The sequence below is a fragment of the Phragmites australis genome, chromosome 1 (genome assembly GCF_958298935.1).
Source record: "Phragmites australis chromosome 1, lpPhrAust1.1, whole genome shotgun sequence".
Taxonomy (NCBI): domain Eukaryota; kingdom Viridiplantae; phylum Streptophyta; class Magnoliopsida; order Poales; family Poaceae; genus Phragmites; species Phragmites australis.
This window is the reverse complement of record NC_084921.1, coordinates 29,030,902-29,102,990: the sequence shown is the minus strand read 5'-3', so window position 1 is coordinate 29,102,990 and position 72,089 is coordinate 29,030,902. Positions and strand designations below refer to the sequence as shown.

The following is a 72,089-nucleotide window of genomic DNA, read 5'->3' as shown; positions in this document are numbered from 1 at the left end:
CTTTAAATACCTGCCGGCGGTAGCGTACCCTGAAAGGGAGGGCACGAGTTCCAAGGCGCCATAAATGGAAAGGGCGTCATTATGGCCTCTGCGTGAAGTGACAGGGGTTGAAAATGCGCCCCGCGCCCGGTCTTCAGTCCTCATGATGGCGCTGGCAACGGACGCCGTGAAGAGGGCTCACCGGGCAGCCGCAAAGCAGCCTAGCGTGCCCGCCCGGTCTTGTTCGCCTGCCACAGCAGCACGGCAGACGGAACGCCTCGGGCCTCGCGATGCTATCCCGAGGTGCGCCGGATGGCGCGGGATGGGACCCGTGCATTAAATGTCCCCACGCCCTTCTGCCAGAGCATGGCAGGGACTGACACCGAGCGTGGCAGGAGCAGTTGGAGGTGACAGGCCACACGCGCCCTTAAATGCGGCATCGGGTCTTTCATTGGCTGACACCTCATTGCTGGACCCCTTTGGGGCCACTGACGGGGGGCTTCCTGGGCCGTCGGGAAACCGAGTGCTCGGGGGTCACTGTTCACCTCCCTGGGCACTCTCTCCCGAAAATGCCCTCTCTTGGTCCTCGGGGAACCGAGTGCTCAGGGGTCACTATTCACCTCCCCGAGCACTTTCTCCCGGATTTGACTATTCGGGTTCTCGGGGAACCGAGTGCTCGGGGGCCACTGTTTACCTCCCCGAGCGCTCTCTTCCTGGTACTTCGGCTTTCCTGGTCGTCAGGGGACTCAGGTGCTCGGGGGTCACTGTTCACCTCCCGAGCACCCCCTTCCTGGTTACTTGGTCTTCGCAGATCATCAGGGAACCTGGGTACTCGGGGGCCACTGATTGTGGCCCCAAGCGCCCTCTTCCGGGACTTAGTCTTTTTTACCTTGTGGAGATGACTCCCAAGGGAGGGCACCACGTGGCGGATAGCTGGCTTGGCCTCGGGATTCGGGGACCCCTGGTTCCTGATTCACCGACAGCAGCCCCCGGGCCCATTGGCAGGCGATGGCCTAGAGACTGCGGATGGGGCCTTCATCGTCATCGAGGCCGAACCCAGCACCGACGCCACGCGGTGCGCTTTTAGGCACTAGCCTTTCTGGCCCAGGCTTCTGGTACGGCCCAACGGGGAGCCGAACGGACGCGCGTCCAGCAGACTCCCGAGGCGCGTGAAAACCAGGCGGGCGGCGCGTGATAACGAGGTAGGCGGCGCGTGTGGCAACCGCGCTGATCGAGGATAGTGCGCCTGGCAACCGCTGACAACCGCGCGGCCCGAGGGAGATTCGCCTGGCAGTTGCGCCGGCCGAGGAAGTTGTCTCGTCGAGCGCGCCACGGCAGGCGATGTTTGAATTTCCTGAGGATATAAAAGGGGGAGGGGAGCGAACCGTAGGCCGGCCGTGGGGCTGCCGCAGGCAGCAGCCGCCAGGCCGGAGGTGGAGGCGCCGCCGGCAGTGGAGCGGCGACAGTGTCGGGGGACAAAGGGAAACGCCCCCGGACGTTTGTGCCTACGCCGATGACCTTGTCGTCGCCGTCGCCTCCGCGGCAACGACCACCGGCGGGCGGCGCGAAGGAGGGAGGCCGGGGCGGCCAGTCGTCCGGCGCGGGGTCCGCGATGGAGGCGACATCTGCGGTTCTGGAACCCGGGGACCAAGGCCGGCACTCGAGCGGGTCTACAGCGAGTGCCCAAGCCGGTCCGCCGCCGGTGACGGGCACCCGGGCACCGGAGCCCAGAGACCAAGGCCGGCACGGGAGCGCGTCTACAACGAGTGCCCAAGCCGGCCCGCCGCTAGAGACGGACTCCGCGGTGGCCCCGCAGAGCCCCCCGCCGAAGAGGAGGAGGGAAGATTCCGGGCCGAAGCCGTCGAGCCCGGAATACAAGATCCCGGAATCGCGATGGCAATACCGAAGACCAAAGACTGCGTAAGTTTCTTCTTTTCCCTGAGCATGCTTCGCCCAGAGTGAGTTAGGAGACTAACCTTCGTTCGCTTTCAGGCCGCCCAAGGACGCCGCCAGAGATCAGGGACGTCCGGAGGCGCCGAGGCCGGCTCCAGCCCCCGAGCCGAGAGTGCCTGAGCCGAGCGCGCCGGTCGAGCCAGAGCCGCAGAGCGCGCCGGCCGAACCAGAGCCTCAGGCGCCGCCCTGCCCCGAGCCGAGGGCAGAGGCCGCGCCCGAGCAGCCGACACCGGCCAAGCCTGCCTCGAGCCCTTCAAGTGTGGGGCAAATGGCCCTGGCGAGGGCGGTGCCGACGTGGCGGCAATTGGGGACCCCAAGCACCTCAACAGAGAGGGCTCGCAGGGGACCCAGTGCCCGGCCGTCGTCCAGTCGAGCCGCAGAGCCCCTCCTGGATGTGCTAGGAAGCGCCCGGGAGGTGATCGAGCGGCTAGAGGCTGTCGTGGCGGGGGAGAGGATGCAACTTGAGGCAGACCGTGCCGCCCTTGTTGAGGAGAGGGAGCGGCTGGCGGAGATCAGCCGCCTTTTGGAGGCCCGCATCGCCGCGGCCCGCGCCGCCAATGATAGGGAGCGACGCGCGATAGACGCGGAGTGGGAGACCCTGGAGGAAGTACGCGAGGAGGCCATAGCTGCGCAAGAAGAAGCCACCCGCCTAGGTGAGATATCGCGGCGGCGGGCCGCCGAGGTGCTCACCAGGGAGAGATTGGTGCGGGCTCGGGAGGACGCCATCCTGCCACGCGAGAGGGCGGTGGAGGCCTCCCAGGCGGACTTAGCCCGCCAAAAGGACGAGGTTGAGTAGAGCCGCGCCGAGCTCCAGCGTTGGGAGGAGGACGTCGCGATCCGCGAGACCGACGTCGGCATCACGGCGACGGCTCTGGATGCCCGGGAGGAGCAGCTGACTCGCCGGGAGGCGGAGGCTGCCGAGGCGTCGACGGCCTTAACTGCTTGGGAGGAGCAGGCTGCCAAATGGGAGTCGGAGCTGACTGCTCGGGAGCAGGCTCTCACTGCCCTCGCCGAGCAGGTGAAGAAGCAAGCCGAAGTCTCGGCGCCCGGCGTCGTCCCGACTATCACGGCCGAGGGACTGAGCTTTGAAGAGCGGCTGCAGATCTTGAAGGACGAGCTCGAGACCGTTAACGCTGAGCGGACCAACGTGAAGCTGATGATGGGAGACATCCTTCGGCAGGCATGGAGGTCCGTGAGGGTGGCCGGGCTCGGGCGAGTCTACGTGGGCGAGAAGGGGATGGAGCGAGCGACCATCGGCCACATCACCCTCAACTTCGAGGAGATCAGCCAGCGACTCAAGGCGCTTCCCCAGGCCGTGCAGGGGTTAGCCGCCCGGGAAGAGCGTGGTCTGGCCCAAGCGGTGGCCGAACACATCCTGGCCTGCTACTGAAGCCGAGACCCGAACTTCTCACTGGAGCCAGCTCGGGAAGGGGTGGTCGAGGCCAAGGAGGAGGCCGCCCGGGAGGCTGTCCGAGGCATCACCGCCGAGGTGGCGGCTTGTTTCATGCGGGAGCCGCCGCCGCCGCCGGACGCTGGTAGCAGCGGCGAGGAGTCCTCGCCACCTCCTGAGCCCGCCGACTCAGACTCAGATTAGGCTTTTGTAGTTTTCTTTTTCTTTGACTTGATGTAAATATGGGAGTGATCCCTCAGAATAGCTGTCCCTTTTTTTGAATATAATGGAAGCCTTTCTTTGGGGTCGCAACTCCAGTGTTCTTTCAGATGCTTGATGAAGTCTCTATTCTTTTCACTTGATGTCCCGAGGAGTACTCAGTCGGACCGAGCCTGACCTTTCCCTCCCCGAGAACGAAGTCGTCCTGACCACTCACCGCCCGAGTAGTGAGGCCTTCTTCGTGCGTTCAGCCCCTGGGCCCTCGCGAGTCCGCAGCGGCTAAGTCAAGAGACAAAGGCACGAACTTCCTTGCTCGGGAGATAGGTCGATCAAGCACGGGGCACGCCACGACCAATGAACGCTTTCCCATTTTGCGACCACTCGAACAAGTAGACCGGAGACGCGTGCGGGCGGAAATGTGACCAAGAGTCCCCACGGTTTGGTGGTGCCCAGGCTAGGACGGACCGGACCGAGTACCGACAGCCCGCCCCCAGAGCCTAGGCTCCCGACCGCTCTTTGCTCGAGCGGTAGGATTACCCGAGAACCCTAGCGGCTCGGTAGTGCCCGGGGCCTTTTAAGCGGACCGAACACCACGACCACCATGAAGGACTTCAGTCAAACATTGCCGTTCGTACGGTACACCTTTCTACTGTCCACTTTGTCGTTCCAGGAAAAGCGGACACGTGGGCAGGGTTTTGTGTGCGAGGAGACAACCTTGCCGAACAAATTAGAATACGAGGGCCCCGAGGATAACTTGGGTACAATAGATTACTAAATGTAAATTTGTATTACTTTTAACCACTCACCGGACAGCTGTCAGCTTTTCGGCCAACCGATCCAGGAGAGGCATATGCTCCGAGCTCGGGGTGCCTGGGAACTTGGTTCCTTCGGTTGGAGCGCCCGAGCACTGGGGAGCGTGATGGGGAACCCGGGGCCAAGCGATCCCGACCACTCATGCCTGAGCGGTAGGACCACCCGAGGGCCCCTAGGCCCGAGCAGCGACCTGGGCACTGAGGCCCTCGCGGTCGAGTTGCTTTTGCTCTTGGTTGTTGATCTGTGATTTGAGAAAATAGAAACATTCTTTGTTTGGTGCGCTCTGTTAGTGTGGTACTCATCATAGACTGCTCTCGTTTTCGACCCGAGACCTCTCGAATACCTGGACCGGCGGACTATACAGGCAGAGGCATAACCCAGAGGTCCTATGGTTCGGTGGCGCCCGGGAATAACAGACCAGACCGAGCACCAATAGCCCGCCCCTGGGGCCTAGGCTCCGGACTACTTTTTGCTCAAGCGATAGGATTACCCGAGAACCCGAGGGACTTGGTGATGCCCGGGGTACTGCCATGACACCGAACACCACAGCCTACCATGACAGACATGGGTCAGTGGCAACTGCACGCGTGCATACCAATCGGGATTCTTTTATCAACAGGGAAAATGAGAGGGCAAGTTTTTCTCGCACAATCGAGCATCTCACCAGACAGATTAAACATATGCATTCCAGAAAAAATAAAATTTAAAATAAGAACTAGACATTGATAACATATATATATTGACAATTTTTACAAGACTGAGTGACTTACCCGGTTAGTGGTAGCCCCCGGTCAACTTGGGCAGGGGGGAGCCCCCGGCCTGGTTGGCCCGAGCACATACATGCCATCTACGGAAAGAACTTACGCAGATGCTCGATGCTCCATGCATTGGGGAGCGGCTGCCCGTCCTCTACAGCCAGCCGAAAGGAGCCTTCTCGCGGGACACCGATCACGGTAAAGGGGCCTTCCCACATAGGGGACAGTTTATTCCTTCATTCGCACGATTGGACACGTCGGAGAACTAGATCCCCCACCTCGAGAGACCAGGCCCGGATGTGACGCTGATGATAGCGCTGCAGGCTTTGCTGGTAGCGGGCTGCTCGGACGGCGGTACGCCGCCCGCGCTCTTCCAAGTAGTCGACGTCGTCGCGCCTTCGCTGTTCCTGTTCGCCTTCGGAGTAGGCATGCACCCGAGGGGAGCCAAGAGTGAGCTCGGAGGGGAGGACTGCCTCAGCGCCGTACACAAGGAAGAAAGGAGTCTCCCCGGTAGCGCGACTTGGCGTGGTCCGATTGGCCCATAGCACAGCAGGCAGCTCGTCGATCCACCCTTTCCCATGCTTTGCGAGCACGTTGTAGGTCCGGGTTTTGAGCCCCTTCAGTATCTCTGCATTGGCACGCTCGACCTGCCCATTGCTCCGAGGATGAGCGACAGAGGCGAAGCAGAGCTTGATGCCGAGGTCCTCGCAGTAGTCCCCGAATAGGGCACTTGTGAACTAAGTGACATTGTCGGTGATGATCCGGTTCGAGACGCCGAAGCGACTGGTGATACCGCGGATGAACTGAAGCGTCGTGTTCTTGGTCACCTTGACAACTGGAACCGCCTCCGGCCACTTGGTAAACTTGTCGATGGTGACATAGAGGTACTCATAGTCCCCGATTGCTCGGGGGAATGGACCCAGAATGTTCAGCCCCCAAACCGCGAAGGGCCATGACAGGGGGATGGTTTGAAGAGCCTGAGCTGGCTGGTGAATCTGCTTTGTGTGGAACTGGCACGCCCTACAGCGCCGAACCAACTCGTAAGCATTCTAGAGAGCTGTAGGCCAGTAGAAACCTTGCTAGAAGGCCTTCCCGACCAACGCGCGGAACGATGCATGGCCACCGCACTCGCCCTCATGGACCTCAGCGAGAAGCTCGCCACCTTCTGTCCGAGTGATGCATTTCAGGAGGACGCCGCCTGCGTCGCGCCGGTAGAGATCCCCATCTACTATGGCATAGCGCTTGGACTGCCGAGCAATTCTCTCGGTAGAGGCATCATCCCTGGGGAGGAACTTTTCTTTGAAGTACCCTCGGATCTCGTCGATCCACGAGGTATCTTGAGAACTGCCAGCAAGCGCAGCGCACTCGCCGGACGGCGGCACCCTGTCGGGGCTTCCCACTGAGGGCACCGCTGGGGTCCCCTGAACTAAGCTCGAGGTTTCCCCTTCGTCCTATTCGGCAGGCAGGACGGAAGGCCGTGTGAGCCTTTCTTCAAAGACTCCGGCAGGGACGCGCGCACGGGAAGAGGCCAGGCGAGACAGGTCATCGGCCAGAGCGTTGTCGCGACGAGATATGTACCGTAGCTCTAGGCCGTCGAAGTGCCTCTCCAGCTTCCTGACTTCCACCACGTACGCCGCCATTTGAGGATCCGTGCACTGGTATTCTTTCGACACCTGGTTGACCACCAGCTGGGAGTCTCCCTTGACCTGGAGGCGACGAATCACGAAGCCCACCGCGGCCCGGAGGCCAGCGATGATGCCCTCATATTCCGCCATATTGTTGGTTGCTCGGAACTGCAGCTGCACGACGTACTGGAGTTCTTCACCCGTTGGGGAGGTGAGAACCACTCCGGCCCCTATGCCTTTCAAAGTGAGGGAACCGTCGAAGTGCATAATCCAGTACCCGGGCACACCATGCCCGGGATATGCGGAAATCTCTTCTTGATCGATCTCAGAAACGGGCGTCCACTCAGCCACGAAGTTAGAGAGCGCCTGGCTTTTGATCGCCTGGCGGCTGACAAAGTGCAGATCGAACTCTGCCAGCTCCACCGCCCACTTGATGACGTGCCCGGTGCCTTCTCGGTTCCGGAGGATGGGCCCCAGTGGGTACGTGGTAACCACCGAGACCTTGTGCGCCTGGAAGTAGTGGCGCAGCTTCCGGGAAGCAACGAGCACGGCGTAGAGCAGCTTCTGGGCTTGGGGGTACCTTGTCTTGGCGTCTCGGAGGACTTCACTGACGAAGTACACCGGTCGCTGCACGCGGCGGGCCCAGACTGCGCCTTCACCCAAGGGCCTGTCACAGCCCCCGAGCTCAGCGGCGTGGTCGGGGCTGGCCGGGTGCTCGGTCTCGACTCCCTGGTCGGGAGGAGCCAAGTGCTCGGGCACGACTCCCTGGTCAGGAGGAGCCGCGAAGACTGGGGAGTCCCAGAGAGATGCCGGGAGCTGGGACCCAGCGCCTTGCCTCGAGCACTCATCACGCTCCACCACCAGTACCATGCTCACGACCTGAGGAGTGGCCGAGACGTAGAGCAGTAGTGGCTCGCCCTCGGAGGGAGCCACCAGTACGGGCGGCGAGGTGAGATATTTCTTCAGATCGCGGAAGGCCTGCTCGGCCTCTGGCGTCCAGTCGAAGCAACCGGTCTTCTTTAGGAGCTTGAAGAGGGGGAGTCCTCGCTCCCCGAGTTTGGAGATGAAGCGCCCGAAGGCCGCCATGCAGCCGGCGAGACGCTGAACTTTCTTGAGTCAAGCCGGGGGTCGCATCTGCTCGATGGGCTGGATCTTCTCTGGGTTGGCCTCGATCCCTCGGCTGGAGACCAAGAAATCGAGGAGCTTGCCCGCAGGTATCCCGAAGATGCACTTCTCGGGATTGAGCTTCAAGCGGGTAGTGCGGAGACTGTTGAAAGTCTCGGCAAGATCTTCAAGCAGGGTGGCGCGGTCTCGGGATTTGACCACGAGATCGTCGATGTAAGCCTCGACATTACGGCCAACCTGTGAGTCAGGTAATGCGCATAGCGCGATGGAAAGATGACCCAGCGTTGCGCAAACCAAATGGTATCGATAGATAGCAATAAGTCCTCACCGGAGTGGTAAAAGAAGTTTTTTCTTCATCCTCTATGGCCATGAGAATTTGGTGATAACCAGAGTTTGCATCTAGAAAACATAAAAGATCACATCCCGCGGTTGCATCTACAATCTGGTCTATGCGGGGTAAAGAAAAAAGGATCTTTTGGGCAAGCCTTGTTTAGGTCGATGTAGTCCACGCACATGCGCAGCTTGCCGTTGGCCTTTGGGACGATGACTGGGTTCGCCAGCCACTCGGGGTGGAGGACTTCTCGGATGAATCCGGCGTCAAGGAGCTTACTGACTTGCTCCCGGATGAACTCCTGGCGCTCGGGCGCCTGTCGCTAGACTGTCTGCTTCACCGGCCGTGCGTTCGGGCGCACAGCCAGGTGGTGCTCGATCACCTCCCTAGGGATCCCGGGCATATCGGACGGTTGCCAGGCAAACACGTCGATGTTAGCCCGGAGGAAGGAGACGAGCACGCTTTCCTATTTACCGCCCAGGTCACCGCCGATTCGGACGACCTGGGAAGCGTCTTCGCCCACCACGACCTCCTTCGTAGGAACGGTGGCGTCGGCAGCGAGTCGGGGTTTGGATGAAGAGGGTCCCGGGCCCCCTGGATGACCTTCGACCTCGGCCCGAGCTGAGACCAAGGCCGAGTATAACTGCTCAGCGCAGGAGACGGCGTTGCTGGTCTCGGCGGACACGGAGATGGGGCCCGCAGGGCCCGGCATCTTAAACATGAGGTACGTGTAGTGAGTGGCCACCATGAACCGAGCGAGCACCGGGCGCCCGAGGATGGCGTTGTAGGGGAGGGGAAGCTCCACGACGTCGAAGATGACGTTCTCCGTCCGGAAGTTATCCCAGCTCCCGAATGTCACGGGCAGCTCGACCTGCCCGAGGGGCAGGGAGTGCCCTGGTGTCACCCCGTAAAAGGGGAGCGATGGCTTTAGGCGCCTGGAGGGCACCTGCAGCTTCTCGAAGGTCTCCCGGGAAAGGAGGTTCAGGCCTGCGCCCCCGTCGATCAGCACCCTGCTGACCTTCACATTGCAGGTGGTGGGGGACACTACCAGGGGTAGTCGCCCCACAACTGCAATATTGGCGGGGTGGTCGGCCAAGCTGAACGTGATCGGAGCGTCCGACCACTTTAGGGGCCTTGCGGCCTCTTCGCTCGGGGTCGCCGAGCACACCTCGCGCCGCATGGTCTTGACACTGCGGCGGGAGGAGGGCATGTACGCACCTCCGTTGATGAAGGCGACGGTGTGCTCGGGCTCCTGGAAGCCGAGCTCTTGTTTGTCGGGGGCAGCTCTATCATCGCCGCCCCTGCGGGGCTCCTCGCGGTCCCTCTGGCACTGCTCGATGAGGCCTTTGATCGTGCGGCACTCCGTGAGGTCATGCCACTTGGTCTGGTGGATCTGGCACCACTTCCTCGGCTCGTGCCTCGCGGAGCGGGGGCCCTTGCTGGAGCGGAAGCCCTAGCGGGAGCTGGAGCCCTAGGAGGGGCTTGGGTCGGAGCCCTCGCGGGCGCCGCCGACTGTCGGCGGCCGCCCGGTGTGCTTGCCAGCGGTCGTGTTCCTGGGCCGGCCCATGGGCGGGGCCCTGAGCTTGCTCAACGGGGACAGCCTCGCGCCTCCTTCTCTTTTTCTTTTCCAGCTTGTCGGAGCGGGAAGGACCTGGTTGATCGGCGGCAGGATGCTCAGGGCACGGAACATGCCATGCCTGAGCCTCCGCCGCCTTGGCGCACTTGTCGGCTAGCGTGAAAAGTTCCGCGGTGGTTTCGACCTCATGCGTGCCCAGCTTCTCGAGCATCCGCTCGTTGCGGACACCCTGCCGGAACGCGACAATAATAGCGTGGGGGGTTATCCGTGGGATTGTGTTATGGACCTGGCTGAAGCGCTGTATGAAGCGCCGCAGCGTCTCCCCCTCCTGCTGCTTGACGGCGTGGAGGTCGCACTCCAGGCCGGGGCACGTGAACGTGCCCTGAAAATTTGCCACAAACTGGTAGCAGAGATCATCCCAGGAGCTGATGGATCCCGGGGGTAAGTTCATAAGCCAAGAGCGGGCAGAGCCCCTCAAGGCGACATGGAAATAGTTGGCCATCACCTTTTCACTGCCGTCAGCTGCTTGGATAGCAGTGGTGTAGATTTGGAGGAACTCGACGGGGTCGATGGACCCGTCGTACTTCTCCGGCAGTTCTGGCAGGAACTTGGTGGGTCATTTGACCCGGCGGAGCTCGCTGGTGAAGGCACGGCAGCCTGTGCCGTACCCTGCGGCACGGGCAGCGCCCTTAGGCGGTGAACGCCGGTGAGCCGGGGAGCCCTGGCGGTCATGGGCCGGCAAGGAGGAGGCCTGGTCCTCGGTTTCGGCCTTAAGCCGGGTCTCCCGCTGGCGCTCGAGGGTAACGCGCGCGTCTTCGATGGCCCTTCGCTCGTTGAGGTGTAAGCGAAGGTCTTGAGCTCCGGTAGTGGCCAGGGGGGCGGCGCTTCGCTTGGAGGCCCCCCGGCCAGTGCAACCGCCACCTGATGATGGGCCGGTCTTGGCTACGCCGCGGTGGGAGGTAGCGCGGGAACTCTCGGCCAGCACCTGGCGGTGAGCCGTGCCGACCAAGGCGGCCACCTCCTGGAGCCAGCGGCCTTCCGGGGTTTCCCCCGCCGCCTGGATTGGCGGGTGCCTGAGGAGAGCTTGCGCCGCAAGCAGCGCGCTACCAGGACTGGTCTCGCCGAAGGCGAGCTTACGCCGCAACAGTGCCCGGCGCTGTCCAGATGTGGATCTGGTGGCAGGAGTTTCTGCCGCCTGCTGAGGGTTAGACGGTGCTCCAGCGACGACGGCGGCGGCCCTGCTGGGCCCAGTGCCATGGTCCCCCTGGGAGGGCAACGCCGTGCGTGCGGACCGCGGCTGCTGCTGGGAAGCAGCAGCGATTGGGGCCTCCTGCGCGAGGGGCTCCATTTCCTCACTGGAGCTGGAACCGGTGCGCCGGAGACGATGGCCACCCGCCATTTTTTTCTGCAAGAGAAAACAAACAAACAAATTCAGGGATGCAACCCCCCTACCTGGCGCGCCAGCTGTCGGAGGGTTAACTCCTGTCGTAGGGATCCTGAGGGACCCCTTTTTAGAGATTCAGCCGGGGGGATGATTCTGAATATGTTTGCTGGAGAAATAAATGGATGTAAATGCGATGGCAGGTGGGATGGAATGATCTAATGCAGAAAAGAGTAAATGCGCTAGGGGATTTTTAGACAGATTCGAGCCGCACTGCGCGTAACACACTACTCCTGTGTGGATGCTATAAATGCCCTGAGAATGTCTCTCAGGAATGTGCTGGTTACAAGAATGTTTGTCTATCCTAGAGCCTCGGGCTCCTTGTTCTTCGGTGGTCACAACTTCTATGCCTGTACGAAGGTGTTCTTCGAACTCTGAGCAGGCGCCAGAGAGTTCGAGCGCTCCTCTGTGCCAACTCAGACTCAGTCTTGATCTCAGCCTCTTTCTTCCCTTGGATTCGTGTTGGATTGATTTTGTCCGTGCCTGCCGGCTGCTTTAAATACCCGCCGGCGGTAGCGTACCCCGAAATGGAGGGCACGAGTTCCAAGATGCCATAAATGGAAAGGGCGTTATCATGGCCTCTGAGCAAAGTGACGGGGGTTGAAAATGCGCCCTGCGCCTGGTCTTCAGTCGTCATGATGGCGCTGGCAACGGGCGCCGTGGAGAGGGCCCACCGGGCAGCCTCAGAGCGGCCCGGCGTGCCCGCCCGGTCTTGTTCGCCTGCCGCAGCAGCGCGGCAGACGGAACGCCTCGGGCCTCGCGATGCTATCCCGAGGCGCGCCGGATGGCACGGGATGGGACCCGTGCATTAAATGTCCCCACACCCTTCTGCCAGAGCATGGCAGGGATTGACACCAAGCGTGGCGGGAGCAATTGGAGGTGACAGGCCACGCGCACCCTTAAATGTGGCATCGGGCCTTTTATTGGCTGACACCTCATCGCTGGACCCCTGTGGGGGCCACTGACGGGGGGCTTCCTGGGCTGTCGGGGAACTGAGTGCTCGGGGGTCATTGTTCACCTCCCCGGGCACTCTCCCGAAAACGCCCTCTCTTGGTTCTCGGGGAACCAAGTGCTCGGGGGTCACTGTTCACCTCCCCGAGCACTCACTCCCGGATTTGACTGTTCGGGTCCTCGGGGAACCGAGTGCTCAAGGGCCACTGTTTACCTCCCTGAGCGCTCTCTTCCAGGTACTTCGGCTTTCCTGATCGTCGGGGGACTCAGGTGCTCGGGGGTCACTGTTCACCTCCCCGAGCACCCCCTTCCTGGTTACTTGGTCTTCACAGATCATCGGGGAACCTGGGTACTCGGGGACCACTGATTGTGGCCCCAAGCGCCCTCTCCCGGGACTTAGTCTTTTTTACCTCGCGGAGATGACCCTCGCGGGAGGGCGCCATGTGGCGGATAGCTGGCCTGGCCTCAGGATTCGGGGACCCCTGGTTCTTGATTCACCGACAGAACCAATACAAATAGACTAAAAGGATGGGAATTCAAGCATATGCAAAAACATAAAATTCATTGCTCAAATAGATCAGCCCTATTTTAGATGGATTACATGAATTTTTCTTTAAAAAACTCTCACTTATTACATAGACTAAGCATTCATCTTTCTCTCCCCTAAAACCATAGCACTAGGCTCTCAAATAGGTGGTATAAGAGGTTTAAGTGGCTAGTTCAAACTCTTCTATAGCCCTACCTCTCTATTTATAGGTATAGAAAACTTGTCTCCTAAGTTTCTAACTTGTTACCAATACTCCTCTCTTGTAGTACACTCCTACCAATTATCGAGTGTATTTTGATCCATTTCTTGCTCTGTCCATCGAACGGTTGCGATGCCTTCATGACTTAGCTTCGTCTCAATGCAAGCTTCACGATGGTATCACATATTCCTCTAATCCTCCCACAGTTTTGAGGCTCAACGGTGAAACCATCTGCACGCTTCTCAAAATGTAACTCGCCACTTGCTTACACCTTAAGCAAGCGCTCTAATGTCGACACTGTTTCGCAAATTCAAAACATGCCGTTGTGCTTGAATTGTTGTATTGTAATTGTATATGTCGCACGTATGCTAGTATACGTAAAGTATACGAAAGAAACAGAGACAATTGTAATTGAAACATGTAACTTTATTCATTCATTATCGAAATCATAAAGTACAGTTGCATCCGATTATAATATCACACACACGCGCGTACAAAAGCACACGCTATCTGACTAAACTTTCTCGGCGACTGTTGTCCTGGTTCCCGGGGCCTCGTGAGGCCGCCGGTTAATTACGTCCGGCTTTTGGTTCGGGCAACCTCCGATTAAGTTGCTTTGCTACTGGTCGTCATCAAGTCGTCTCCGAGTCTACAAGGCTATAGTCACATACATCATAGACAAAGCAAAGTAAGCATTAGAAATCAACACAGTAGAAGAAACGAGACAAACACTCTAGCATGAGCTTTATGGACTGTTTATATATCCCAGGTTATCATCGGCCACACAGGCCTCAGAAACTGTAGCCCCTCATCATCGGCCGTCTCCTAAGTACTACAACGAGATAGAGGGAGAAAGAGTCTAGCTACATGTCCGTTTACCAGCTACAACATCTTGGGAGCTCGGTAAATGACGCATATCTCTAGACTCCTATCTACAACCTCTAATCTCAACGTATCCCACAGCAACAAAGCCACAAAGGTAAATGCCACAAAAGCAAAAGGTGATAACAAGCTGCAAAGGCAACATAGCCCCAAAGGTAACAGCCACAAGGTAATAGTGACAGCCAGTAGGGGGGCAAAATTAGCCACACAGGGCAAAATAACAATAGAGGGCAAACAACAGGCCCAAATGGTCATCACCGGCCTCAACTGCTAACAGAGGGCAAGCTATATTTTTAGCCCACCTCATTAATCAGAGGAATAGCCAACAACACTGTACAACCAGCAACAACACCACTTAACATAGCTCATCTCTAACTGAAACAAGTACCAGAGAGCGTGGCCATTCAACATAATGATGTGCCAAAAAGTCATAACAGGATGGCAATTGGCCACAAAGAGGCAAGAATGCTTACAGTCGGGCAAGACCAACAGTAAAGTTAAATCAAGCCACAGAAATACCAGAACCGCAAGAGTTCTCTATTAGATTGGTAACGACAGGCAACATATCTACATATCAGGAATATTAATCCAGCATCCCACACTAGGGCCAACAACCACAGACCCTGAATAGCACTAGCCGAGCGAGAACAAGCCTCAACAGCCGGGCCTCGACTCAATATAATCTGAAAGGGCAATAACACAATGCACAGCCCCATCTTAATAATAGAAATAAAACTAACAGCACCACCACACAAAGCTATCACCCCAGATAACAAAGAGAGCAACGCCCATTAGGTTGATCAATGGGGCAAACTGATAGTGCCCACATTCAGAACTCATCACAACGACAACAGAGGATAGAGAGATCAATCCTCAATTCACCCGAGCCGAATCAACTCATAAGCCACCATATGCATCTACTAGCAACAGTGGAGGCTAAACGACAACCATCAGCACAGAATGGTCCTAACAGCGACCAACACCAATACGACGACGCTCGGTCCCCAGCCGGTGGCATACACAGCAGCACCAACTCCCAGCCGACGACAAAAGACCAAAGATCAAACAAAGGAGAAGAAAAAAGCCGGGCACAAATATGTCTCCACGACAAAAGGGCAACCAAGGCCAGAGGACAGAGATCAAATACATATCGCTGATCACAACATATGGTCGCCGGAGCACAACGCCTTCCCACCTCCACCATCACGGCCACGACACGGAGGCCAGCCAGATCACCACCACAGAGAGCATCCGGCCACTAGCACAAAGAACAAACCGGCCACCATCACAAAGAGCCATCCGGCCACCGTCATAGCTTGCACGGACACGGGCACGAGGGCACCGACCGGATCAAAGAGACGAAGAACAACTGAATAAAAAAACACACCACACGCCGACCAAAACCTACGGGCCTGGCATGAGCACGAAAGCTGATGACAATCACATGTCTGCGCACGGACGCGGCGTGAGAACGTTGGCCAGCCAACCTGCTTTGTACAGCACTGGCGGGAGGCCCGGCCGACCAACCTGCTTTGCATGGCACGGGCGGAAGGCACGGCTATCGCAGAGACCCACCATCGAGAGGAGTGGCGGCCATGTTGCTTCAGCGAGGCAAAGGACGGCGACGACAACAAGGGGTGGAAGCTTTCTCTCTCTTCTCTCTCTTTCTCTCTTCTCTCACGCGGATCCAGCCTCGTCCTCCCCCTCGGGGGCACCCCTTCCCGGCCTTTATAGCGGTGGCGGGGTTCCCATTCAGTCGGGGAAATCGAATCGAGTTTGTTGGATGAAGGGATAAGGAGGGGAAGAGATAAGGATGAGAGGAGAAGAGCACGCGGATGAGTGGTGGCGTGGATCGGGTGCGGGGGCACGAGCGCAGCCGAGGCTCGCGCTCAGACGCGAGGCCCAGAGAGCATGGAGAAGGGGAAGGAGAGAGCAGGGGAGGAGCGGGCGGCTCAGGCGCGGGGGCGCGAGCGCGGTCGAGGCGCGAGGCCCAAAGAGACGGAGAAGAGAAATAGGGCTCCCCTGAGCACCCTAGGTCAGCTGGTGGAGAGGATAAGGCGTCGGGAGCGGGGCCGGGCTGGCTCGGTGCAGAAGAAGGAGAGAAGGGAGGAGGGGAGCCCAGGCCGGCTCGGGTCGGGAAAGGAAAGAAGGCTGCCGGGCTGGTTGGATCCTTCTCTTTTTTTTTAATCTTTTCCTTTTTTTCTTTCTTTTCTTTTCTCCTTTTTTCATGTATATGTACACGTATACGAGTGCAAGTATATGCCAAAATGGTATCATATAGACACGTGTACTTCACCTTACGATTCTGATCGTCGGCAAGTCTCTCTCACTCCCGATTCCTTAGGCCGCCTTATCACTTACACCAGCATCTCTTTCGCTTGACTTTGTCAATACATCGTCTTCATCCTCTGTTTCATGCTTTGCTTGACCTCCACGTATACAGCTAGGATCACTCTTGACTCTGTCTAGTCTCCTTGATCGTTCGGCATCAAGCACCCACTTAGCTCCAATCACTCGCCGTCGACCGCTAAGTTACATTAGTCAACTGCACACCATAAGACAAACAAACACATTTCTCCAACTTCAACTACAGTTAGTCCATAATCAAAATGTTCAAACAAGCTCAAACAATCCAAAACTTGATAAATTAAATCGGCAACCTTATTAATCACTTATCACATATAAACTATTTCAATTTAATTTCTCAATTCGTTTCTTGTTCAAACTGCAAGCGGTTTTCAGCATGCTCCATGCGTTCCAATTAACGATGACAGAGAGTGCTAAACACCATATAGAAAGGACTCTGTCGATGGTGAAGCCACGCCGGCTGCTTCTCAAAGATCACCAAGTGCGCCACCCTGGAGGCGGTCACCAGGTTGACAAGAGGGTTTCCCCCCGCCCGCCGCAGCTGGGAACGGATGACAGGCCCAGGCGGAGGAAACACAAAAAGAGAAGGCGAGGTTGACAAAATTCTCAGCCTAGCTGACTCAACACTCCAGCAATTTCATTCCATTGAAGCATGAGTGGTCAATTTCCATCCTTTTACATAACTTCTTCCCTTCTACTGTATTACTAGTTTCTTCTATAAAGTTATGGTTTTATGGATTATTTTGCAAGATAGGTCAGTTACTCGAAGCTAGCATGTATAAAATTCAATTTGTACCTTTATCGCTTCCCCACCTCTATTGCCTCTTCGGCTCTTCCCTTCTGTGGGGCTAGCGCACCTGGGAGGTTCAATATATAATACTAAATTCGCTTGGCTTTCATAATTTGCTACTCATATCACCAATCATACGTGAGATCATCTTAAGTCACTGATATTGTGGGATATGATGTTAAATTCAAGATAGGTGAGATTTTATATCAGTCAGTCGGCGCATGAACGCAAATTAAGCACGTCCCCTGCGCTCGGACACCATGAACTGACTTTTCAACTGCCCCCGGCCCCCACGCGCGCGCGCGGCTTCAGTTCAGTTCCCGCTCGTCGCTTCCGTTTTTACCATGCACCACCACTCGCCACCTTTCCCGGATCAACCGCCCCACATGACTCCATGCACGACTCTCTCTTGCGCTCAGTCGTCTCAGCCATGCATGGGCATTGATCTCTTACGACTCGATCCCTTCTCCTCAGATCACCAACAACGCAGAGCAAAACCACCTGAAGAGAGAAGCTACTGCAGACACGTACCCCCTACAGTCAGATGCATGCAGAATTAACAGTGCAGTGGTAGGCAGAGAGACCACCTGATCGATCACCTTCCACCTTCCATGGCGAGAGCGCATCCTTCTTCCGCTTCGACGCACAGGACGCCGATGGCCTCCTCCCCTCCCGCGCTCCTCCACGCCGCGTGGGTCACGGCCGTCGTCGCCGTCTGCCTCGCGCTCTGCACCATCCACTCCCGCAAGTTCTCACCGTCGCGCCGGCGCGGCTCACGTTCCTGCGGGTCCAGGGATAGCAACGGCGGTGGCACGGCCGGCGCCACGCCGGCCAAGGTGTCCCCGACGCCCAGCGACACGGCCAAGGCCAACGGAGGCGTCGAGCCGCACGCGGTGACGGCTGAGGCGCGCGGCGGTGGCCCTGTCACGGTCATCGACGTCGGGACGCACGGGCCCATCGCGCCGGCGTTCCTCCAGCCGGACCCGCTCCCGCCGCGGCGGAGCCTGTCGGTGAAGCACATCCGGTTCGCGGAGCGGATAGGGAGGATACGGTCGATGCGGCGCGGATCAGGGGAGGCCGCCACTGCGGGGGACGACGTCTTCGCGGGGTCACGCGGCGGCGAGGCGTCCGAGGATGGAACGCTGTGGACGAAGACGATCATCCTCGGGGAGAGGTGCCGCGTCCCGAGCGGCGACGAGGACGACGTCGACGACGGCGGCGGCGAGGTGATGGTGCCGTGGAAGAGCTACCGGCCCAGGCAGCCGCGGTCCGTGCCGGTGACGCGGAGCAACTCCTTCGCCGGCGTGGGCAGCCACGGCGCATGCAGACCTGGCAATCCACGTTTCTAGCTAGCGCAGGAGGTTTCCAAGGATAAAATGCACCGTGGATGTTGATGTGATGAACAAATGTATCTGCTGCATGCGATTCAATGTGCATATATAGGCTAAATTCTTTTGCTTTTCAAGGGCTTTTTATTTCTTTTTTGACGTGTTCTTAACAGAACTTGTCGGGAGTAGGTTTATATATATAACAACGTATGCCATGGTTTGTTATAGTGATCGATCATAGGGCAGCTCTTATGTTAGCCTTAAACCAAATCATCTCTTTATTACAGTTTCTTCACTACTCGCAGTGTACAAATTATTTCACAATTTTTTGCAGGTGTGCATGATTTGGTATGATGACTTCAAATTGAAGCCACTGAGATGCAAATATGTAAGCATTCTGGAAAGATTGTATACCCACAATTAGTGTAGGAATATTCAGTTGCTTCACTACAATCAAATGAGGCAAAATGTGACATGTCAGAGAGTGCTAAAGAAAATGGTGGCCATAAGTAGTATAGCAAGGTGTGGTTGCATATTGTGTCTACCATGTGGGGCCATATGGCTAAAAGAATGTGACAAGGCACCTTTTGTAGCAATCAACCAACAGTTGCGATTTGCGAAACTAAGGCTAGGCATAGCAGCTTTAGACATCGAACCAAACACGCCCATACATTTATCTTTTGCTCATTGAAACAAGGTGAACACCTTCACTAGGCATTGCATCCTTTTGCTCCACGTTTTATTAGACACACAAAGAGCACAAAACCTACAAGCACACGACTCCCCCAAATATTTGAATAATAATCACCTTAGGTTACTTACAATTTCCAAGCTTTCACAAACAGACATTGCATTCAGAAATGAGCACACAATGCACGACCCAGCTGACTGGTCGAAATGTGATATAACGTGGAAAATACTAAAGCAGAATCTCAAAGCACAATAGAACAAATCAGAAACCTGTACAGAGCCTAAAACATAGCCATGGCACCTTTCTGAGGTCATGGCTACTCGAGAACACAGAAAACCCTTAATTTTGCCAACCAGCCTCCAGTGCTTTTGGATCAGCAGGCGGCCTTACTGCTCCAACACAGCATAGGAGAGTAGCTCGGAAAGTACGTCCTTGCTCCCCCATCTGGACTTCAAGAGATCATAGATTATACATGCATGTCCACGGATCCAGAAGGTACTAGTAGTGGATCCTATCATTGGCATCAAAATTTAGGCCTTTGATGCCCCTTAAAGTGGACTCGTAGTTCTTAGTGTTAGACATGAGCCTGCCAGACGATGAATGTCTGGGGTCCGAGGAATCAAGCATCTGTGAGGTCCTACTTGCGGGAGCATTTCTTTGGAATGCCCCTGGGCTTGCATCTGGCGTACAACTGCGTGATGGTTCAGCTTCACTGGTTTGCAGTTCTCGGCTACTAGAAACAGCAGGACGCCTCAAGGATCCGCTTGACCGACCCAAAAAAGTCGAACTGGGGAACTACGAGTCATTTGAGGGGTCAGAAATTACATAGCAAAACTTCATGCATCAAAAGAAGCAGTTGCCACACTAGCAATGCTAAACAACAAAACTAAAATAAGAACTCACCACTGCATCTTTTGATGTGGACAGCTCTTGTCTAACTGGGGATTTCTGCTTTGACAAGCTGCCTGCATTTATTCCCGCAGGTGGAGCCTGACGTCGTAAAGGATCATCTGACCACCCACTTCTCCTTCTCTCTTCAGTGGCTAAATCAATTCAGGAGACAGTTAGCCAACCTAAGAGAACCTAGTCAAGTCACTAATTAGACAGACAAAACCACCAAATGGTCAAAGATCACAAATTTCAGAAATACATAACAGTGATTACTACCCAACAGAAGTTTTTGTAAATCCAACTGCATCAAGATGTATGCATGATTTAATAGTTCTTTTTTGCAAAAGTACGTTATGCAGTTACCATATAGAACAAATGTTGGTGTACTAATTAAGATGCAAGAACCAGGAAAAGACCATGCTTGCTACCAAGGTTGCAACACATCTAACTATGTTTTGTTATAATTTTTTAGTCACCAATTAGTGTTGCAGCTCATTTTGCATCTGACATCCAATCCTAAGAGTATCTTTTGTATCATAAGTATGCATGCAATTGTTGATGTCTTGATGATACAAGTGGTAGAATAAGCAGCCATTGTCAGTTTGTCACATCAATCACAACATGGGCGCACCTGACAGTCTATTATTATTTGCAATTGGAGCCATCCCAGAGCTTTGACCTGCTGCTGCAGCCTACAACAATAGAGCACATAAGACATTCACCGGTGAAGAAAACTAGACAAGTCCAGAAAGAGAGCACCATAGAGTATGAATTGTACTGACTATAGCACGTGGTTGAACACTGGTCATCTGTGACTGCTGGTACTTAAGAATGGTCCAGTCGAAAACATAATCAAACTGAAATCCTACATGTAGAAGAAATTTCCTGTTAGAAGGCCTCCAATAGAGCATTTTTTGATATATGCGTTGGAAAACAGTAGATATCAACTTATAAATAGAAAATCAACCCTCTCGAATGAAAAGGTCTCTGAACAATCTCTTCAGGTACTGATAGTCAGGCACATCTTCAAAACGTAGCGAACGACAGTAGTGGAAGTAGGATACAAATTCAGTGGGGTATCCACGACAGAGAGCCTGCAATTAAGAAAAAATGATAATGAGCACCAATTGGTCAATAGCATGGTTGATTTTTCGGCAAAGAAAAGTCACCTCAATTGAAGTAGCAATCTTCCTTTCGCTAATTTTCTCATATTTCTGCTTCTTGGTCCCAGCTTTTAGGCCCTGCCATGGAAGGCTGACACAAGAAGGGCAAATGCTAGGGCACAACATACTACAAGAGGCAGAAATAAAAAAACAACACAAAAAGAAGCACCCATACGACCAACCTTCCTTTTAAGAAGTACATGAGTACATATCCAAGAGATTCCAAGTCATCCCTCCTGCTTTGTTCTATTGGAAAAGCATAAAATCAAAGTTTGCTATTTTGTGAATGCAGGCATAAGAGAACAATAAACAAAAAAGATCCAATACTCAATTTGAAATGTAGACTTACCAATTCCGAGATGGGTGTTTACACTCGCATATCGTGCTGTCCCAGTCAAATTTTTGTTCTCTCTGCACTTCAATAGACAAATGTCATACGTCTTCTTAGGCAGGGCAATATAGTATACCAAACTAAGTCTTGTTAATTCATATCTATCCATCTATTGACAAAAAAATGAAACACACACACAAATGGCTACAGTGCCCAGTGAGGCAACATCAGGCAGTATAAATATAATATTATGATGCAAACCAAAAAAAATGAAAAGGTTAAATATCACCCTCACAGTCACAGATTGATGGATGACGACATATTACCTGTATGGAATGTGCTGGTGTGTTGAAGTGTCCATGTATTTCTTTGCCAGTCCAAAATCAATCATGTATACCTATATGAGAATAGAGAGAACGTGAAACTACACCTATATAAGGGAAACACCCTCGAACATAAACTGCACCTACATAAAGTGAAATCCCAGTTACCTGATTTGCTCTCTTTCCAAGGCCCATGAGAAAATTGTCTGGCTTAATATCTCGGTGCAAAAAGGACTTTATATGAACATATTCAACTCGGTTGATCTAAGAAAAATTGAAGTTAAAAACACCGACATAGACTTAACCAGATTGGATATAATGTACAATAATGGGAGGTTATGCTTGCACTTAATTGTATCACGTACCATCTGATCAGCAAGCATCAAAACAGTCTTCAGGGACAGTTTTCTGTTGCAAAAGCTGAAAAGGTCTTCAAGGCTTGGCCCCAAGAGGTCCATAACAAGAACATTGTAGTCACCCTCAACACCAAACCACTTGACGTTTGGAATTCCAGCTGCAAGACCAAACAGAATGTAAGTTATAACCTCAACAAAGAAATACATTAAATGCAGGACAACCGTACTAGAAAGAAACATGTATTACTTCCACCCTGCAGTATCCTATACAGCTTTGACTCATACAATAACTGAGGATGTTTTGTCTTCACACTTTCCTGGACAAATCACAAAGAGAAAGGTCTTGTCAGTCAGCACAGGACAAAACCTGCAGTTGTTTAAAGAGATAATCACGAGAAATGGACTGAGGGAGACATCATAACAACAGTTATTCCTACATAAATAATCATTTTAAAAAGTACACCATAATCAACAGGGTTACATTCAGAATGGAAGCGAACACGTAAATCATTTTTACACAGGAGGAGACTCCCCTTGCTGTTTCTGATTTTAAAAAAGTATGCTGCATTCATGCTTATGAGAATGAAACATAGGTAGATGGTTCAGCTGCACCTTCATTCACACGAAATCCATCTATGAAGTTTAACTCTAAGGAACTAAAATAATTATCACAATTCACAAAGTACAGGAGGGAGAGAGGTTGCATAGCTATCCATTTTTAAAAAAATTTAAGGTAGGGGAGTACCAAACCCTGGCTGGTTAGGAACTCGTTGAAACCAATTTCTTAAGGAGGTACCCACAAACCGGTACACCCCGGGTTCGAGCCCGGGTGGTCGTCCCCTCTACCGGAGGCACTAACCAACTGAGCTACTGCTCAGTTCGCCATAGCTATCTAACTCAAAAGATTCCAAGTAAACTGATATCATACTCAGGTACGAAACAATTTTTTAGCACTGCTTCAGTTTACAATGTCACAAACTGCTACTCCAAGTATGTTATAAAAGTGAATTATAGGCGCTAGGCGGCGCTAGATTCAGAGCTATAAATTCGCAAAGCATACTACGAAGACCACAAATAAACTTTTGCTATTGATAACCTACTATTAGAATACAACAAGTTTACATTCCCCACTAAATTCAGTAGGTTTTTTCTTGAGATAACATTCAATCCACTAGTTAACTACTCTAAATCGAAAACGCACACTAAAGGCAGTATCTTCACTGATAAATATAGATAAAGGAACAGAACGAACTAGGGGAACATCCAAACGTATAATCGAGTGAACTCACCAGCTTAATCGCTACCTCCTCGTTGGTCTGCACGTTGGTACCTGCACCGTCCACCCCCAAACAAACCAGCAGACCATCAGAACACACCGGAAAGGCGAGAGCTTTCGCATCAAAACACAAACTTTATGCTGAGCCCGCGGCACGAACCGAGGTATATCTCCCCGAACGAGCCGCTCCCGAGCTTGCGCCCGAGGCGGTACTTGTTGCCAACGCGCGGCTCCATGGGCACAGCGCCGCGCAACACCGGAGCGCAGCCCTAGGCCGCGCGGGGCGGAGGCATCTTCGGAGACGGAGGGAATCTTAGCGAGGGCGGGTGGTCTGGAGGAACCGCGGGGATTGGGAGCTAGGGTTTCGGGGGATCGGAGTGTGGAGTTGGGGATTTTGTTCTGTGGGGGCGAGATGGTGCTTTTGTTTTCGCGAGCGAGCACCACACCAACACCAGCCGGCACCCACCGGAAATTGATGGAAGTGCAAAGGGGCAGAGAGAAAAGTAGTAACGTCGAAGTGGGGAAAGAGATGAGAGCTCAACTGCTCAAGTGTCGCGGTTTTAGCTCCGCGGTTTTTTTGTTGTTGCTACTTTTGTTTTTTTTTAATTCCTTTCTTTTTTTTAAGAAAAAGTCATCATTATAGTATCTTCCGTCAGTGCTTTTGCTGTTCATTTACTGTTCAATATAGTATCTGACGTTTTTGCTGATCATTTACTGTTTGTACCTTCAGTGTTTTACTGTTCTCTCTTCGTACCACCAGTGTTTTTCTGTCAGTTTACTGCTCATACCGTAAATATTTGTCCTCCCATTTTAGGTGCGTTTTGTTACTTGTATGTCCTATCCAAGCTGCGTACATACAATATTACGTGGTTACATATATGTATATAGCCTAACTAAATAGATAAGTTATTTGGTTCTCTGTATGATCGTACAATTAGAACGGACTGGCTTGTTGGAAATGGTCGATTTCTAGAGTTTTTTATTTTTTAATATTAATATTTATATAAATAATTTTTTATAAAAAAATCTATAATAATAGACATCTATCGCTTTTTTATGGGGTGGTTACCGTCTATTGATAGAGCAATAAGCACTCATGCTACGCCGCCCCCTACCATAGACAGTACATCTCCATTTTTACTGTTTATAGTTTTATTTTCCTTTCTCATCTTCTTTGTATAAACAGTGGTATTTTGTTATTTCAAAAATTCTAAAACTTTTTTCGTGTTTCATAATCTATTTATAATCTATTTTAATTGAATTCACTCAAAAAGCCCGTGTATAATTTAAACTAAAATTCTCAAAAAGATATTTTTATAACTTTTAACAATTGTTAAGGTCTCAAATAAATTTCTAAAAATATGATAAAAGTCACTAATATTTTTCTTATGTGATAAACTAATTTCTAAAATTATTTTCAACCCTACATTATATGGTAAAAAGTGAGTTCATTTGTAATGCTTTATTTATATACATTTTTATTATTTCATGTGATATTCTTCTTTTTATTCCATTTGAATTCAAACATATGCACCTCTTTTTAGAGAATTTTAGTTTAAATTTGACACAAACTTTTTAGGTAAATCTAATTAAAATAGGTTACACATGGATTATGAAATACGTACAAAAAGTTTTAGGTTTTTTAGCAATAGAAAACTACTATTTTGTATAGAGAAGATAGGAGAGAAAAATAAAGCTATAAACAGTAAAAATGGTGTTGTACTGTTCACACGGTCATGGGCTAACCGTCTTATCATAGTGCGGTAAGGCGCTATACCAGTGTTGTACGGTCCTGTCACGGTACCACGAGTGCTTATCGCCCTCTCAAGGAGTGGTAAAGTCCTAACCGTCTCATAAGAGAGCGGTAGACGTCTATTCTTACAAATTTTTACATCAGAGTTGTATTTATTTAAATATTAATATTATAGAATATAAAAAAATCCGATTTCTACGTTCCTTGTGAGCCAGGCCCGGGTGTCCTTTTGCATGAGCTCAGCCTGGTCAAAAACAAACAGCCACCAAACTCTGCTGACTCAGAAAGAAAGGAAAAGAACCAACCAATCACACCCATAGTGTTCATACCGTTCACGCTGGCCGTAGCCGTTCGATCTTCCAAGGAATAGCCGATCCGGCCTCCCATTGCTCGCCCGTAGCCCTCGCCATCACCGTCGGCCGCCCGTAGCCGCCATAGCACCCCATCGACGTATCTAGGCAAGACACACCAACGCAGCACAAAGGCAAGTAGAAAATGCTTCAACTTTGCATCAGTTGTGTGCTTTCTATTTCAATCTTCTTCTTCCTTTTGATATCAAGTGTCTCTCTCCCATTCAATGATGGGTTCTCATTTATGGTACATTGAGTATTGTAATCCATTTGTTAAGTGCACTGAACCTGATCGATAGAATGCTCCTTAGGGAATATTATGGATAAATTAGGTTCTGAGTTGCCTTTTTCTTTGATTAAAATTGACCATCGATCATATTGGATGTTGGGTTAGTCTCCTGCTTGGAGTTGTTTCTGTGGCGTGATCCCTGAAACACATCGCCAACTGATTTGCAGTTCCATGTGCTTGTAATTGTTTGTTTACCCCATCTTACTTGGGAAAAAAAGCATTCATTGTTGTTAGTGCTTGTTTGGCAGCGTTCCGAGAGCAGCTCTCCAACCGGAATCAGGGATTTTGCCAAACAACTTTTTTAGTTTTTAGCTCATCGAATGGAATTTGTATGAGTGATTTTTTACAATAAACTAGATGCTAGGAGCTAAAAAAAGTAACTTCCACTAATTCACTTTTCACACAGAATCACTCTCTCCAAATAATTTATGTTAGAGAATCACTTTCGACCATAAAATCACTAAATAGATATGTTATTGGTTGTATATATGATCGTACAATTAAAACACTTGCACTGTACGGCTGGCTTATTGAAAATGGCCGATTTCTAGAGTTTTTTTATTTTTATATTTTTAATATTAAAATTTAAATAAATAGATCTCTGATAAAAAAATTTATAAAAATAGACATCTATCACTCTCTCATGAGGTGATAACCGTCTCGTGAAAGGACGATACTCGTGTTATCGTGACAGGCCGTACAGCAATGACAACGGCCTTACTGTGAACAGTACAGCGCCATTTTTACTGTTCATAATTCTATTTTCCTTCTCCGTACAAAAAAGTAGTATTCTATTGCTTTAAAAATCCTAAAAAATTCTTTATGTATTTTATAATCTATGTACAATCTATTTTATTTTAATGCACCTAAAAAGCTTGTGTATAATTTAAACTAAAATTATCCAAAAAGGATACTTTATAACTTTTAACAATTGTTAGTGCCTCAAATAATTTTTCAAAAATCTGGTAAAATTCACTAATATTCTTCTTATATGATGGACTAATTCTAAAAATTATTTTCAACCCTAAGTTATATGGTGAAAAAGTGAGTTCCTTTGTAATGCTCTTTTTATATGTATTTTTATCATTTCATGTGATATTATATTTTTATTCAATTTGAATTCAAACATATGCACTGCTTGACTGCGTTAGAAGTAGAGATGTGAATAGTACTTCTGGCGCAGTCAAAGGTTGCATATGTTTGAATTCCTATTGAATAAAAAGAAGAATATCACATGAAATGATAAAAATACATATAAATAGAGCATTAGAAAGGAACTCACTTTTTCACTATATAACCTGGGGTTGAAAATAATTTTAGAAATTATTCCATCACATAAGAAGAATATTAGTGAATTTTACCAGATTTTTGAAAATTTATTCGAGGCACTAAAAATTGTTAAAATTTATTAAAGTATCTTTTTTGGAGAATTTTAGTTTAAATTCTAAATAGGTTTTTTAGTGAATCTAATTAAAATGGATTACACATAGATTATGAAATGCGTACAAAAAGTTCTAGTATTTTGGAGCAATAGAAAACCACTATACATAGAGCTTTGAAAAATAAAAATGGTGTTGTACTGTTCACACGATGACGATCCATCACAAGGCGATAAGTCGTTTGTACCAGTGCTGTACGGCCCTATCGGGTCTAACCTTTTCATAAGATAACGATAGACGCTATTCTTATAAATTTTTATATCAGAGATCTATTTATTTAAATATTAATATTAAAGAATATAAAAATAAGAAAATCCGATTTCTACGGTCCTTGTGAGCCAGGCCCGGGTGTCCTTTTGCATGAGCTCAGCCTGGTCCAAAAACAAACATCCACCAAGCACTGATGACTCGAAAAGAAAGGAAATAGAACCAACCAATCACATACTGTTCACGCTGGCCGTAGCCGTTCGATCTTCCAAGGAACAGCCGATCCGGCCTCCCATCGCACGCCTGTAGCCCTCACCATCACCGTCGGCCGCCCATAGCAGCCATAACACCCCATCGACGGATCTAGGCAAGATACACCGGCGTAGCACAAAGGCAAGTAGAAAAGGCTTCAACTTTGCATTAGTTGTGTGCTTTCTATTTCAATCTTCTTCTTCCTTTTGATATCAAGTGTCTCTCTCCCATTCGATGATGGGTTCTCATTTATGGTACATTGAGTATTGTAATCCATTTGTTAAGTGCACTGAAACTGTTCGATGGAATGCTCCTTAGGGAATATTATGGATAAATTAGGTTCTGATTTGCCTTCTTCTTTGATTAAAATTGACCATCGATCATATTGGATGTTGGGTTAGTCTCCTGCTTGGAGTTGTTTCTGTGGCATGATCCCCGAAACACCTCACCAACTGATTTGCAGTTCTATGTGTTTGCAATTGTTTGTTTACCCCAACTTACTTGGGAAGAAAAGCATTTATTGTTGTTAGGGCTTGTTTGGCAGTGCTCCGAGAGCAGCTCTCCAACCGGAATCAGAGGCTTTGCCAAATAACTTTTTCAGTTTTTAGCTCATCGAATGGAATTTGTAGGAGTGATTTTTTGAAATAAACTATATGCTAGGAGATAAAAAAAAGTAGCTTTCACTGATTCACTTTTCACACAGAATCACTCTCTCCATAGAATTTATCTTAGAAAATCACTTTCAACCACAAAATCACTTTTATCAGAGAATCAGTCCCTCTAGAGAACTTGGATCAGGGGGAGCTCTACCAAACAGCCTCTTCTTAGTTGCTGTATGTGCTTGCCACTATTTATGCAGATTGTTACCTTATAGGGCAATACAAGTATTATGTTGTTGAGCCGCAAGACATTCGATGTCAGTGACCTCTGATTTCTGTTGATTTCAGTTTCTGCTCCTGTTGCTACATTGTTCTGATTATGTCTATTCTATTGGACTGCCACCATCTAAAAGACACTGTAAACTATTGTAAAGAATTATTGTAGCCCTAAAAAGTAGTGCATAATGTGTAACCCAAATCACCCAGATTTAGTTCTAATGGTTAGAAATATGTATAGGCGATTAAAGTTATAATATGATTATGTTCCATTTTCAGGTTTTAATTTTTGGTTTTGAAACTACAAGTGTACAAATATAATCTATTGTTCTCTTTACTTTGCTATCATGGATTCATAGATTTTTACATCTTCCCAGACACAATAATGCTGATCTTGATTGCATTGGAAGCAAGATATTAATATGAGTTGATAACATTTGTTGAGTTATCAAAGCAGCAAATGTCCTATCAGCTACTGCACATGGTTAAGATTTCATTAGTGTTTTCCACTGTATGGACTGTAAAGCTTTTTTTAGAAAAACTGGAGGGATTAGGTCCCTACAGATTATATATATTTTAAATAAAAGGAGAGTTTACAAAGGCAAAGAGTTAGGGAGGAAAAAAACAAAATAAAACCAAGAAATTACAGCCTTGAATCTATCCATTGGGACATTTGTACAAAATATTTCCTTTTGGCCCTATGAGTTACCAAGGTTAATTCATGGAGGAATCTGGTCTTGCATCATTGGATTGTTGGATCAATGTTATTGAAAATCCAATCGTTTCAGACTGTCCAGATGCTCCAACACATTAGAATTATTATCTCCATGAAAAAGGCACATTGACTTTCTATTTTTAATATAATGCCATACTCGTTCAAGGCGTATTTGTTGTGGGAGAGGGATGCCAATCGATAGCTAGCACACTCTTGCAAAGTTACATCTGAGGAAAAGATGAGTGGTTGTCTCTTCTCTCTGCAAAATGCAAAGTTCACAATTGTAATCATCCAAGGTCATATTCTTCCTTCGTAATATACCTTTCAAATCTGGCATGTCTTTGAGGAGCAGCCAAAAAAAGACTTTATGTTTTTTTTTCTGACAAGAGGATCTCCATATCCATCTGAAAGCAGGATGAATTGGTGTGTGGCCCATTAAAAATTTTATATGCCCTTTTGAGGAAAAAGATGCATTGCCCCCATATGTATTTCCAAATATCAGACCTTGCTATTAATTTTACTCCTTCAACTTTGCTCTGAAGGTTTTGAAGCTGAGAGAAAGCTTGAACTGATAGGGGTAAATGAAACAGGTCATGTAAATTATGGCTGCAAATTGCTGAGTTCAGAGAGATGTTTTTGACTTTTATGTAGGAGCAAAGCTCAGGAAAAGATTGGACTAGGATCGTTCCTCCCCACCTGTCAGAAGTGAATCGTTTTCCAAATCCTATTTGCGCCGTGACAAGTCTTTTGAAGGTGTCTAAGAGATGAATTATGCTTTCAACCAAAATGATCCCTTTTGTCTCATGCCCGGAAGTTTGCCATTTGCATAATATTTTTCCCAAAAAAGCTTGACCCAAGGTAAGTTTTGTTTATTGAAGAATTTATCTAAGTTTTTCAGTAGAAGAGCATCATTTTGGACATTGAGCTTGATTATACCAAGTCCATCTTCACTTTTAGGTCTACAAACCATGTTCCAAGCTGCAAGTGGCTGTTTATTTGTATTTAAATCTGAACCTCTCCATAGACAATGCTTTTTGTACTTGTCAATTTGCTTAATCACAGTGGATGGCAATTTGAGTGTGCACATATGAAAAGTAGGCAACGAAGTTAGGCAAGAATTCACCACTTCTAGTTTCCCACCTTGAGTAAGAAAGGAGGAGCAACTAACCAGCCGTTGTTCAATTCTCTGAACTAAAGGAATGAAGTCATCAATTTTTAGTTTGGTGAGCCCAAGGGATCCATTCTGCAACTGAAAGTTCTGGAGAGAAGATCCATTCTTGCTACATCTACATTGATGGGATACATATAGGATTTGCTATAGTTGACCTTTAGTCTTGTAGAGTCAGCAAAAGTGTTTAAAATGGCCTTAAGGATAAAGAGTTGTCTAGGATAGACTTCCATAATTACTAAAGTATCATCATCATACTGAATGATTGGAAAGTCATTCCCAGCTCCTGGTATGGGCAGTGTCAAGAGACCCTGGTCCTTGGCTTTGTTAATGATTGTTTGAAGTAAGTCTGCAACAAGCACAAATAGTAGGGGGATAATGGATGTCCTTGCCTGACACCCCTGCAGCATGAAAAACTTTTCCTGGAACACCATTAAGAAGAATAGATGAAGTAAACATAATCCATTATTGCTTGAATCAATTGTAGCCATTTGTGCCCAAAACCTTTGTGTTGAAGAATAGAAATAATTACTTGATGCTCAATCATATCAAAGGCTTTTTTAAAATCCAATTTAAGGATAACGAATTCCCTTTTTGCCATGTGACAAATGTGTAAGTATTCAAAGAACCAAGCATGGCAATCCTGAATAGTTCTCTTTTCTTTGAATCCATATTGGTTTTGGTGTACAAGGAGTAAAATGGCATGCTGCAGCCTTTCTGTCAAAATTTTGGTGATGATCTTAATGGTGCAGTTGAGTAGAGAGATAGGTCTGAAGTCCCCCACCAAAACCGGAGCATCTTTTTTGTTTCGGGTTTTCAGCATAAGAAATTTGATGATATAAAATATGATAAATATGAAAAAAATTATATGTCAAACTAAATATTTTATGTGTTGATGGGCATGTCACATATAAATAAATTTAATTTCCTATGTCGATTGGCCTCCAGTATATGATGATTTTTGGTGATATGGTCATACCAATTACAAAAGTATATATGTTGTCATATCATGCCATTAAGCTACTATTGTTTTAACTTTTAATACTATTTTGCCTCCTTCAAGAATGTCATCGTACGTGTTTGATCAGCATATGCTTACTAAGTTGTGTGTTATGAATCATAAAGTGGTGTATGAAAACAATTCATTTACAATAGTATAAACCTCACAGTTTCCTTCATTTGTTCTATGTTTGAGTCATTGGCCCAGGAAGTATACACCATATGCTTGCTAGCAGGAAGTGAGCAATAGACATTCTCTGCTTTTCCTATAGTGGTTGCTACCAAGAACTATCTTAATTCCTAGTGATTCTGCTACTGCATTCACTCGAATAGATTTCTTTTTAGATTAGGAGCATATGTATTTCTATTGTTTCTTTGTCGCACTTACAGTCATTGTCAATTTTGAGTTGGAAGCTTTAGTTTAGTGCTATTGTGACATTTACAAGGTAGTAGTTTCTTGTGCTATTCAGCATTGAATAAATTAGTTTCATTTTCATTTCAGATGGGTTAATATCAGCTCTATCGTCTACTATTATAAAGAATCATTCTATCTCAGGCTTCCAATTAAGCTGCCGCACTACAGATTTGCATAGCTTGCATTCTCAAAATCTGTCTCAGAATGTTTCACTTGGTACCGTTGTGCTGTGTAAAGTGATCAGCTACCTTAGAGAGGCCACATTTTGAGATTTCATATCATCCTGTCATTCCTGATATCAATTCAAGGAGAGAGATCTTATCTTCACATTTCAGACATGATTGAACAAATTGCATTAGTTGACTGAGACCACATGCCTTGTGGTGTCCACCATGTGCCTTAAATATTTTTTTGGTTTCTTGCTGCAGCTTTGATCTGTGTATGTGTGACTGGCTGATGGTGCAATGAGAGCTGCTGCATGCAGCCCTTCCTTTTGAACTGTGCCAGTTACATACTTTTATTTATTTATGGCGAGATCTGTGTTTTCATATATATTTGCTCACTGTAGGATAATTAGAAGTGATGCTCTCACTATATACACTTGGTTTATGCTTTTATCATCATTTCCCTAGAGCAAATGTAGTTCAACATTGTTTCTATGTTTAATTAATTAATCATAAATATTATCTTCACTGAATAGGTTAATGATATTTTCTATTGCTGTTTTTCTATGTGGTATTAAGCGCAGTGTGTTTTTGACGTGCTTCAAAGAAATATATTTCCTTACTGTTCATGTGCTCCAAACATCTACGTTCATATTACTAACTTTTTGTGCTCCTTCCTGTTTGAAACAGCAGCACTATAGCTCAAAATCAGAGGCTCAGCATCGAGGCCAACCAAGATAGGTTTCTTAGATTACTTGAAGATTCAAAATCTGCTCAAATATTTTGTAGCCTATGGTTGTAGTTGTTTCAGCTGTTTTTTTGTCTTTCCCCCTCTATTCCGTCTTGGATTCTTCTGTGTAAGTAGAGTACAACAACATTTTGGAAGATATACCATTGTTCGCAACCATTTTTCAATTTCACGAGACCAACCTTCGCAAACATCTATCAATACTTGTTCACGATAATTTGGTTATTTGATCTTGTAAAAGGAACACTACTAGTATCGTACTATATACAAGTGCTTAGACAAGCTTTTGGTGTATTCAGAATAACAGAGGAACATGAGATTGATTGGCCGACACAATCACAGCAATGAGTCAATGATGACGCAGAAAGCAGAGCTGAAAGCTAATCCATAGAAACAGTAGCCCCAAATCTACCATGTGCCTTGTTCGTCATTTCACCGGCCACTTGTACCACTACTAGTGCTGAGTGCTCTTCTTTAATGAGTGAGAGGATCACTAACCTAACTTTTAGTAGTATAGGCAAACTTAAACCCACAAAAGCTAAGCTGAGAAACTGGAAATGTTAACGTTAAGCTTTGGTACCACGTCACAACAAACCTCGATCGTCCCAATACTTATAACTGTCTTTTATATGCATGCGAGTGTTTTTAGTGGTACTTCTAACTTCTAGTACTTTTGGTCTCGTCTTGATAGGGCATTGTGTAGCATGCGTATCTGAGGTGCACGCCCTCAGGTCTTGCTGATAATAAAAAAACTGACTACAAACTTGATTTCGGGTTTTTCACTACCGTATACTTTTTAGCTTCTCCTACATTGGAAAATTCATGAAGTTTGATCCACTGGCCGGCAACGGCAAGCTAGCCCTTTTAAAATGTAGTATTTCAGAATATGAGCACGTCAGACACTTTTCATGACCCCAAACGCATGCCAATTAAACTGCACTAGCTCTACAGGTGGCCATGCATTGCATGTCATGTGTGCGTGCTTGCTCTGATTCTCTGACGACGACGAGGGGATGACCGAAAGGAGCGGACCATGACTACCATGCGACAGGTAGTCATGGCCCGTTATCTCGGAAAGCACAGGTCGGTTCGCTTGGGCCCCCGGGCGATCTTCGGCCCCTAGGCTATACGTGGGCTCCGATGTTAGTGCAGCTTTCTCCCTTTTGCTCGGGAAGCAGCTAGGGATTTTTTTATTTCGAAAATATTTTTTTTGCAAAAATAGAAGTCTGTTTGAAAATTTGTAAAAATAGGTTACGTCGCCCATTGAAAACACGATATATATCTGTCACTCTTTCAGTGGGCGATAGATTTTTAAAAATAAACATGTTGTCCTTCAAACGGGTGACATGTTAAACAGTCCAAGTACGGTATGGTACGAATCCATTTAATTTTTTCTATTTTTTCTTGAGATCTTTTATTTTTTAATTTTTCTGATTTTTTCGTATTAACGGCTAACGGAAAGAAAAGGCCACCAGACCTATGGTGGCATAGGTTGGCACATCACGGTCAGACTTTAAGTAGGTCGTAGCTAATGGTCCTAATCAAGCCGTGCCTAGACAGACCCAGACTGAGATGCCCATTTGGACAACTCTGGTGTAGAGGATGCTATAATTTAACCCTCTAAAAGTTTTCAACTCAAATAATTACTTTTATATTATCTTTTTTTATTTCTCATTATACATATCATATTTTTGTCTGAATTTTTTAAGCTAAATCATATATCATCTACATCACTATTTTTTTCAGAATTTTTATTACTATTTTGATAGTATTTTTTTTAATTTTTTAACCTGTCATCGGTTGGAATAGCGTCAGGTTTATCTTTTTAAACCTATTGTCTGTTGAATAGGCGACATGTGCCTGCCACCCGTCTAATAGGTGACAATAGACTATTTTTATAATTTTTTAATTTTTGAAATATAAAAATAAAAAAGCTTAAGCAGCTAGCCTTAGAATTTTCTATATTTATATTTTAAATAAAAATTGTAAACATATGCATTCATTTCGAAATATTACAAATCTAGACTTTTATCGTCCGTTGAAAGGGTGTCAAGTCGACATAACATATTAGCGTGGATAGACATGACTACTTATCGCTCGTTGAAGAGGCGATAGGTAAATATATTTTTAGAATTGATTGAGTTTTTAAATATTGACATCAAAATGATTGGTTGAAGTCCTATATCATGATGTTGATAGAGGAATAAAATAAGGATAATAAATTAGATATAGGATAGTAACGTAGTGGACTATCATATACATAATATATGATACAGGCAACTAGTCTATAAACTACTTCCTAAATGTGAAAAAAAGAAAGAAGTCTGGTCTAGGACTCTGGGTACTCATATCACTGGATATTGCTTCTGGACGCACGACCTGCAGAACTGCAAGCAAGTCAAGTACACTTGTACGTACGCATCTAATGACGCCATCGTAGGATGAAGAATTGATCAGTACTGGCCGGGCGTATCTCGATAGATGGAGGACGCACATGGTGGCGCGCGGTTGACACAAAGGCTGGAAAAAACTGCAGGCTCGCAAGCCGACTCAGCTCGTTCACAAGCTCAGCTTGATCCGGCTCGGCTTAGATTTTGAAACAAACTAAGCCGAGCCTTATTCTTATCTCGTTTTCTTAACGAGCCACCTCATGACCTTCTCGTAAGCCACTTTGTTACCTCATTAGCCTCAATCCTGAACTCACTTTGCTCATGTCCAACTTGTTCTCCAACCTATAAATCATAAATCAAACCTAGTATTCATAAAAACTATGTTGAGTGGTCAATACATCTATGTTTTTTTTTGTATTTATTAACTCATGTTGTTAATTTTCATAATATTGTTGAGGGCTATCATTTTAAATATTATCAACATGTTTAAACATTGTAGAAACGTTTAATTTCATATGCACTCTAGAATTTAATGTTGAACAATGCTTATCTGGTGAGCCAAACGAACCAGCTCGAGGTTTTTAAACAAACCGAGCTGAGCTCCCTTTTCGGTTGTTAGTATTAATGAGCTGAGCTAAACCAGCTCATTATCGAAGCGAGCCTTAACGAAAATCCTTAACCATCTGAGCCGCTCGTTAATCCACCTCTAGATACAGAACATAGCGTTGCATCATGCATGTTGCTGCATGTAGTCAATAGTTTTGATCGTTTCCCGTTTTAGAAGCACTAATCTTCCCGGGCTGGTTTTCGAACAACTGGCCAATTGATGCTGACACGATTGACTACCGACACTTCTTGGATGATCTTTCTGAGAAGTATCGCGCTAGGGTGTAAGTGAAGAAAGCCATCCGGACTAAAAGCTATGAGGGACAATTTTTGACAATTCTATGAACCGGGATATGTATTTGTCTTTTGCTATTGCTGGTGATTAATTTGCTGGTTATGTGGACTAGTTTTTGTTCTTGACTTCGTTGTAATGTGCCTCATGCTACTTGCTCGTTCTCTATATTAGGAAACGTAACAATGTTACGCACTCACTACCACACATAGCCTCATCTTAGATGGTTTCTGAGCTGTCATAGATATAGTGTCAGCGATAATGGTTGGTTATCTCTGATAGGTAAATAGTTATATGAGATAATCATTATCTACGACGGTTCGATATTAGAACCGTTAGACAAGCCGTTAGTGGTACTTATTTCCAGAGTCTGAAAAAAGATGTAAAGATAATGAAATATGCAAAAAAAAAAAAAATGACGATAGCTAGGTCACCCAAGCATCATCCCAGTCATCTCCTATTTTTTTTCTCACCATTTTCACCAGTGTGTCGCCTAGGAATCAAATTCAAGATCTCATGACAGCGACCCAACCCTTTTACCAATTGAGCTAGCTTGTGTACCATACCAGGGTTTCATGATATATTCCTTTTAACGTGTTAGTAATATATTCACTTGGCGCCACAATTTAAATACAAGATAATTTAAAAACAAGAAAGAATTTAAATCATACATTCACTTAGAAATTTAAACAAAACACCTAAATGCACAAAAAAGAGAAATTAAATACAACAATACTTGAAAGTGCATATGAGGCATGTAGGTGCAGGTTTACATAGGAAATGCATTTAAACACAAGTTTAAATTTTAACGCAAGAATGAATTTACATACAAGAAATTAAATTTATGAACCGATCTTTTCATTATACACAAAAGAAGATCACATACGTGTAATACCCCAAGTTCTAGCTATTATACTAACATTGAACAGGACATCAACATAGTGTTGTGAATATGTTGAATGTGCCGCTATGCAGGCAATAACCTATTATATATCTACTTTGGTTCTTTATGCTACCGGTAGTTGTGAGTTCGTTGTAACTATCTAGTTAGGAAACCTAACATCTAATGCTCATAACATTCATGTCATTCATACATGTTAACCATATACACATGTATTTCTTCATGCATACATGTTATGAGGAACGGTGACGTCATAAGAGGGGAGAGTGAATTAGGATACTTAAGAACTAATGGCTCTAAAAATTTCACAAGATAAACATATATCAATTTATATCTAAATATGCTCTAGATTTATGTAGTGTGTGTCACACCCGATTTTAACGGACAAAATCGGATGAGGCTTATGTGTACCCAGGATACTCAACACACATAAAGACGTCACATGTGAAGTAACAAAAGCAAATGAACTAAATTAAAATAATGATAGTGATCACTAGACCACCGCAAGAGCAATTGGAGAGGGAGAACATTGAGGACATAATACAAACAATCCCCAAAATTTTGGCACGCACAAGAGCCTATGAACGAGCATCGATCACCATCTTCATTTCTTTGGTAGATTAGCAAGTCGGCGTCACCGAACAAGACGGCAACCCAGGACATAGAGCCGACATCGCCGATTGAAGCATCAACAACTTTGAAGGAGCACCCAAACCAAGGGAGTAAAATTTCATCGAATCCATGCGCAATCAAGCTGAGGAAAACATACATTTCCATATCTTCATTAGAGAACTCACGTAAGCTGCCGATGAAGAGATCGATGAAGAAAAAAAAAATCTCCAAGTGCACCCATCACCATGGAGAAGCTAAACCCTAACCGCTCCCGTAAAAAGAGGATCCAAAGCAATTTTTGACTCGTGGTCGGGGTGTGACCTTTGTTGGGGGGGGGGATGTTATACGTCACAATGACGTATAACAGTCCTTCACATACACCCGACTAGTGCTATCCAAATGGATCGTGCCTAATCAGTTGGCATGAGACCTGCTACTGTAGGCACGACCTAAGCACGGCATGGTTCGAGAGCTAGGCGGGTCGAGCTGGCACAGCACACCATGTTGGCACGACCAGGCACAACCATGTTTGGTACATGATGGCTCGGCATAGCACGGTACAACACGGTCGGGCATGGCCAGGCCTAACATGCGATGGCCCGGCAAGGCATGACTCGGTACAGCCAGGCACAACCCGTGTTTGGAGCCGTTGGCACGTGATGGCCTGATGGGGCATGTTTAGCCTGGCAGACATGTGGGGGCACGTAAGGTTAACAGGATAAATGGGCTGTGTCCCACCCATTTAACCCGTTAACCTGAATTTTTAAAATTTATAGCTATTTTTTTTACCCTTTTGCAAATTCATCAATTTTCACATATAAATAGAGTACCATCCTACCCTCCCATTCCACACCAACAACAATATTCGCTCTCTTGCTTGCTGATCTTGTTCTTCTCTCAAAGTTCTTTAGAAATTACGATAATTTGACAAACTTAGTTTGAATTATTGCCAAAAAATCAAGAAATTTCAATATTGTCATCCTGTTGTTTGGAAGAAATATTGGTGATTTTTTTATCAATATTTTTTTATTGTTTCTTTCATTCTTTGTTTTATTATTTCTATTTTCTAACTCTGGATATTTGGATTTCTTTTAGTGCCATTCAACATTGATCATGGGTAGTAATCATGATGATATGTCTATGGATCATGATTTTTTTCTTTAAGGACTCTCAAGGGACTACAACCCCTTTGATAGCAGTGCTGCAGATGAAGAAGGACTTGACGATGAACCTCCAGCTAGTTCACACGCACCAGCACTTCCATCTCTAAGCTCTACAAGTGCACATATGTCAGCAAGCACCGGCTTCAAAAAATCAAGAGTCCCTACTTCCGAAGTTTGGCAAGACTTCGAAAGAATCTACAGAGAGGAAGATAGGGTAAGTGTTAGGTATGATAAGTGTTATATTTGCAAAAGTAAATTATCTGCAAAGCGCTCAAGTGGAATAAGACACTTGAAGAGGCACGCCGCAACTTACAAGCGAAAGAGTGGAGCAACCATAAAGCAGACGGTGTTACAGTACAAACTTGATAGCCCTGTTCGACATTAGGAGTATGACTCCACCAATGCTTGAAAAGAGCTATGCCATTTCATTGCAAGAGCAGATCTACCACTCAACATCGATGAGTTTACTGCATTTGAAGATTACATTAAGTAAGCTTATAATTTTAGGTTCACACATGTTTTTAGACAAAAAAAACTATTAGCGATATGGTAAGATACTGTAATGTATGTCGTAACAAGCTTAAAGAAATGTTAAAAATATGTACATTTTCAGTTGCTTTGACCTTAGACATATGGGCAGGTAGGGTTAGAGATGATTATCTTAGTATGATTGCTCATGTTATTAATAATGATTGGAAACTAAAAAAGAGAATAGTAGGTTTTCGGTTGATTGACAACATACATACCGGTGAAAATATTGCTGAAAAGAATATCTCAAGTAGTTAAAGATTTTGGGCCCACAAATAAAATATTTTTGATCTCTTTAGATAATGTCAGTGTAAACTCTAGAGCAATAGATATTTTTACTCTATTATTTAGGACATATGCTGAATCTTTCTTGTTACATTAACATTATACTTGTAATATTATCAATCTTATAGTAAAATCCGGTTAAAAAGGTTGGTACAGTACCCAGAGGTTTTTGCACTTCAATAACTTTTGTGAACTCCTTCATAAGCTTTTTTAACCTCTGCTGTCACCTATTTTAAACTCATGTGTTTTTTACTTCTTTTATGACCATGCAGTTTTTTCTCTTTATCACAATTAATATAATAGTTTTATCATTTTCCTATCTTATTTATCATAAAATAATGCTAATGCCCACATAATTGGTATACCATTATAATTCACTTACCTGGTAAATAGGACCAAAAGCTCCTTTCCCAAGTGTCTTCGCTTCTGAGAAATTATCAGTGGCATTTCTTATCTCAGGTAAAGTAAAGTGTGAAAACATCGATCCGATCTCCACAGTGAATAGCCTCGTCCATTCCTCTAGCTCACTTTGGGTTTGTGATTCTAATTTTGCAATGTAAGTGACATTAGAAAAAGGAGTGCAAAAAAAGATAACAAGTTGAGATAACATTGTTGCTCATTTATGAAAAACTGCGAACTTTTGGATAACAGAAAAACTGTATAGAACTCAAGTTATAGTATTATACCCAGTGAGGAGACATAAACTAAAAATTAAGAGAAGACCATTATTTGTACAAATGGGACACCAATATTCTAAAACTAAGTTTTAAACTTAACATACTATACTGTTTAGAGGACCAAACTAATGAATTATAAACCATAAGCTATTAGCTTTCATAATTACACTTATAAAGCTTACAAATTTGAAGGGGTGGCTAGCTACTGCCCAGGTTGGTCTTAGTTTAGCTTCGCTTCTGATAATATCTGTGTGGAACTTCACATAACTACAACAATAAATACTTCATTTTCCAGCGAGATATTGAGTCCCAGAAAAAGAACACATGCATATTGCCGTCCCTACAAAGTTAAATTTTATGATTTCCTTACATCTTTATTGGATATTTTTTGGCTGGTGTTCAAGGGAATTTGCTCTCTAAGAAGAAACATACATTTTTTTTTCTTGAATAATACTTTTCAGCTGGTGACCAAATGTATACCTCTTTTTCTTTGTATGACCCATCGGAGTAGGGATATGAGAATTATGAAAGAGAGGATTGCTGCCATGGTGATTAGAATGATCTCCCTTTTTCCTAGGTGATCTGCAAATGATAAAAATTAGTTAGATTGAATTAGTAATATATATTCACATGGTAAGCATGCATAAAGAATAATAATTTCGAAAAGGAAATAAAACCAGGAAAGCTAAATAGAAATTAAGCCACCTAACTTATGCAAAGATTGTTTTTGTTTCAATTTCGATGTACTAGACTAGTACGCTGTGCTAACACCTGAAAGCTTGTGATCGCAGGCAGCTCAGCACAAGAACAAGAGCAACCAGGCTTTGAGCTTGGAATGTCCAATCATGGTGTTGCAGAAGCACAAGGAACAGGTTGCTGTTTGCAGGACGTGTGCACATTAGTACATGATCGTAGGTCCACAACTCAAGTGTTTTTGGTGTCATGAGGAGAAAGGGACAACACATCATTGTTCAGATCTGGGTGCAACAGAGAAGCAAACATCAAACAATCGTTGGTCGGAAGGACACGACTTCATATAAACCGCAAGGAAAATCATCAGGAATTGGTCGGCTGAAGCCAAGGAATTATCATTGAGCTCAGCAGCATAGCTCAAATCTCTGAGCACCTATGTGTCACCAATACGCGGATGCGGATACGACCATACATGATTTTCAAAGACATGAGTATGGTAATATAGACGAAGTATCAAATAGCAGTACCGCTGTGTTAGTGAAGTATCTGCGATACACTAGCTAGTGTATATAAGTTGCAAAACAAAAATATAAATATTGGGCATGTTAACATCAAGTATATTCAAGATACGAAGATGTAGATATGTCATTAGAGTGTCTTCGAATGAATGTGTGAGAAGCGATGTCGTAGCTCGATTTCAGATAGGATCATCTGAAAAAGGAGGATCAACTTATTTATTAATTTTTCTCTTAATTTTTTAATTATTTATATTAGTAAAATAGGTCACATATTTATAGCTGGTAATGAGATGAAAAAACTGAAGAATGAGGATATATATAAAAATAGGTAAATTATTTAAAATTGAATTTTATTTGATAAGAGACAAGTAAGAAAAGTGATGATACTAAATTATCTTATATTTTATATAGTAGAGATAGCTGAGCACCACTTCTTCAAAGTTGAAGCATGCACCCTATTATGCTATGTTGTGACGTCGCGAACAGATCCTAACGAGAATAAAGGGTACAAACGCTCAATAAAACGATGATGTGGGAGATTCCCCTGAGTTGCCTCAACCCTCATTTAATAAAAAGGATTTTGGCCCGTGATTGGTTACCACAGCTGGAATAAAACAGCTAGATTTTCCCGAACATACGTGTTAAGGCCCCTGAGACACAGGCCCAGCCAGAGTAGAAACTAGCAGACTGGGCCAAGAGAACAGTGAAGCCCACCTGGAAGATCCAGGACCAAGCAGCCAAGCCGTGAAGTCCAAGCCCAAGTAGTTCGTATGTGGGCCTTTTTTATTTCTATATTTTTAAAACTGGATTTTTGTAAAAAACATATGTCTATTTGAAAAATTACAAATATATATGCATGTCGCCTATTATAAGGACGATGTTCTTGTCACACTTTCAATGGAGGACATATTTAAAATACTATCGAAATTGTCATGAAAAATTCTGAAAATATTTTGTATGTAGAGAATGTTATCATATAGCTCTTCACAAATTTCAAACAAAAATATGATTTGTAAGATGAGAAATAAGATCTTGAAATTTTTCCTTTTTTGTTTCTCACTATACAAGTAATTGTTTAAGTTAAAAATTTGTGGAGGGAAAGATGATAGCATCTTATATACCAAAATATTGTTTTAGAATTTTTCATGATAATTTTGATAGTGTCTTGAATTTTAAGAGTATAGGGACATAATATTTTTTTATTTTTAAACTTATCGTCCTTCTAACAGGCAATAGACGTATAGGTTTGTAATTTTTCAAAATAGTGCATATATTTACAAAATCCGGTTTAAAAAATATAGAAATAAAAAAATATGCGTGTGTGTTCTTTTGTGCGGCTGTATAGCTGGCATAACTCTCTGTAATGGGTAAACCGAAATGAACTAACTGGCTTAGAAATGAGGAAAGAAGCCGATCTGGCTATTTCCTGGTAACTCTCTAGCTCTCGAACTTCATCTTCTTCCCCAAATCGACCAATTCTCCATCGATCCATAGATATCTAGGACCGTTACAATATGACAAACGCCCCGGGTCCTCAGCCAACTGGCCGTTGAAGGCAAGTCAACTATTTCGACGTACGCACGTAATGACGTAAACTAAGATGAAGAATTTAAACCAGATCAGATATATAGATCAATTTCCCATTTGGACGACCAAGCCAATGCGAAGGCTGAACTTACCTTACAACCGATGAAGTGATGAGTTCGACAGTGAGAATTTCCCATTTGGAACAAGTTATCCTGGTTGCGTGCTAAACCACCACAAGAGTGCCGTGGATCAAGATAAATGCATGGCTACCGTACCGCAGCATCTATCAAGCTAGTATTAAATTATACCAAAATGTCGTGAAATTAAGTAAATTTCCGACAAATTGGCCAATGCAAACGCGCACGCACACCAATTTAATTATCAAGTACTATACTGTAGTACACTGATGACTGATTCGTCGCAACGACTTCGAAAGTTCACTTCCTGTGTACGGATAGAAATCGTAACATTTTCTTTGTCTAGACTTACTTGGAAAGTTCACCCACATTGACTGTACGTCTTGACCAAAAAAAAAAAAAAAAACTGAAAATTTGGTTAAAGACTTTATCCTGTGTTCATTACGGCCGACACAAACCCAGCTGGGTAACATCAGCTAATGCTAAACCAGCAAGGATCGGTACCCTTCTCCCTGACCGATTCTTTCACGACAGAATAGTCAATCTGTATGTTCCAACTTAAGAAGATGCGCTGAAAGTTCTCATAATCACTGACACTTATCGTGGCAAAACATAGATAATGACAAGAAACTATGGAAAATAACTTTTTTAAATGATGAAAGAAAAATCCTAGACTCTGCACGAGATGGAAAATTACATAGGAAAAGGAAAACTAGACTAAACGTCATGACTAGAGAAAGAATAGAAATTGAAAACACAATATTAATGATGCAAATAAGGTGCCCTGATGCTTTACAGGAAGAAGAGGAAAAAAATTCGAAATAAGTAGACATATTAACTACCTTGAACATGTCAAAGAAAGTTCATCTATATAGTTTATGTATATGTTGGGGATTGTTATAAGGGCTCCCGACGGTTTTTTGGCTTAATCAGCTCGGTCTCTTGAAACCTTCATCTTCCAAAGTCCCAGCCTTTTGGAGCCCTGCCTCCCGAAGGCTTAACCTCCCAAAAGCTCGGTCTCCCGAAGCCTCCACCTTTCAAAGCCCCGGTCTTCCGGAGCACTGCCTCCCGAAGACTTAGTCTCACAAAGGCTCGGTCTCTCGAAGCCTCCGCCTCCTGAAGCCCCGGCCTTCCGGAGCCCTGCCTCCCGAAGGCTTAGCCTCCTAAAGGCTCGGTCTCCCGAGGCATCGGCCTCCCGAAGCCCTAGCCTTCCGGAGTCCTGTCTCCCGGAGGCTTAGCCTCCCAAAGGCTCGCTCTTCCGAGGCCTTGGCCTCCCGCTGCCTGGGCCGACTCCCTAGAGGCTACTGGGTGAGTCATTAGGCCTCAGGAAAAATCTGCCAAAAGGGAAGCGCCGGTTGTACTTTGCTTGCGAGGAGGTGACCGGCATTAAATACATAGGCTAGCGGATGCCACTCTGACACCCCGGCATGATGGAGGCTATCTTGACACCCCTAACAGTGCGGCGCCCGGCTCACCCCCTTCAGGGGGGCAGGCACCACGATAATTACCATGATGGATATTTATCTCCCCGAGAGGGTAGAAGGTAGTTATCCGGGAAACCTTCTCCTTCCAAAGTCCCGGCCTTCCAGAGCCCTGCCTCCCAAAGGCTTAGCCTCCAAAAGGCTCAGTCTCTCGAAGCCTCCGCCTTTCAAAGCCTCGGCCTTCCGGAGCACTTCCCGAAGGCTTAGCCTCCCGAAGGCTTAGCCTCCCAAAGGCTCGGTCTCTCAAAGCCTCCACCTTCTGAAGCCCTGGCCTTCCGGAGCCTTGCCTCCCAAAGGCTCAGCCTCCCAAAGGCTCGGTCTCCTGAGGCATCGACCTTCCGAAGCCCCAGCCTTCCGGAGTCCCGCCTCCCGGAGGCTCAGACTCCCAAAGGCTTGCTCTCCCGAGGCCTCGGCCTCCCTCTACCCGGGCCGGCTCCCGGAGGCTACTGGGTGAGTCATTAGGCCTCAGGAAAGATTTGCCAAAAGGGAAGCGCCGGTTGTACTTTGCCCGCGAGGAGGTGACCGGCATTAAATACCTAGGCTAGCGGACGCCGCTCTGACACCCCGACATGATGGAGGCTGTCCTGACACCCATGACAGTGCGGCGCACGGCCGCAGTTGGCGCCTGGCTCGCCCCCCTTCAGGGGGCAGGCACCACGATAATTACCATGATGGAAATTTATCTCCCCGAGAGGGTTGAAGGTAGTTATCCAGGAAACCTTCGCCTTCCAAAGTCCCGGCCTTCCAGAGCCCTGCCTCCCGAAGGCTTAGCCTCCCAAAGGCTCGGTCTCCCGAAGTCTCAGCCTTTCAAAGCCTCGGCCTTCCGGAGCACTGCCTCCTGAAGTCTTAGCCTCCCAAAGGCTCGGTCTCTCGAAGCCTCCGCCTTCTGAAGCCCCGGCCTTCCGGAGCCCTGCCTCCCGAAGGCTCAGCCTCCCAAAGGCTCGGTCTCCTGAGGTATCGGCCTCCCGATGCCCCAACCTTCTGAAGTCCCGCATCCCGGAGGCTCAGCCTCCCAAAGGCTCGCTCTCCCAAGGCCTCAGCCTCCTGCTGCCCGAGCCGGCTCCCCGAAGGCTACTGGATGAGTCATTAGGCCTCAGGAAAGATCTGCCCAAAGGGAAGCGCCGGTTGTACTTTGCTCGCGAGGAGGTGACCGACATTAAATACCTAGGCTAGTGGACACCGCTCTGACACCCCAGCATGATGGAGGCTGTACTGACACCCCTGACAGTGCGGCGCCCGGTCGCAGTTGGCAACTGGCTTGCCCCCTTCAGGGGGCAGGCACCACGATAATTACCATGATGGATATTTATCTCCCCGAGAGGGTAGAAGGTAGTTATCCAGGATAAGACCCAGTAATTCGATCAGATCCTGAATATTTATACATTATGATAACTTGTATGCCAAGCTACGTACGGCCCTATAAATAGAGGCCATGGTCCTCTAGGCAGGTGACGGAACAAAAAAGACACAAATGTGAAAATAAACCAAGTCACGCTGTAATACTCCTCCCAGAGCGATCCATTTTTTCTACCATCAATACATTTGTGGTGTTCCTTTCTCTTAAACTTCGTCTCCAAGCTTGAGTCTCCTCCTTAGAAGAAACTCTCGCTGTACTTGCTGGGGCAAGACGAACTCTTGCTCCAACAGCGCGCCGTCTATGGGGACTCGAACACAGAAGTACTAAGAGAGGTAGGATGCCACCCAAGAAGAAGACCACCAAGTCCGCATCGGCGGTGGCCGACCCCCCAGTCACGCCTACGCGGCAGTCCAGCCAGCTATACGCAGTCGGCACCGACAACGGCCCCCCAGCCGGGGGGAACGGGAACCTTGCGGCCACCACCGACCCAACCATAACTACAGCTGCAGGCGACACCGAAGGGTTATCTACCCCGGAGACCCAACAGCAGTAAGGCGAGGCCCCCGCTATGCCCCTAGGGGCTGCGGCCGGCGCTACCGCAGAAAACACCGTTCCGCCCAAGCAGCAATCACGCTTGGCGGCACTCCTGGCCCAGATGGAGGAACTACGGACGGCCCTGTGGGCCAAACAACAAGCTGCCCACACCTTCGCCGCCGCTCTCGGGACGGCCGGCGCGGTTCCGACCCAAGCTCCACGAACAGACGAACCCCTCGGCACAAGGACCTGGCCCGTTCGGTCCCCAGAGCCTCGGGGCCGGCATTGTGAGGACCCCCTGCAAGACCATGACTCTCCCCTACGGGCCGACTTGCAGGTCATGCCCTTCCCAGAAGGTTTTTGGACTCCAAAGTTGCCCAAGTTTAAAGGCGATTCGAACACCAACAAGTTATCCGGGATAAGGCCTTGTAATTCGGTTAGATCCCGGATATTTGTACATTATGATAACTTGTACGTTAAGCTACGTATGATCCTATAAATAGGAGGCCATGGTACTCTGGGCAGAGGAGGGGCAAGATAGCAAAAAAGATACAAAGGTGAAAACACAACAAGTCACTCTGTAATATTCCTCCCAGAGCGATTCATTTTTTTCTACCATCAATACATTCGTGGTGTTCATTCTTCTTAAACTTCGTCTCTAAGCTTGAGTCTCCTCCTTAGAAGAAACTCTCATCGTACTTACTGGGGTAAGATGAACTCTTGCTCCAACAGTATATATCGTAAGTGTGGAAAAATGACATACATAAAAACTGTCCGTTCCATTTGCATGGGGTATATTATGATTAGCATTAGATTCCATATGTTCAAAGTGAGAAAAGGAAGCGAAGATGCACTGAAAAAATCTCTAGAACTTTTTGTGCCACTTGCGTCGCACAAGTTATCTTGGTTTCAAAAAGTTGCCGCTGCACCACTTTATTCACTAATCTTAAAACTGAAAAACATCTACATTTTAAACAAATCCACATCTACCTCCTCACTCACACTTTAATGACTCCCATTTGGAGCTACAAATATTCGTTTTCTATCTATTTAGTTAAATCGACAAAAGAAATGCTTGAACAGAGTGTAACTTGTGGGAGTGTAATTGCTACAAAATAAGTTATATATAGGTTTTCTCCAAACTCGAAGTGACAATTGTGACAAGGCAGATGCACACAGGTTTAGTTTGGATGCACAGATTGCATAAACAGTGGGATGTGAAGTTGGTGTGTTTAATAATGTTTTGGAGTGCGAAACAATAAACTGTTATAATATATGTCTATTTAATGGGGCTACACACGTGGAAACTTAACTTAAACTAGGCTCATGAGGGCATATTCCTTCCGGTCTATTAATAGTAAGAAGTTTAGACTCACATTGCTCATTTAGATAAAATAGATCCCTCCCCTATATAAGGAGATGAAATGCTTTGAAATTATACACACAATTATTAATAAAGTGGAGCAGTATGTCAAACTACATCTTGTGTCTTACGTGTGTTTCTCCTTTAAATTTTGGTTTGATTAGTGCGTGGTAACATGATTATTATAATAGAAACAATCCATGCAGTGTAGTAGACTTATTTTAGATTTCAATTTAACTATTCCGTCATAGATCGTTTAGTTAATTAGAAGCAACCTAAGTTTCAAATACTGAGACGCAAGTATCAAATAGTTAGAGCGTAGTACCACTTGAACTTTGAGATTCTAGAAGGGGACAAATAATCTATCTTAGGAAACCTTACTACTAAGCTATTCTTATAACAATCCTTCAAAGATATATACGTATATAGTTCGATCTATTATACTGAATCAAACTCCCTTGTGTGCGACAATTTGAAAAAATACCAATTGCCGCAGTTAATTTTCTTGGCAATCCTTGAGATGCATGCTTACGTTGTATATATTTCATAGTTTTTATATAAGTTTACATAAGGAATTGCTAAATAACTCAACTTACAAAAAATCAGAAGGATCCGGTCAAATAACACGGCTAATCTCCAACCGTTTCCCTTCATTTCATTCCCTTCCGAGCCCAAAAACCGCTTCGCAGAGGGATTCCCTTCCCAGAGACATTCCCATTCAGGTTCTTTTACTCCAACAACATTTTCTTCCCCAACAAATTTTTAATATTCTATCATTTCTGCATAACTGCCATGAAGCATACAATACGGCTACACTACGTGACATGTATACATTGTACATGTAATTTGTATGTAAACGGTCTTTAATTTCCTTCGCAATTCCCTGCTAGCTTCGTGGGCACAATTCTTCCCGTGGAAGGTAGGAAGCACATGTTTACTACCTTCGTGGTCACAATTCTTCCTGTGGAAGGTAGGAAGCACATGCCTGCTACCTTCGTGGCCACGATTCTTCCCGTGGAAGCCACGAAGCACATGCCTGTTAGATTGCATGAGAAGCCAGGCGCAAGTTGCTTGCTCAAGAAGACTGTCATGGCTATAAAAGAGGGCGGGTGCCTAAGTAGAGAGGCATAATTGCCTCCACATTTCATATTTCGACAATGAGCTCATCTATGTTCGAAGATCCGTTCATGTCATTCATATCAGACTCGAGCGACGATGAGGACGAATTGATGTTGCTGATCACCATCGAGGAGGAAGAGCTTAGGGTGCGTTTGGTTGGAGGGCGAGGTTGGATGGGATAGAGTCATCCATGTTTTTCTGGATAGGATGATCCAATTTTCTGTTCGGTTGGGATGAATGGGATGAGATAATTTTCTGTTTGGTTGGTGGGATGAGAGTGGATAGGATGAGCTGATTTTCTGTTTGATTGGTGTGATTATAGTGGATAGGATGATCCATCACATGAGAAGAATATTAGTGAATTTTTTCTGATTTTTGAGAATTTATTTGAGGCATTAAAAATTGCTAGGAGTTATAAAAGTAGGATTTTTTGGAGAATTTAATTAAATATTAACTCAAGTTTTTTGATCAAATCAATTAAAATGGGTTGCTAGTGAGCTCTAGTTTACTCATAAAAATATTTAGAGTTTTTTTAACCATTTTTATACTTCTAAATAAAATTATGAGTAAATAAAAAATGTGAAGCGCGTACATAGCAACCAGCGAGCAGAAGTTGGATCGCTCCGTCCAGCCGATTTTCTCGGATGACCCCGTCCGGCATCCCGAGGGAATATTCCCTTTCCCTGGCCGCCCTATCCCATTGATCCAGCAAACCAAACGTTGAAAAAACTGGACGGCCCTCTCCCGGATCGCTCAGTCCATCGAACCAAACGGACCCTTACTACCTAAGGTCGCATACATCACCATGGCTCCGTGCTTGGACATGCGTCATAGACCATGGGTACTAGGAATGTGCTGCTAGGCTATTCCAGGACTACTTCTCTGATATCCCAATGTATGGTCATACATTGTGTTGGGGGATGATCTCCCGTACCCCTTCGGATGGTGAGTCAAATTCCGCCGATAGTTGAGCACTGATGAATATTACATTTGTGTTTCAGGAAGTGCAGGCGAAGGCTCTGGTGGGCCTTCGGTCGGAGTCCGAAGGTTGATCTGCGACGCCAACTGTCAGCATAGGCGCAGGCTCTAGCGGGCCTTCGATCGGAGCCCGAAGGTCAATCCGCGGTGCCGAGGATCAGAATAGGCGAAGATCCTAGTGAACCTTCGGGTGGAGACCGAAGGGTGACCCGGGGTGCAGCGCCGAGGTTGGCCGAAGGTGCCTGGTGGGCGTCGAAGCCCGTGTAGCCTCTTAGGGTATAGTTGTAAATGTGAGGATGTACTTGATGGTACCATAATACCCCTGAATATACCGGGAATATGGCAGTTTGGGGGGGGGGGGTGAAACTGTAAATCCTAGCGTGAAGTGGTTGAGTACAGGCTATAAATAGGCTAGTACTGTAACTGATGTGACAAATGAATTAAGATTATCTCACCCTCTAAATACGTGTCACACTTTGAAGCCTTCGGCTTCCCCTCTAGTCGGAAGGCCTTCCTTGTCTAGGGACTTAGGTTCCAACACATTGTTTCACTGTAGGTGAGACCCTCTCGAGTACAAACACATTTTATAGCTTTTGATGAGTACTAATGACTGCTCAGCCTCTAAGGTTTCGGATGAGTCAGCCATTGTTTATGAGAATTGCTATTGCTGTGGAGGACCACGACCAATGGTTTCGATAGAGGAGGGATGCCACTGGGAAGTTGGGCCTAAGCCCCATCCAAAAGATTGCAGCCACCATACGGCAACTGGCATACAGAGTTAGTGCAGATGCAGTGGACGAGTATGTTCGGATCAAGGCTAGCATATTGATGCTTGCCCTGACAAAATTTCTGCAAGCTATTGTCTAGCTTTTCTCCGATCAGTACCTCCATGCTCTCACTACGGAGGATACTACTCAACTACTAGCTATCGACTGCATGTATTGGGTTTGAAAAATTGCCCGTAAGTGTGGCATAGCGCATATACCGGTCATACGTGCAAACCTTCCATAGTTTTGGAGGTGGTTGCGTCGTACAATCTATGGATATGACACGCTTTCTTTGGAATGCCCGGTAGTCTGAATCACATAAATATTTTACATCGCTCTAACATTTTCGATAGGCTTACAGACGGGACTGTGCCACCTATGTCATACACCATTAATGGTAACATGTATGACATGGGCTATTACCTAGGTGATGGAATTTACCCCGAATGAGCGACCATAGTGAAGGTAATTTCAGCACTAAGGTGGAACAAGAGCGTGCATTTCTCCGCCATGCAAGCATCAACAAGGAAAGATGTTGAATGCGCATTTGGCGTCCTGCAGGCGAGGTTCACCATAATTCGCAGTTTAGGTAGAATTTGGAAGCAACACTTCACAACATTATGACCGCATGTGTCATAATGCACAACATGATAATTGAGGACAAGAGGGGTGGCTCCGATCATGAGGAGGTGTATGACTATATGGGCGAGAAAGCAAGAGTGGGTCACGATCCAGACCGAGCTGTCATCCAGTATATAGAAGTAACTCAAGCAATCAGGAACCGGAAATTGCACCACTAACTACGTGATGATCTCGTGGAGCACCTATGGAGTCTTCATGGAGCAAGATAGAATGGAATTGAATTCAACGTAATGTGAATTTAAGTTATGTCAGTTGCAATACGAGTCATCGTAATATAACATAATGTGAGTTTAAGTTTTGTCAGTTGCAATATGAGTTATAGTAATGTAATGTAATGTGAGTTTAACTTATGGCAGCTGCATTACAACATAATAATATGACCTTTTCAGGATACATATACATATGTACATGACAATGAGTTATGGGGAAAAGCTACTCTCGTCATCGTTCATAAATGGTATGGTGGACACTAGAACATCTCAATTTACAAGCCGAGAACTGCATTGTGTAGGACTGAAAAAAAATGCACCGTGTACAGTATGGAACTCTAGAGTATGCATTGTGGTGAGCTCCGAGCAATATTTGCAGGAAAAATTTAGGCCCCAGCATCGTTGATGTTCTATGGTAGAAGATTTTTGGATGAACTGGAAGGGCTGCAATAGCTCACGGAGCATTGAAATGAACTACGTGGCAAACAACAACAGAGTGGTCCAAAGTGTTGTAGTAAGTCCAACAACAGATCCAATGCTGATCAATACAGTAATAAATTTCAGTCCCATTGTAAGCAAAAGCCTTAGCCAAAGGAGCATCATCACCACGTAATTTATATGGCACCATTCCAGTAATGACCAAGCATACATCAACATATAATAACACACATGCTAGAATGCTTCCTAGAATACCAATGGACAAGTCCCTACAACGTTCATACCTGTCGAGGGTTTGTTCCTGATAATATACCCGAAAATAACGGGGTTACCTTCATAGATCAAAGATCGAGCATGAAGCGAGGCACATGCGATGTATACAGGTTTGGGCCTTTGGTTGGAGTAATACCCTACGTCCTGTGTGGATGATTGTATGTATGTATTCACTCGAGTATAGGCAATGTGGGGCTAACCTATTACAAGGAGTAGAATGGATCTAGTCTAACTTAAAGCTAAAGTCGTCGAGGTCCTCCTGCGAGGGGTCTGGGTCCCCGCCTTATATAAGAGTGATGTACCGTCTCCTATCCAGCCGTAATCGATAGAGAGTCATTTTTCTTGTCGTCCAAGTAGATATATCGGTCCTAGATACTAGTCTTCTCGAGTTGGTTAAGTAATCGAGACCTTCCTAGTATACATCTTCTGGATTCCAAGCGTATCAGGCATCGTGGATTCGGTTCCATAATATCTGGAGTTGTTAAGTATGCACACGATATACCCCGTTCGTATATGGTATACTCCTTATGCGTATATACCCCATAGTTAGATATTCGACAGTAGCCCCCCTAACTCTACTCAGCAGGGAGGATTTTTGCAAGCGCCTATTCGAGTACCGCCAAGTCCAAACTTGGTCGAGTAAGGTAGATCGAACTCACAGTTGAAAGAAATGAAAAAGAAGAGGCTATGCTCTGAGTATCGAGTGGAAATACTTTTGGGTCGAGCATCCTGTTGTTATCCGCACTCGAGACTCAATAAGGGCTAGTAATATCGAGTTCTTGATATCCGTCTCTGAGTAGAGTTAAAAAACCTTTCAAAATTTTAAACAACGGGTATAAGCGCATTTAATACTGGCAGAATGCATATGGGCATGCAGAGATTTGCATGATGCCATCATCCCGCTTTTCACACCGATCGAAGCACCATAATTTTTATCCGAAGTGTAAATAATTTCTGAGTCTCATCTTGAGGCAATGCCTATTTAATTACCTAAGGGGAGAATTTCACCGTCATTGTCTTAGCCTCATTGCCTCCTCTGCAGTCTCACCCTTCGAGTTTATCCATCACTGTTTGCCTTCTACTCAAAGACTTCATCTTTCACTTCGGATCTTATGGCGGAAACTCCTAATTGGGCTACTTTGCCTTTGGGGGTGCTTGACACTATCTCCAACAAATTGCGGCATCTAGAAGATTTCACCTTCTTTCATTTTGTCTGCACCTAATGGCGTGAAGTGTGTAGGACAGCGGGATTTGCTCCTTGGATCCTGAAGGGACGTTCATGCATGAGGATGGCTTGGTGAAGGTCCATCGCCTGGGAAGTGAAGCTGTTTTCGACCTTCATTTTTGAGGTTTAGTCAGCGACAGCTGGGAGATGATTGGAGCCTCGAACGAGCTCTTGATCGTCATCGAGCAAGGGTTTCATATTAAAGGTAAGGTAATTACCCAGGTGACCGGATGGTTCTATAATCTCCCATCTCTTTCATATGATGTGTTGTGGATGAACTTGGAGGGGTTCACAGTGCACAAGGATGGAAATTATTCATCATCATTGTTCTGAGGATGCCATCTTTTCATCTTCAGATGATGAAGGGAGTGGACGTTCACCATAGTTGTTTCAGATCTCTAATGGCAAGTTTTGGTGGTGTATTTCGGATTTTCTGGATGGAGTAGCTTCAGAGGATCCATCGGGAGCTGTGGCGATATTGGAAGAATTGATGCCTAAGTTTAAGATTGTCAACCTAGTATTAACGATTCTCGACTACTCCTGGTCTAATCTCGCACGTTTTTCCTAAAGGTTGGCAAGCAAATTGATGATCCAACCGAACAATATGCATTGACGCTGGTTTCCCTTCATGCATTCAGTGATGATATTTGGGAGCCACTAGAATGGGAGGCTATTCCTTGAGCGAAAGAAAGATCAATTTTGCTAGGCATGACCTCCGAAGTCGTATTATCAGTACCTGAAGTTACCAACCTTGATCGAATTCTTAGCTTCCGCCGAGTGAACTAAGCTTACCACCAGGATGATTATGACATGCTTTAGTTTCCTATCATGATGAGGTTTCCAGGACCATAAAATTTCTTAAGGGGAATTTCAAGTGGCGTTCTTGTAAATGGATATCACCAAAGCTTTATCCTTAGTCGAGCAGTAGGCTTTTTGGTATGCTTTTGTCTGATGGTTGCAATGAAATATTGCTGATATTTTGCCTATCTAACATGCTATTATCACTATTTCTTTATCGATGAAATAGAGTTAGCATGAGTATATGCAATATTGATCCATAGGCATGTAGACCACCTTCACGACTTATTGATCGAATATTCATTGATATCTGAAAACTCAACTAGATAAATTGTCAGATGCATGGCTCTCGAGTAACCACTCGAGACAACCATAAAAATAAGGAAAATACTTAGTGTAAATGCACCACTTGCAATAAAGCTAAGTCTCGCTTGAATCCACATGATCTTTACATGCCTCTTTCTGTTCCTAGTGCACCATGGGAGGATATTTCTATGGATTTTGTTTTAGGACTGCCTATGACAATGAGGGGGAGGGATAGTATATTTGTAGTTGTGGATAGATTTTCTAAAATGACACATTTGATACCTTGTCACAAGAGTGATGATGCTACAAACATAGCTGATTTGTTTTTTTAGGAAAATCATTTGACTACATGAAATGCCTAATACTATCATCTCGGATTGTGACACAAAGTTTTTAAGTCACTTTTGGAGATCACTTTGGAATAAATTAGGGACGAAGCTGCTGTTTTCTACTACGTGTCATCCCCGGGCCGACAGTCAAATAGAGGTTGTCAACCGTACATTATCGACCATGATACGGGCTGTTCTAAAGAAAAATTTGAGGATGTGGGAAGAATGTTTACCGCATATTGAATTTACTTACAATAGGTCGGTACACTCCACCACCAAGGTAAGTCCGTTCCAGGTAGTGTATGGATTTAATCTCCATCCTCCTATTGATTTACTACCTTTGCTTACTTCTAAAAGACTCAATTTAGATGCTAAGAAACGTGCTGAATTTATTTTTAAGTTGCATGAAACAACTAAAAAGAATATAGAGAGCATGACTTAAAAGTATAGGATTGTTGAAAGTAAAGGTAGGAAGAAAATAAAATTTAAACCGGGTGATTTTGTTTGGTTGCATTTGAGGAAGGATAGGTTTACAGAACTAAGAAAGTTAAAGTTGATGTCTAGAGCCGATGGACTATTTAAGATAATTAAGAAAATCAATGACAATGCATACAAATTGGATCTACTTGCAGCTTTTGGGGTTAGTCCCACGTTTAACATTTCAGATTTGAAGCCATATTTGGGAGAAGAAGATGAGCTTGAGTAGAGGACGACTCTAATTCAAGAGGGGGAGGATGATGAGTCCATGGCTCCTTTGGATACAATAAGTACCGCCAATAATCCTCAAATCATACAAGGTCCAATTACAAGAGCACGTGCATGACAATTAGACCACCAGGTGAACTCGTCCCTTGTTGTTCATGCTTCTTTGGATAGATTACTACTAAACTCTTATGATGTTTTATTGCTTAGGAATGTAGGAGAAGCACTACAACCTTACCCGGATGTCACCCCTCGAAAGCCAAGTCTACTTGGACTCGAGGCTGAGCTTTAGTCGAAGTTGTGGACGTGGTCGAAGTCGTGGTCGTGGTCGAGTGTCAAGATAGCACGTCAGTAAAACGGGCGTAACTCTCTCATACGAAATCCATTTTAGGCAATATTGGACATTCTAGAAAGCTTACGACAAGCCCTTTCTAATGGATATGAGCTCAACCAAATATTACTTATAGTTTAGTCAGAGTCGAAGGAATAAGGTGCTGCATCACTGTTCTAGACCCTGTCGGGTTTTGTAATCGTGTTGAGGTCGGAGTCCAGGTTGTGCACACCTCTTTCCATGGCTGCACAACCCTAGGTTGACCCTCTCATTTTCCCCTATAAATATACATTAACCATTATAGTTTAGGCTCGGGTTTAGCTTAGATTATTCTATTTTAAACAGTTTTGCCGTTTATTGGTTTGTTGAACCCCAAACTCGAATACTTCATTGGTAATTAGCAATATTCAGATTGCATCTACCAGTTCTTGCTTGAGTTCTCGATTCTCTTGCAGGAAAAGCCTTCTTGGCGAGGTCAACTATGTCTTGTCACTGTTGATAACCACGGAGTAGTGGTATAGTGGTTGTGAGGGTTCTCGATCTGTTCTGTTCGGAGCCTTTGGATTATCAACATCAAAGCTCCACCAATTAACTTATCATATTACCTTTCGGAAGATCGGGCAAACGCTTGACACTAGGAATCCGAGAAGCTTGTCGGACGAAACGTCGAACGTGCATTTTTCAGAATTAAGCTTCATACGATACTTCCTAAGGCTGTCGAGTGTTTCCTTGAGATCGACAATTAATGCATCTTTGGTTCTAGATTTGACTACAATATCATCGACATACGCTTCTACATTGCACCTAATTTAGGGTTGTAACAGTTATGAATAGACTGTTGATAAGTAGCACCGGCATTTTTTAAGTTGAAAGGCATCTTTACAAAGAAGAATACATCGAAAGGAGTGGTAAAAGCAAATTTCTCCTCATCCTCTATTCCTATGCTAATTTGGTGATGCCTTGAATATGCATCTAGAAAACATTGTAATGCACAACCTACCGTGGATTCGATGATCTAGTCGATGCGAGGAAGAGCGAAATGATCCTTAGGATAGGCTTTGTTGAGGTCGATGAAGTCGACACACATTCTCCATCTGCCATTGGCTTTCTTAATGAGGACGGGATTCACCAGCCATGTTGGATGACGAACCTCTCGAATAAAGCCCACCTTTAGGAGTTTGCCGACCTCCTCCTGAATGGCTTGCTTCCTGTCCTCCACAAATCTTCACTGCTTCTGCACCACAGGTTTGGAGTCGGGCTTAACGATGCTCAATCACGTCCCTAGGGACACCGTGCATATCAGACGACTGCCATGCAAACACATCTTAGTTTGCCTGGAGGAAAGTGATGAGTTCGAGTTCCTATTTGGAGTCAAGGTTGGTTCTAACCTTAACCATATTGCCTGGTTCGGACAGGTCGAGGGGTATTGCCTTGATGCCACCATCACTCGTTTTGTTGTCGGTGTCGTTGCTGGTCTTACCCATGGTGGCATCATTGGACTTGGAAGTATAAGCAAGACTTACAAGCTTGGAGTCCTTGATCTCAATGGTGGCTTGATGCTTCTGACACTTGGAATTTGCGCCCTTAGAAGTGGTTGCCGCTCGATTGAGGTGTTCGACCATGTCCAAGCTCTACTTGTCGCATTTGACTGTTGCTCACTGATCTCCCCTGATAGTTATGATCCGTTTGGGGCCTAGGATCTTGAGCGTCTGGTATGCATAGTGCACCACTGCCATAAACTTATCTAGCATTGGGCGGCCCATGATCACATTGTATGCCGTCTCGAAGTCTGTAACATCAATGGTAAGCTTGTATGTACGAAAGTTGTCGGGCGTGCCAAATGTAACCGACAACTCGATCTGGCCCAGGGGCATGGTCGATGAGTTGGGGGTTATGCGATGGAAAGGCTCGACTCTTGCCTTAAGCTCCGACCTCTGTACCCCCATCTTGTCTAGGGTCTTGGTGAAGATGAGGTTAAGCGAACTACCCCTGTCGACCAAGGTTCGAGATGTTTTGATATTGAGGATAGTCCACTGGACCACGACTAGGTATCGACTAGGGTGCGGAACTGTAGCTGGATGATCAACTTGATTGAAAGTTATCGGAACCTCCAACCACTAAAGGTATCGAGTAGGCCCAATCAGAGCTAAATTTCTCTCGTTCGACCACCTTGTTCCTTCAAATAGGGGAGTTACATCGACCATCTCGTCCTGGAGATTTGCGGTCATAATAACGACGATCGTCCTCTCAGCATTCATAAGGGCGGTAGCCTATCACTGTACGTAGATCATGCTGATCATGTGGGATGCGGTTTATCATGTCTTCCTAGTTCTTGCATATTAATAGGGCAGTTGCAGCTTGGCCCGCAGGACTGCGCTTGACCCCGACCGCTCGAGCTTCCCATCTGGATTCCCTCGACTTGGGGATGCTCGCGTTCATGGTTGCTCGAGCTATCATCTTGCCGACTGGGGTGCCTAGAGTTGCTAGGATTGTTTGCTCTAGTAGCTCGGATCTGGGCTGCATCGAGTAGGGTCCTAACTTGATTAACCAAAGGGGTTAAGGGATTCATTACATTCAACTTTGGAAGGGATCTTAGAATCAGATGGGCTCCCTGGATATTAGCATCCGGAGTGCTGAAAACATTGCTGCCCAGACTTAGCTGTGGTTGGGATGATGCTGCTCCGTGGTTGCTATCCTGAGGGAGCTCATTCCTCGTTTCTTGAGCCGCTGGCGGTGGAGGTGTGCCCACCGGAAGTCATCGTTGAAGACCAGGAGGTACCTGACCTCCCACAGTCTTTCGATGGAGAGTTGTGTCAAGGACACGTAAAGCTCCAGTTGTAGATGTCTCTGGTGGTATTTCTCTAGCAGCACTGGTACTGTGTGCGACGGTCACTGCTGCTAGATCCTTAGGAATTTTTGTGCCATTGTTTACCAGAACATTTGAATCTATCGCCATTGGGTCAACAGGTGGGATATCAGCTCCTCTGGTCACGAACATGAATCGATCTGTTCAGCTGCTCTGGCTGGTGGCAGAGTGGTCGTCACCATCCTCATCGTTGTCGGTGTCCATGCACTAGAGAACATTAGGCTCCTTGGTGGTTAGTTCACCTTGATGGTCCCAACGGAAGATCATAGTTTCAAATGCGATCTTCGAACTGGCTAGGGACGATTCGAGGGTGATCAATGTTGATCCGAAGTTGTTTTAGAAGCCGGTGTCAGAGAATCCGGTGCTGATGTGTACCCGAGACTTATTCGATCCTAAAAAGTAGAAGACCTCTCCATATCTGGGGCGCCAACTGTCGAGGGTTTGTACCTGAAAATGTGTCTGGAAATAATGGGGTTACCTTCGTGGATCAAAGATCGAGCATGAAGCAAGGCACACACGATGTATACATGTTCAGGCCTCCGGTTGGAGTAATACCCTACGTCCTGTGTGAATGATTATATGTATGTATTCACTCGAGTATATTCAATGTGGCTAACCTATTATAAGGAGTAGATAAGATCTTTTCTAACTTAAAGCTAAAGTCGATGAGTTCCTCCTGCGCCAAGGTCCTGATGTCTGCCTCCAACAGTCGAGAGAAAATAGAGCCTCCTTTGAGGGGTCTAGGTCCCCGCCTTATATAAAGGGGATGCAGCGCCTCCTATCTAGCCATAGTTGATAGGGAGTCTTTTCCTTGTCGTCCAAGTAGATAGATCTATCTTGGATACTAGTCTCCTCGAGTTGGTTAAACAATCGAGGCCTTCCTAGTATATACCTTATGGATTTCAGGTGTATCAAGTATCGTGGATTCTATTCCATAATATCCGGAGTTATTAAGTATGCACACGGCATATCCCGTCTGTATATGGTATACTCTTTATACGTATATACCCCATAGTTAGATATTCGACAATAGCCTTGCTTCAATCTAGGTGACTAGAATAGAGTCTCACTAATCCACACACAACTTCAAGGTATTTCAGAATTATTGAAAATTAGTAGACACTAAAATGAGTTCTTGCAAATCCTTCAAAAGTAGCTTGCAAAAACATAATCAACGAGCATCTACGGGTTCGGTTTGGTGGCATTCCATTGCACCAGCATCGCCTTCTGCCACTTCCTATAGTACTCTCTAAGAGGTGCACTCACACTATCCAAGTCGATCTTTATTATATGCTCATTCTCAACATCTTTGTGGATGGATGTCTCCATACACATGACCACAATGCACTCCTTTGTCAACTCCACTATAGCCTTTTTTGTTTCAGTAAGCTCTGCAAGTTGGGTTGCATACATCCCACCAAACACGGTAGGCAAGGACATACTGGATGATGATCCACGAGCCCATGCCACTTTAGCTGCCTGCCTTCCAATGCAATGTGTCTAGGAATCTCAGTAGATGCGCTCGATGCTGTGTCGATCGACACCTTATTGGATGCTGTTGGGCTGGACTGTGCTTCAGCTCCCTCCGGCATCTTCTGCACCTTCGTGGCCTCATGTGTGTGCCACTTGGAGTGGTCGGTAAGCATGACCCAACAGTGCACGTATGCGAACGCCTTCGCCTCAATCCCCTTATACGTCATGCTAGCATGTGCCATCTGTGAAACAAGGAAAACAGGAGTGAGTCACTAAAGGTTTTGAATTCTTATCAACAAGTTTTTTTGAACTAAATTGTGACAAATTCAGGAGTTCAGAGCATACCTTGTCATGCTCGTTGGTTCCGCTAGGATTGAGCTGCTCCACCTTCCTCACGTGCACCGCAAACTTGCTAACTACGTCCGTGATGAGCTTCATGTGGTTTATCAAAGCCTTATGTGACCTTGGCATCATAGACAGCTTCCTATAAGTACTTGGCAATCCTGCTCCAGAATGTCTCCTTGGTCTGATCAGTTCCCACTATAGGATTCTGGCTCACGTTTAAACATGCGAACACAAGCAGCTCGTCCTCCTCGTTTGTCCACTTCGTTTGGGCCATCTTCGGTTCCACCTTCTTCTTCCTCTTGGAGATGGTCACCTTCTTCTTTCCCGTGTCATTGCTACCTATGTTGAACTGACCGAGCTCCTAGTTGGGTACGGGCTGCAAGCCAGGAGTGTCCGCAACTAGGAAGTGGCGCATCTCTGCCGTAGGTGCAACAGTGGAGGGTCCCCTGCATTGGCGGCCCCGACCATGTCATCCGCTGCACTCCATCCTAAAGAAAACTCTCGTAAAATGGATCCATGGAGCACCTGCACACCACAAGGAAAAGAATCTTGAAGATAATCATCTATATAAAAATGCTAAAACACTAAGAGAAAATCCCCTTGTTCCATTAATTATAGTCTCATTCTGATGCTTGAAATGTTGTGTAGATGGTACTATGTGCATTGGCAAATACTTTTCAGCATTGCAAGAGAAAATCTACTACTCTAGGAGAGGTAGCACTTACTCCATGACATACTGAAAAATGCACTACATCATCTCATCTTGTCTAATTATACCCTATCTATACATACCTTGTTTCAATTCAACAAATCTTACATAGGAATTTGTAGATGAACCCAAGTCCAAGCAGTTGGAATCCTTCAATTTTCCAACATGTGCATGGTTTCGAGTGATCAGGTATGCAAAGGGTTCAATATTTTTAGTACATTAGATGGAAAGTAAAGGCAACCAAAATGTTTAGTGTTTGATGGATTTTGCATTGTAGGGATTCATGAAGCAAGGGCAATGACAGTCAGTGTTTTGTATTCAGATGTATTTATTAATTTTTTCCATGTCATAGGGAAATCATTTCTTTCAAAATTGCCTAGAGTAGCCAAGATCATAGACTCAGTTGAATATTCCATGCGGCCAATTGTGTTTATACATTATTTATGTATTGACATTATCAAGCACCAGCACTTCAACCTTGCATGTGCAAAAGCTCAGGTGACCCACTAACTACAATCCTGTTATGCTAGCTCAGTTCTTAATGTGATCAAACACGCAAATGATAATAAAGCAGGCCGCATTGTCTGCTATTTGTCATGCATTCAGTAAGGTAGAGTGTACTGCTTCTTCCTCCTAATGCATTGCTTACAATTCAGTGGGTTTCCTCGTTTCAGATGCTCATCTACTGGATCAAACTGTGCTCAAATTATGAAGAAACTCTTTCTTCGAGTGCCTACTATACATGATGCCTTATGCACAAAGTGTGTAACTATAGAGGGAGAATATGAAAAAACTAAAACAATGCTAACTTGCCAAATATCATAACATTAACAATATGATGAGGGATATGTCTCTAGGAACAACAGATACATCACGGGGGAGTAGCGGAGTACAAGATTAGCAACTAGAGGTTAATTGTAAACCTAAAGACGTCTCCATTGCCTTGACTCGACCAATTCCTTTGGATCATCAACGTCGAAACACCACTAATTGACTTATCATATTACCTTCAAAAGACCGGGCAAACGTGCATTAAGTGGTATCAGAGACTCGGTTGCCTATTAGGTAATCTCAATTATCCCTTTTATTTTGTCGAGTTCCTTTACCTAGAGTCTAGAAAATTACCCCACAAAAAAAGGATTTAGATCTTAGTTTTCCGTTGTCCAAACCACTTTGTGCTTTTCGCAATTTTGTTTTTAGTTTTCATGTTGTTGAGTTTGAGTCCATCGTCGGTGTCTTGTTGCTGGTCGAGTCATCGTGTTCTAGTTTGTAGCGTCGAGTCGTTGCTATTTTAGTCGTCGAGTTACTCGGCTTCTCTAGTTTGCTATAGCCAAGTTTGTGTCCCCTCGGGTCCTGACCAGTCACTCTGACCACTCACTTAGGGTCCCGACCAGTCACTCCGACCACCCCTCAAGTCCCGACCACTCACTCCGACCACTCACTCGGGGTCCCGACCAGTCACTCCGACCACCTCTCGGGGTCCTAATCACTCGTTCCGACCACCCATTCAGGGTCCGACCACTCAATCGGGGTCCGCGACCACTGACCAGTCACTCCGACCATCCACTCTTTGTTCGACCAGTCACTCCACCCACCTTCTCAGACCCGACCACTTAGTCGGAGCCGTCTACCTTCTTGGATCTGACCACCATAGCCGAAACAGAGGTAGCCAGAGTTCAGAGAGAGAGAGAGAGAGAGAGAGAGAGAGAGAGAGTTTGTGACCCACATACTTCATTGGTCTTAGAAAAGGCAGTAGAAGAAGTTTGAGTTCGTGTCACATTCACAAAAAAAAGAAAGAAAGAAAGAAAAGAAAACAAAGCAAGAAGCAAAGAAAAAAAAGAGAAGCAAAGAGTGCCAAAAAAAGAGAGAGAATTAAAAAAGGAATCAGTTTGCATTGCGAATTTTGTTCTTGTGCTGTGTCTGTTATAGCTTTTGGCTTGCTTGAGCTAGTTCTAGGAACTTGTTCGGGCGAGTACTGTGGACTTTTATTCAGCTTTGCTAATCTAATTTCAATTATTGCTATTCCTTACTAGTAATATTACCTGTCCAAGCTACACCTTCTCTCGATCAGAATGGTTTCTCCCCTTGCAACTATCTCATTCGCACCCGATAAGGTATCACGAACCAGCCACCGGTTGTGATAACTACTATGTATGCTAAGAACACTTGCAAGAGCGTGGTAAGACGCTTGAGAGTGTGTGACTCCACCTCCACCACCTAGTAGTCGATAGGAATAATATCTTTGTTATCTTCTGTCTACTACTAACCATGGCAGGTGAAACATCGGATGCGAAAGAGTGTGTTTTGAGAGAAGAACTCACAATGTTGTTGGATGATCATTGGCAAACTATTAGTAATGACATTGGCAAGAAGCTTGCGAGAACCAATACCACATTGCAATGACTCAATGAAAGCATTGCAATACTCAATACACGCTTTGATCGATTGGCTAATTTGCCACCGAACAATGGACGACTGGATCCTCATGTTGTAGCTCATGAACAAGAGGAGTCCTCTCGCGGATGAAGAAAATTTGAGGCAAGAACGTGATGCCTTTGATGCATGACAACGGAATCGATTGAACTTCAACCGTCAAGGTATGATAGGTAATAATTTTCAGCAATATAACCCACGTGTTAATGGTGATCCATTTGCTAAGGTTAAATTTACTATACCATCTTTTGGTGGTGCTTATGATGCTGAAAAGTATATAGATTGGGAGATGACAGTCGAACAAAAGTTTAATGCTCATTCGGTTCCTGAAGTGCATAGAGTTAGGCAAGCCATTAGTGAATTTAAAGATTTTGCAATCATCTGGTGGAATAGAGTTTGCATCGATGGATTAATACCTACAACATGGAATCCTTTAAAGGTTGCTATACGTAACAGATTTGTTCCATCCTCTTTTAAACGTGATTTGCGTAAGAAATTGCAGTGCTTAAACCAAGTTGATAGATCCATAAAAGAATATTATCAGGACCTACAAATTAGTGTGTTGCGTTGTGATATTAATGAGGATGAAGAGGCTGCAATGGCACGCTTTTATGGAGGGTTAAGACGTGAAATTCAGGACATAGTTGATTACAAAGAATACGATAGTGTTCTTAGATTATTCCAACTTGCATATTTGGTAGAAAAAGAATTTCAAGGATGACAACAGAGGCCAAGGAACAATTTTGGAAGCTCAACTTATTCAAAATCAATGCTGGGTCAAGACAAAATAGCCCCACGTTCAGCTTCATGGTTTGTTGCCCTCTTCTCGAGTAGGGCACGTTCAACAGTATACTCAACACCGTCACACGCTCCTGAGGTAAGTAAATCCGTAAGTGTGTAGGGTCCAGCCAAGAGCTCTTCTTCGGTTATCTCTACAGGCCAATCGATTTGGATTATATGCCACCGATGCAAGAAAATGGGCCATATCATGAAGGATTGCCCAAGTCAACGAGCATATATTGCAATAGAGGACAGAGTATATGTAAGTACTAGTGATGTTGAGGATGAATATGCTCTTGCAGCTAACCTTGCAGGTAAAGTGGATGAACTCGAGATGGATATTGACCATGAGGAAGAATTAAGTGCAGCTGCTACAGAGAATTATAGAACACTCATTGTGCATCGAGTGTTAAATACTCAAATAGAGCAAGTGGAATAGTTACAATGCCATAATCTATTTCAGATGTTCCTCATAGTCAAGGACTTTCGTGTTTGAGTCATTATTGATGGAGGAAGCTGCAACAATTTGGTAAATTCAGATTTAATCAAGAAACTTTCGTTGACAATAAGAATACATCCTCATCCATACCACATTCAATGGTTCAACAATAGCAGTAAGGTGAAGGTAATGCAAACAGTTATGATGCATTTTTCTATTGGTTCATACCATGATTGTGCTGATTTTGATGTAGTTCCCATGCAAGTATGCTCTCTTTTGCTAGGACGACTATGGGAATTTGATACTGATCCAACACATCATGGTAGAAGTAATAAGTACACTCTTATGCATAAAGGAAAGAAAATAACTTTTCTACCTTTAACCCGTGCTAAAATTGTGAAATGTGAACAAGAGATAGCTGAAAATAAGAGAAAAGAGCTCGAGAATGAATATGAAAATCAACAAGTAGCGGAAAAAGTTTTTCCACCCAAAAAGGAGAAAGCAATAACAACTTCTAAGTCAGAAATGGTGTGTTATGCTTGCCACTAAATCTGACCTTACTGAAATTTATGATAATGAGCTACCATGCTATGCTTTGATATGCAAAGATGCTTTAGTTTCACTTGAAGATATATCTACCTCTTTGCCTCCTGCTGTTGCTAACCTTTTGTAGGAGTTTGTGGATGTATTTTCAGCTGAGGTACCCCCGAGATTACCACCTATTCGAGGGATTAAGCATCAAATTGATTTGATTCTGGGAGCAACTTTGCCAAACCGTGCTGCATATAGGACCAATCCGGAAGAGACTAAGGAAATTCAGCGATAAGTCCAAGACCTTTTGGACCACGGGTATGTACGAGAAAGTCTTAGCTCTTGTGTTGTTCCCATTCTTTTAGTTCCTAAGAAAGATGGTAGTTGTCGTATGTGTGTTCATTGTGGAGCCATCAATAATATTACCATCAGATATCGTCACCCTATCCCGAGATTAGATGACATGCTTGATGACTTGAGTGGTACTATAATTTTCACTAAAATTGACTTGCGAAGCGGATACAACCAAATTAGAATAAGACTTGGAGATGAATGGAAAACTGCTTTTAAAATTAAGTTTAGTTTGTATGAATGGTTAGTAATGCCTTTTGGGTTAACTAGTGCACCTAGTACTTTTATGCGATTGATGAACGAAATTTTACGTACTTTCATTGGAAGATTTGTGGTGGTTTATTTTGATGATATCTTGATTTACAGCAAGTCACAAGAACAACACTTTGATCATTTACGTGTTGTTTTTAATGCTTTGAGAGATGCACGTTTGATTGGTAACCTCGAAAAGTGCACCTTATGCACGGATCGAGTTTCTTTTCTTAGCTATCTTGTTACTCCACAGGGAATAGAGGAGGATGAAGCAAAAATCGAAGCTATAAAGAGCTGGTCAACCCCTGAGACTGTTACTCAAGTAAGAAACTTTCATGGTCTTGCGGGTTTCTATCGACAATTTGTGCGGGATTTCAGCACCTTTGCTGCTCTATTAAACGAGTTGACAAAGAAATGAGTAATTTTCAAATGGGACCTACACAAGAAAAAGCATTCAAGTTGTTGAAAGAGAAACTTACCCATGCTCCATTGCTCCAACTCCTTGATTTTGGTAAGACCTTTGAACTAGAATGTGATGCTAGTGAGATTGGAATTGGAGGTGTGCTAATTTAAGAAGGTAAATACATTGCTTATTTCAGTGAGAAATTAAGTGAGCCAAGTCTGAAATTCCACTTATGATAAAGAATTGTATGCTTTAATTCGTGTTCTTAAAACTTGACAACATTATCTATGGCCCAAAGAATTTGTTATACATTGTGATCATGAATAGTTAAAACATATTATAAGTCAAACTAAACTGAATAAACGACATGCTAAATGGATAGAATTTATTGAGTCGTCTCCATATGTCATAAAACATAAGAAAGAAAAAGACAATGTGATTTCTGATGCGCTTTCTAGGCGTTATACCATGTTATCTCAACTTGATCATAAGATTTTTGGTTTAGAAACCATTAAGGACTTATATGTTGCTGGTTTAGACTTTAAAGAAGTGCTTGAACATTGCACAGAAGGGAAAGCATGAAATAAATATGTGCCGAATGACGGATTGCTCTATCGTGCTAACAAGCTATGCATTCCAGCTAACTCCGTTCGTCTTTTGTTGTTGCAGGAGACGTATGGAGGAGGGTTGATGGCACATTTTGGAGCAAAGAAGACTGAAGATGTGCTGGCCGCTCATTTGTTTTGGCCAACGATGAGACGTGACATCGAGCGCTACGTGTCACATTGCACCATTTGCAATAAAGCTAAGACTTGCCTAAATCCACATGGCCTTTACATGCCTCTTCTAATTCCTAGTGTACCTTGTGAGGATATTTTCATGGATTTTGTTTTAAGATTGCCGAAGACAACAAGGGGGAGGGATAGCATATTTGTAGTTGTGGATCGATTCTCTAAAATAGCACATTTTATACCTTGTCACAAGAGGGATGATGTTACAAACATAGCTGATTTATTTTTTTAGGGAAATCATTCGACTACATGGAGTACCTAATACTATCATCTTGGATTGTGACACAAAGTTTTTGAGTCACTTTTGGAGATCACTTTGGAATAAATTAGGGATAAAGCTGATGTTTTCTACTATGTGTCATCTTCAAACTGATGGTCAAACAGAGGTCGTTAACCACATATTATCGACCATGTTGCGGGCAGTTCTAAAGAAGAATTTGAGGATATGAGAAGAGTATTTACCACATATTGAATTTTCTTACAATAGGTTGGTACACTCCACCACCAAGGAATGTCCATTCCAAGTAGTGTATGAATGTAATTCCCGTGCTCCTATTGATTTACTACCTTTGCCTACTTTTGAAAGACTTAATTTATATGCTAAGAAATGTGCTGAGTTTATTCTTAAGTTGCATGACACAACTAAAAAGAATATAGAGAGCATGATTGAAAAGTATAAGATTGTTGGAAGTAAAGGTAAGAAGGAAATAAAATTTGAACTGGGTGATTTAGTTTGGTTGTATTTGAGGAAGGATATGTTTCCAGAACTAAGAAAATCAAAGTTGATGTTTAGAGCTGATGGACCATTTAATATAATTGAGAAAATCAATGATAATACATACAAATTAGACCTACATGTAGATTTTAGGGTTAGTCCCACGTTTAATATTTCAGTTTTGAAGCCATATTTGGGAGAAGAAGATGAGCTTGAGTCGAGGACGACTCCAATTCAAGAGGAGGATGATGAGCTCATGGCTCCTTTGGATATGGTCAATACCTCCAATAATCCTCAAATCATACAAGGTCCAATTACAAGAGCACATGCACGATAATTAGACCACCAGGTGAACTCGTTCCTTGATGTTCGTGTTTCCTTGGATGGATTACTACTAAATTCTTGTGATGTTTTATTGCATAGGAACATGAGAGAAGCACCACAACCTTACTTGGACATCACTCCTTGAAGGCCAAGTCTACTCGGACTTAAGGCTGAGCTCTAGTTGTGGTTGTGGTCGTGGTTGAAGTCGAGTTCCAGGACAGCACGTCATTGAAACGGGCATAACTCTCTCATACGAAGTCCGTTTTAGGCAATATTGGACATTCTGGAAAGCTTACGATGAGAAATTTCCAATGAATATGAGGTTGACCAGATATTCCTTATAGTTTAGTCAGAGTCAAAAGAATAATATGCTATGCGACCGTTTTGAACCCTGCTGGGTTTGTAATCGTGTCGGAGTCGAAGTCTAGGTTGTGCACGCCTCTCTCCACGGTTGTACAACCCTAGGTCGACCTCCTCACGCCCCCTATATATACACAGTAGTAGTCGTAGTTTAGACTTGGGTTTAGCTTAGATTATTCTATTTAATATAGTTTCGCCGTTTATCGGTTTGTTAAACCCCAAACTCGAGTGCTGCATTAGTAATTAGCAATATTCAGATTGCATCTACCTGTTCTTGCTTGTGTTCTCGATTCGCTTACAGGAAAAACCTTCTTGGCGAGGTCAACCGCATCTTGGCATGGTTGATAACCACGAAGTAGTGGTGTAGCGGTTGCAAGGGTTCCTGATCTGTTCTGATCGAAGCCTTTGGATCATCAACGTCGAAACTCCATTAATTGACTTATCATATTACCTTCAGAAGATCAGGAAAATGCGCATCATTATTCGAGTTCCAGTCCGTGGGAAGGACTTCATCATCGTCAATGTCCTTCGATCCCGATGCTTCCTCTTTCACTAACTCGCTGCTATTGTCGGTCAAACCAACATGGTTGGCAACGACACCACTGCATAGAGCATCCTCAACATAGAACATGAGCTGCTCCAACTACGTCGCAATGGTGTGGACCTCTAGAAATGCTCTGTTGAGCTTTACAGCAGCAGGGGTGCTATCCGGACTCAAGTTGTCGTTAGCCACCTTCTTCAGCATGGCAGCCGCCTCCTGCACATGGTCCTTCATCTTTGACACAAGAGCAGCAAGCGTTGCGGCGTCCATCTACAACCATGGAGCAGGAAAGTCCATGAGCATGCAAATAGCCAAAAGCACCTGCCTACGACTTGGACCCACCTCCACCACTCCAGGCGTTAGATCAACCTTGACCACTCCCACCGGACGGCCGACCTACCTGCGATAGCCCCATGCATAGCACGGGCGATTGGAACCGGACCCCTCACCTCCCCCCACTGGTGGCACTACCTGACGCCATGCTGACCACCCCGACATTCCCAATTGCCGCTCCTCCCCTACTCCGCACGACAAGGCGCCACCGCTCCTTCACCCGATTTGTGATTTTACCACAACACTGGTAGATCCAAAAATTTCCATATCTCCCATTGCCGCTCGTCATCGCCGCCGTGCCGCCTCCAGTGACGTCACCGCTTTCCTCCACACGTGTGCCTGGATCAAGCCTCCGGGAGCCCCTCACCGTCGCTGCCAACCTTCTGTGCCCTCCTCGCGTGTGCTACCATCACTGCCCCTCAATTCCGCCTCTTTCACATGAGCGTGCGACTGCACGGTCCGCTCATCATATCTGCGAAGGGATACGAGAGAGAGTCCTGCGTCTATAGGAACCTCTATCCTCTTCGGTCCTGCACCGGCCCCCGACAGGCATCCCTTGGAGTGTAGATTCTATTCCCTTTGAGGTCTCTTTCTCATCGCAACGGGAACGGGTACCATGAAGGGAACCCCTTGGAGATGGTCCAATTGAAGCACCACCACAGAAGATTAAGCTCACATTGTTTATGGCAAGATCTCTGGCAAACCAGTGGAGATAAAGAGTTTACCACCATAATTTTTAACACACTAGCTTAATGCTCGCGTCTTGCAACGAGCGCCAAATTTTTTCACACGATAATATTAATTGGATGAAATGTGCGCAAAACAACCGAACCGACAAATGCTAGGAAAATGTGTGGTCTAGTGCCGAACCATGTATCCGAACCAGACATTTGTCAAAGAAAATAGTGACCGGCCAGATGTAGCATGGGAAACGCAACCGAGCCACAAATTTTCACAAGATAATAAAGGTAAAGCCAATGCAAAAACAATATAACATATCCTTGTACCTGATGATAGATGAGTTTTTTTAAATAATATTATTTTTATAAAACAAGCCACGAAAAATAGAGCTTCCTCCCAAATCGTAGCTCGTGCGCGATATGGCGCTTCTCCTTCTTCGTGAGGTTGATCTCCTCCTCGGCGTCCCTTCACCTCTCTAGCAGCAGGCTCTCACCGTCGCCGGCCACCGTCGCTACGGCAGCATGGAGGTCTGGCCTAGGGAGCACGATGGGAGACGGATCTGCTGCCAGATGCGTGAAGGGTGGCGCCCGGGGACTGCTTACCATCGTAGAATGTGGTGTCGAAGATGCGGACGTAGTTGGGGTCGTCAATGCGGATGGGGACGTACTCAGGCCGCCGCGACAGCTGGGACGCCCAGACTGGGTGGGCGAGCACACGGAGGCGGTAGTGACGGTGGGCGCTAGGGTTCGAGCCGACGGCGGCGACAGCGAGGCCATGGGCGAAGCGGGGGGCCGTAGCGTGGAAGGAGAGGATTGGGGATGGGTTGGGGTTGGGGATGGGGAGTGGCCTCTCCTCCTTCTTCCCCTATTGCGCTGCTGCCACTTCTTCTGTCGAAGCCCACGAGCATGGGCGGCGGCGACGGTGGTGGCAAGAGGCAATGGAGGCGAACACTAGCGCCCGCCGTGGAGGAAGTGGAGGCGGCAACAATGGCAGGGATGTGGGGAGGCGGAGGCGAAGGCGGCGACAGGTGGGTAGCGAAGGAGGTGGGGAGGAGCGAGGGGAAGGGGCTGGTAGCGTGGAGGCAACACGGTGAGAGGAGGTGTAGGCGATGCGGTGAGAGGAGAAATCAGTGGCAGACCGCGCGGGGGAGGCGAAGAGGAAGGGGTGGGTAGAGGAATCGCAGAGGAGTCTGATGGAGGTAAAATAATATTCTGGTAAAAAAACATGTCTTACTCCTTTTTTAAATAGGAGGGATGTGATGTGCATCCTCGTGACGGCTCATCACTGATGCTTTCAAAAACCGTGAATGACAATCTTATCACATATGACTCTAGAATCGTTGGTGATATTAAATCGGAAGGAAAGAGCCATCAGTGACAATGACAATTTCATTTAAAAACAATCACTCATTTCAATTAAAAATCGTCAATAATAATATCGCTATCACCGACAGTTCTTAATTAGAATGTTATCAATTAATTTGTAAACGATCAAGAACGTGTCAGGATCACAATTAATTTGTCTTGTACTTCTACAGTCTTATTCACTCCAACAGGTAACTTAGTGGTAATTACCAACTTCCTATCATCCATCTTGAACATTATCGGAAGCTACTTCGACCACTAGCAGCAATTATATGCACCAAAGTCCAAATTATAGCGTCTATCTATATTGCCAGTAGTTATATATTTAAGAAAAGAAATACTTATTTTACACTATAAAGTCACACGAGAAGATACTACGTTACTACTCCTTTCTTATATTTAACCTATGGTACATATCTTACAAGTCGGTCAATCTCTTTCTACTACCAAAAAATTATTTATAGAGATGAGTAGTAATCTATTTTTATAGACGTTTAGTACCCGCCTATGATCGAAGATCTATAGAAATAAATGATTTCTA

The 72,089-nt window shown here is 45.5% G+C and overlaps 1 protein-coding gene across 1 annotated transcript; it reads right to left on the bottom strand.

Moving 5' to 3' along the window:
• Nucleotides 1-18,982: 18,982 nt before the first annotated feature.
• On the bottom strand, nucleotides 18,983-23,845 carry LOC133914495 (uncharacterized). Its single transcript, XM_062357599.1, has 14 exons — nucleotides 23,463-23,845; nucleotides 23,316-23,356; nucleotides 22,274-22,343; nucleotides 22,036-22,184; nucleotides 21,839-21,934; nucleotides 21,674-21,744; nucleotides 21,366-21,427; nucleotides 21,199-21,262; nucleotides 21,023-21,107; nucleotides 20,821-20,947; nucleotides 20,636-20,718; nucleotides 20,485-20,545; nucleotides 19,866-20,005; nucleotides 18,983-19,757 (listed from the first exon to the last, which is right to left on the bottom strand). The coding sequence occupies exons 1-14, from the start codon at nucleotides 23,536-23,538 to the stop codon at nucleotides 19,461-19,463; spliced, it is 1,422 nt and encodes a 473-aa protein (XP_062213583.1). The 5' UTR covers nucleotides 23,539-23,845; the 3' UTR covers nucleotides 18,983-19,460.
• Nucleotides 23,846-72,089: the final 48,244 nt, after the last annotated feature.

What these genes read in the sequence shown, in the direction of transcription:
- LOC133914495 (XM_062357599.1), bottom strand. Translation starts at nt 23,538, where the DNA reads ATGGAGCCGCGCGTTGGCAACAAGTACCGCCTCGGGCGCAAGCTCGGG. An exon ending in TGATGCTTGCTGATCAGATG is followed by an intron (nt 21,935 to 22,035) that starts GTACGTGATACA and finishes AATTTTTCTTAG; the next exon opens with ATCAACCGAGTTGAATATGT. An exon ending in CACCAGCACATTCCATACAG is followed by an intron (nt 21,428 to 21,673) that starts GTAATATGTCGT and finishes ATTGAAGTGCAG; the next exon opens with AGAGAACAAAAATTTGACTG.